The sequence below is a fragment of the Mixophyes fleayi genome, chromosome 3 (assembly GCF_038048845.1).
Source record: "Mixophyes fleayi isolate aMixFle1 chromosome 3, aMixFle1.hap1, whole genome shotgun sequence".
NCBI classification, from domain to species: Eukaryota; Metazoa; Chordata; class Amphibia; order Anura; family Limnodynastidae; genus Mixophyes; species Mixophyes fleayi.
In genome coordinates, this window is record NC_134404.1 from 42,273,786 (window position 1) to 42,345,874 (window position 72,089).

Sequence of the window (72,089 nt, forward strand, 5' to 3'; positions counted from 1 at the left end):
AAGTTCCCTCCCTTATGGATGTCAGCAGCACCAGAAGCATCCCCAGTGGGCTGGGGATGGTGTGATGTGGCCAGTGGCGGATCCAGGGAGGGGGGGGGGGTTTGGGGGCGATTGGGGCATTTCCCCCCCCTTGCAGCAGAAAGCCTACCTTTAAAATAGGTCCCAGTTGCCGATCAAAACGGGAGGGGGGGCCAATCGCGAGTGGATGGCAGGGCTAAATGCGGGCCAGCCAATCAGGGTAAAGGAGGGGCGTGATTATGCAAAATCGCCCCCCCTAAACATAAAGTCTAGGTCCGCCCCTGGATGTGGCTGGGAGAACGTGATAAATGTAAAGTTTTATTGTAATGTATGTATCAATGCACCATGTTGGCCACACCCACAACACAATGTGGTCACGCTCTTTTCGGCGACCCGCTGTGCGGCGACACACACAATTTCTTTCATGCTGGAACTGAGGTGGGCCTGTGTTCTTTAAATGCCAGGGCTGATTTTTAGTCCTAGTCCGGCCCTGAACACACTTGATTTGCTTTGAATTACCTATACTGGTTTAGCTCTTTTATATATTGTACTGCTTATCCTTTCAGTCACCTCTAATTAGCTAAATATATATATATATGTATAATATACCTCTGGGTATTTGTTGCCTCCAATCTTGATGGCTGGTCCCTGCTTCGTGCTGGAACAATTGTTGCTATTGAGGCATGTTTATAGGTAGCAGAGACCAACCTGGGAAAGGGTGAGCAGAGAAAGCAAAAGTAAGTAAGTAAGGCAAAACCATGTTGCATTGGAGAGGGGGGTGAATTTAAAATTTGATGGCAGGTCAACTTTAATTTTCAGTGTACAAATAAGCTATATTTTGTGTGCTACATGCAATAGAACTGTAGGATAGATTAAGCCTGAGGTAAAATAAAAGCTGAGATGTGTGTGCATAACTATTTGAATCACTAAGGGTTAACAAAGCAGGAAGGTGTGGTGATGTCTGAACAAGTGTCATAGGGGGCGGGAGCAAAGAGAATGGATTAAAACAGCGGGGAGGAGTTAGTGAGCTCTCCTGAATCCAGGGAAAGTATCCCTCCCTGCCATTCCCAATTCCTGGACCCGGTGTTCGCTTCCTGGGGGAGGTGTATCCTTTCCTGCTGATATATGCACCAACTGGTGAACAATTGATGCGACAGCCTGGTTATCTAAAATACGAGTGCCAGTACAGGCACGGAGTAGTGTTGAGCCACTTGGTGCAAGGGCTCGAGGTATAGCACAGGGGTGCTGGTTCAGCACCGGAGGTATGATGGGACAACATGAAATGCAGGCCATGGTATTTTACGGGTGTGCTGGTTCAACCCCGGAGGCAGGTTTGGCCAACTCGGAGCACAGGCCGTGGTATGGTATGCAGAGCCAGATTTAGACCTCATGGGGCCCTAGGCAAGATACTGGTTTGGGGCCCCCTCCCTGAAAAAATCCATAGCACTATAGTTTTTAGCATAACATATACCCCTATTCAGGGGCTGGCTGACAGACTTTAGCCCAGGGGGGCAAGCACATAGCACTGGCCCATAAGTAGCGGTCCATTTTTAAAGGTTGGTCTCGCCGACGGCCCTGGGAGGGCCCTCTGGGGACCGCTGGGCCCTAGGCAATTGCCTAGGTTGCCTAGTGGTAAATCCGGCCCTGATGGTATGGGTGTGCTGGTTCAACACGAGGTAGGTTGGGCCAACCTGGTGCGCGGGCCGTGGTATGGTATGGGTGTGCTGGTTCAACCCCGAAGGTAGGTTTGGCCAACTTGGAGCACAGGCTGTGGTATGGTATGGGTGTGCTGGTTCAGCCCCAGAGGTAGATTGGGCCAACCTGGTGCGCGGCCCGTGGTATTGTATGGGTGTGCTGGTTCAACCCCGGAGGTAGGTTGGGCCAACCTGGTGCGCGGGCCGTGGTATGGTATGGGTGTGCTGGTTCAGCCCCGGAGGTAGGTTGGGCCAACCTGGTGCGCGGCCCGTGGTATTGTATGGGTGTGCTGATTCAATCCGAGGTAGGTTGGGCCAACCTGGTGCGTGGGCTGTGGTATGGTATGGGTGTGCTGGTTCAACCCCGGAGGTAGGTTTGGCCAACTTGGAGCACAGGCCGTGGTATGGTATGGGTGTGCTGGTTCAACCCCGGAGGTAGGTTGGGCCAACCTGGTGCGCGGGCCGTGGTATGGTATGGGTGTGCTGGTTCAGCCCCGGAGGTAGGTTGGGCCAACCTGGTGCGCGGCCCGTGGTATTGTATGGGTGTGCTGGTTCAATCCGAGGTAGGTTGGGCCAACCTGGTGCGTGCGCTGTGGTATGGTATGGGTGTGCTGGTTCAACCCCGGAGGTAGGTTTGGCCAACTTGGAGCACAGGCCGTGGATTGGTATGGGTGTGCTGGTTCAACCCCGGAGGTAGGTTGGGCCAACCTGGTGCGCGGGCCGTGGTATGGTATGGGTGTGCTGGTTCAGCCCCGGAGGTAGGTTGGGCCAACCTGGTGCGCGGCCCGTGGTATTGTATGGGTGTGCTGGTTCAATCCGAGGTAGGTTGGGCCAACCTGGTGCGTGGGCTGTGGTATGGTATGGGTGTGCTGGTTCAACCCCGGATGTAGGTTTGGCCAAATTGGAGCACAGGCCGTGGTATGGTATGGGTGTGCTGGTTCAACCCAAGGTAGGTTGGGCCAACCTGGTGCGCGGGCCGTGGTATGGTATGGGTGTGCTGGTTCAACCCTGGAGGTAGGTTTGGCCAACTTGGAGCACAGGCCGTGGTATGGTATGGGTGTGCTGGTTCAACCCCGGAGATATGTTGGGCCAACATGGAGCGCAAACCATGGTATGGTATAGGTGTGTTAGTTCAACCCCAGAGGTAGGTTTGGCCAACCTCAAGCACAGGCTGTGGTAAGGTACATCTTACATAAGGTGTGCTGGTTCAGCCCTGGAGGTATGATGGCCATTTGGCGCGGAGGCACTGGTATGGTACGGGTGCTGGTTCAGTCCCAAATACACAAATGCTTGATAGCTTATTTGTACACTGAAATTTAAAGTTGATATTTGTGTGCTACATGAAAAAACAGTCAGTATTTAACTTATGTGCAAAATAGAAAACTAATATGCACCCCTTGCATTATAACATGGTTTTGTACAGGAGACTACTTACTCAATTTTTTACTTAAGTTTCCTCAGGCCCAGCATTACTTACTAGTACAAGGAGCATTAATTATTAGTACAGAAAACATTTCTTACTCATAGAATGAGCATTACTTACTAGTACAAGGAAAAGTCTTTAGATTCAAATAAAACAGAGTGGCAGAGTAGTGGCAGATTGCAATTTAATAAAAGATAAAGGTTTTTATATAATTAAAATAATTGTCCTCCATCCAGCCAGAAACAGTGTTTCAGTTTGAGATGTCGTAGAGACATCCAGATATTTGGGCATCTCTTTTACGCCCCTGTCATAGTAATCTTTGCCAAGTGTGTGTGCTGTGACAGCTCATCATCTATGTCATTGTTCTTATTATAATAAGACAGCTTTTTGGGGGCAGAAACTGCAGCATTTGCAGGAGAAGCTGATGGAACGTCCGTTTCATGCGTCACTTTAGATGACAGCTTGTTCTCAAGGATCTGTGTGCACTTGTATATCATACTTACCAACTTTCTGTTGGTGAAATCCGGGAGCCTGCAGAGGAGGTGGGCGTGACGGGGGGGGGGGGGGGGGGGGGGCTCCAAGTGACGTCATTTTGGACCTGCCCCCATGACGTGATGACGCAAAATGCGTCATTTGACAGCGGGGGGCGGGGCCAAACGCCGCGATTCACCGGGAATCGCGGCGTTTGGGACTTAATTCTGCCCACTTCACTAGGAAGTGGGCAGAATTATCCAGATGCGGGGGATTGCCACACTCGCCCGGGAGCCCGGGAGACTCTCGCAAAATGCGGGAGTCTCCCGCAAAATGCGGGAGAGTTGGCAAGTCTGTTGTATATATCTGTAGGATCAAGCATGGTGACCAAAAGGTAGTAACAGTTTTCAATATGCTGTAAGCCCTCCTGGTGAAGCAAATAAAGAACTTGATCTACAAGGCTAAAGCAAAGAGCAAGTTTTTATAATCTCCTTCGGCTACCCCAGTTGCTTTTTTACTAGTGCAATGAGTGGTATGAGTGCCCAAACTCACTGCACTTCTTAATATTTTAAGGTTTAAAAACAGGCAGTGCTACCCATAGGCGAACCCAGATGGTCACCTAGGGCGTCAATGTTTAGGGGGCTCCTAACACACTGAAACGTATAGGCAGTGTACTTATATTCCAGATTCAAATGGAAACATTTGTTGAGATCCGCTTGTACATGAATACTGTAGTACACACGTGCCATTTATGTGCGTTATTTTTATAAACGCAAGTTGCGTTCGAAAATGAATCAGGCTCAGTGTAAAAGTAAAAAAAAACAGTATTTTTCTCTGAATTTTTCAGTGGCCTTAAAGGGAAAGAAAATATTTAATATTATGCTACCAAAATGAAGCTATTTAAAAATATAAATTATAATACTAAATTAATTGCAAAAATAAAACTATTTCCAATAAAACAGATGGACTTCCAGCCTTCAACACTGGCTGGGTGATTGTGGGGGGAAGTGGACTTGGTCATAAACTGGATTACTAGCTCTATCCCTCTTGTGTGCAGACTATTTTGTAACATTCCAACAGAGCTGTGTGAAACCAAATAAATGGCACCCCCCCTCCCCAATCACCCCCCATTCCCCCTCCCACTGTGACAGGAATCAGGTGTGTATTAGCTGACATCACCACTGCCCAAATGTCTCCACAACAAGAGCAGGGACAGTGGAGTGACAGCACAGCTGCTTCCTGCAGCACCAAATCCCCCTAGCAACCCGTGACGCAACGCCTCCGCGCCCCGCCCACAACCAACCCCCTCCCTGACTGCGCCTGCGCACAGCAGCGGCACTGTCTCCTCTCAGTCCGGAGGAGGGGGAGAGAGCTGTTGGTATCACTGCGCATGTGCGAACGCTGTAGATCACAGCAGCGGTAGCAACAAGCCGAGCAGTAGCTGCAGCGACAAGAAGAGCAAGGCTGAGCAGTAAGTACCCGGCTGATGTGTGTGTGTCACTCCCACGGCGTTACCGTATCCCTCCGCCCGCTGTGTTCCTCCGCGCACCGTGTGGTAGTAGTGTGCCGGGGGCAGCGCATCATGGATGCGGCCACTGCTCCACCCACACATGGGGCTCTGCTTCCCAGCGCCGGCATTGCAGGGGTTAATGGTCAGGACCTTGGTGTGGACCCCTTCCCCATGTCCTCATGATCAGTATCTTATAATCCCATGCTTTATTGTACAGCGCTATGGTGTATGCCGGCGCTGCCTGAAAGGATGTTCCTTTTAGTGATGCTCACAATTAGTGTTTACAAAGTCCTTTCACCAGCAAAAAAAAATCTGGGGCTACTGCACCCTAATTTGCATTCACATTAAGGAGGAATGTGTCTAAATGATACAATGTGATCATTAATTTTAATTCTGAAAGTCATAGGTATCTTGTTCACTATGATGGTAGTGCAATCAAGGGATCACATTCAGTTGGTTTTATCCTGAGGGTTCAGCCAAACCTGAATCTTTAGGATTCACCGGAATCCAGAACCAAATCCTGAATTTAATATATCCCTTACTCCTAACATTGCCTTATATGAGCATCCCCTTTCCATCCCTTATCTGTTTATCAGTTATCTTCTATCATAGTCTCAATAGATTATTATTGTCCCTACCTCCCCCCTGTCACCCTGCTCATAAGTCCTCCACTATTAGCATGTGTAAGTGTACTCATAAATACATAAATGTGATTTCCTATGTCTTTTATGTCTCTGTACTTCCCATCTGTCCTTTCACTAGTGTCCTATTTGAATGGGTCCTTGCATTGTTTTAGGGATTAGCCCCAAGCCAGTGTTTAATCGTCACAATAACATCCCATTTTGGTGTCTTGCTATCTAAAGCTGGGTACACACCACAGAATTTGCCACCAACTTTTTATGCCGATCGATTTTACATGCGATCAATGTTCCGATCGCTCGGTCCATGGACTGCATACACACTAGCCTTGTTTAGGACGATAAAGGGAAGAGCGGACGTCCCTTTAGCGACTTTTTACAGCCATGTTGTCGTGGGCAATGATTGTAATTTCGTACTCACTGTTGTGTATCGGTCGGAAGTTTATACACACTACACAGCGGAAACGAGATTGGAACGAAAATATTAAACGGTACGACCAACCAGATGAGGCGACAATCGTCCATTTGGGCAGACTTTTGACCATCGTGTCACTACACACACTGACCCGACTTTTGAACGAGCGGTCGTATGTCGGCTGATTGAGCCGATTATTGGACGAAAACCATGTAGTGTGTACCTAGCTTAACGTTGAATTCTGTCCGCTGTTTTGTTTTCTGTTTTTTAATTCTCAGTGGAAGAATTGCAGGTTATGCTGTAATTATTGCCGGGTACCTTTTGATTTTGTAAACCCAACCTTGTGTTTACATTTCATATGTGACAAATGTAGTAATTAAAGTCCATCACCTGCTTTTCTGTTCTTTTTAGACTTCCAATTTACAACTGAGATAATTGTGCACTGCAGCTGCTGTTGTGTTTGCTGTTTATGCATTTATTTGCAGACTGTGGGGGGAAAAAAAGGAAACTACATATACAGTAATAACTTGCATTTTAGTCATTTGTTGTGCTGAAGAGCTAGTATATAAGTGACTGTTGTGAACACGTGGAAACTGCTGCATTCACTTATTTTGTGTTAGTGGTATTTAATATTAATCATAATTGGCCCCAAGGAAAGTAGAATGAAGTACAAGGAAGTTTGTGCGTATGACATTTCTAATCTAATCACATTGCTGATTAGATCTGTGATGATCTTACATTACAAGTCACGCTCAATGCATAAAGTGTGTGCCCATGCCATTGTAATGATGCTTATAATAAAACCTGTATTTCTTCCTTTTGCAGTTATGTGCTAGGGATACATTCTTGTTCTGTCACTTATTTGCTCTGCAAGTCTGGATAATGCTTTCACTAGTGACAGCAGATGGTGGGAGGCTGGTAACACTCCCTGTCCATTCACTGTTTTGCATTTCTGAATATCTAAAGCCTTCTTTGTGTCAAGGGTTATGTGGGGTGCAAGGCCCTCATTTGTGTACTAGTAAATATATGCGTGGGTATTGTGCCCATGAGTTTAATAAAGTAAAGCTTGTAGTGCTATCACTTTGTTTCCATAGATTGCTCAAAAGTTTAATTGTACTATGTGATATGGTGCTGACAGCTTTGCCCAAACGCTGAAATTTAATAGTCAAATTTACATCTAATTTCAGCCAGTGACTCTAGTTGTTACTGGGATTTGAAACTCTCTTGCGCTTACTAGTTTCCTAATTTGGACCCTTTTCAGACAATGACTGAACTACTTCAATAAACATTTTTTATTTACTTGCTTTAGAAAATGTTCATCATCATTTTCTTTCCCTTCACATCATAATACTTGCACGTATGGAAGAGTAGGAAAACATTATGTCAGCTGTCTGCATCTGTGGATCATGTCTCTTCTACTGAATAATCAATTGGCTCTGGACCTTAGTTGAAGGCTTTTCTCTTTGTTCCAGCTGTCAAAAGTTTAATTGCATACAGTGCCTAAAAGTCCCGGGCTCACTTGGTAAAAATGTGCCAGACTCCCATTATGTATCATAGGCCAATACAGGGGGCCAACATTTTTTTTGTTTGTTATTATGAGTGGATTGATTTCAGGTGTTAATTGCCCCTGTAGCCTAACTGTGTGGGAATATAATTAAAAGGTCTTATTGCAGTGTTGGCTAACCTGTGACACTCCAGGTGTTGTGAAACTACAAGTTCCAGCATACCCTTCCAGCAATAAACTGCTATATATATTGGCAAAGCATGCTGGGACTTGTAGTTTCACAACACCTGGAGTGTCACAGGTTAGCCAACATTGTCTCATTGCAAATTTTTTGTTATTTGCAGACTAGCATGGGGTAATTATATGGACTGCCCAAACTGCATATAAAAAGAGCCTCTGGATGTTTTTTTTTTTATTTTTTTTCGTTCAATAAAACTGGATCCTTGGCTTCTCTTCCTTTTTGTGCTTAAGTGTTGCTTGTGAGTCTTTAACAACGTCTAGTTGGATGAACACAGATGTAAACCTGCACCGTGTCACTGTTCTTAACCCAGGGGTGAAGATCACAATATTGTAAGATTCATAGACCGTACATGGGTAAAGCCATGGTTACTATATTATGATGACTCATAGACTCGGCTTTTAAAAGTAATGAGCTTGGAGTAGTTTTGTTTGTTTAAATACATGTTGTGATGTCAACTCTGCTTTTACTAGCGAGACGCTGTACGTCATTGTTGCAAAAATCCTAACAACTTCATCATTCCTATTTTATTGTATAAATGGCTGGCTGCCTGTCTACAGCTCCACCAGAATCTGCCTGGCTCATTAGAAAAAATGTGTCTACCTCTGCTGTATTTGGCCATGCAGTGGATATAATTCAGGTTTAGCAATATGTGGTTTTCCAGCTGTTATTAAAGCAGACCCATTATCAAAATACAAACCTACATAAATATAACTGTACACAGCGCATTAAGTAGGGAGTTAGTTGTATGTTTTGTTCTCATTCCGCTCTGTTTATTATATTGCTGTGTATGAATTTTTTTTTGTAATTAATCTAATTCTATTCATAGAAACCTAGGGCCTCCTTTTTAAATCTAGCTAAAGGGTATAAATTTGCCCATGGACCAAACCATGTTGCGATGCAAGGGGCATGGCTGCTTTGGCATATACCGCATAAATGCTGGGCAGATTTATTTTAACGTTGCGATTTAGCGTTGTACTAGGACATGCCCCCTGGCAACTCTTCAATCTGTCTTTTTTTTTTTTGCCAAGGTGCAAAATTACACCTACTACCTGGATTTACTTCTACCTCGAAATAAGGCTATAGAATTTGATGCCAGGAAAGAATCTACAGGTGCATCTAAACTGCCCTTTTTTATGTGTGTTTTTTTTTGTTTTGTTTTTTTATCGTAGTCTTAACATCATTGTTTGTCCCATACATTCTTGATTTATCTTACTGTATATATTCCAAGACATTTACTGTCGGACTGTACCATCATCATTTATTTATATAGCGCCACTAATTCCGCAGCGCTGTACAGAGAACTCATTCACATCAGTCCCTGCCCCATTGGAGCTTACAGTCTAAATTCCCTAATATAGACACACACTCACACACAGACAGACACACAGACTAGGGTCAATTTGTTAGCAGCCAATTAACCTACTAGTATGTTTTTGGAGTGTGGGAGGAAACCGGAGCACCCGGAGGAAACCCACGCAAACACAGGGAGAACATACAAACTCCACACAGATAAGGCCATGGTTGGGAATCAAACTCATGACCCCAGTGCTGTGATGGATATATCGCCCTTTATTTGGTTTTGCAGACAGTATTCACCTCTTTCTAACCAGATCAATTCTCGCTCCTCGTATTTCCGTCCTGCGTTGGTATAGCTGGGAGTAACTTTTATTATATATATATATATATTTGCTAGGCATAGTAGAAAAATAGCCAAACGTGTATTTTACAATTAATATCGTGTTTATTGTAGGTGTGAACTTTCCTGTGCATTTGTAGTCCAAAGTTAGGGAGATAATATATTTTTTTCTTTTCCTGTTACATATTGTATTTTATCTCCTCCCCACCCCCCCTTATAAGTTGCATTACAATGTCTTTACATGCAATAATATGAGCTTGGATGTCATTAGCATATAAGTTCCTGTTAAATCATGTAAACATATGCTCTAACACTAGGGGCACTGTAGGGCAGCAGTGAATCAGGCATTTGTCTGGAAGCCAGGAAACGGGGTGAAGGTTAAAAGCCAACAGTTGTGTAAGAGACATTTGCAACTAGATATATTAGGGATATCCCACGCCCCCTGCTGTAAACTCCTCTGTACCTTCACATACCAATTTATTCACTCACATGCCAGTTAGTCACTTTAATCACTGAGCCACTCTTAATTTCATAGTTGTAGACTCCCAACTATGTCTCATTTTGCACAACATTTTAAGGGTATCTTGATCTTTTGAACCACTAAAGCAGATATAGTTTAGTAACCTTAGAAGAATAATAGGCTGCTGACCCCTTTTATTTTTATTCTTTTCTCTACACAGTTATGCAGCTCACATTTCACCCTGGTTACTGACAGATTTAGTTCTTTTGTTGTGGAAGAGACATGACATTGAGATAGTATTGCATCCTCACAAAGGAAAACTGGTGTAATGGTGAGACTGGTCATCTGTTATATCTCATTTTTTTTATCTGTCACTGACCAGGTGTACATTGGCTTACTTCACTTTGATCTCCTAAACTATAGCAGATCAGCTTCCTGTAATTTAAGTGTCCACAGACCCCTATCCATCCTATATGTGTTGGATACTATCTAATAGTCCAAACTGGAGAGGTAATGTTCAAGATTGTTTTGTTTTTGGGTTGAATACAAGGCCATCAACAAAACTGCACCAACATACATCTCACTTGTCTCAAAATATCTCCCAACTCAACACCTCTGTTCTGCACCAGATCTGCGTCTCTTTCACTCTCATCATATCCTCTCATTTCTGGCTACAGGTCTTTTTTCAGGTTGCACCCACTTTGTGGTATCCCCTCCCTCGCACAATAACTTTCCTCTAATCTTCAAACCTTCAAGCGCTCTCTGAAAACCCACCTCTTCAGGCAAGCTTATAAAATTCCCCAACCACCCTCTGTATCTCCCCAAGTTACCCTATTACCACCCTTTACACAGTTCACACATTGCTCTGACCACCATTACTGTGTGACTGGATCATATAGCCCACAAAGCTTTTTTTATCTTTGCAACCTGGCTGGACCAATACACAATATGTAGCACTTAACCCCATGTATCAAACTCTTATTGACCCATAGACTGTAAACTTTCAAGCATGGACTTCTTACCTCACTGTCTGTCTGTATTACCCTGTTTTGTTTTATTACTGTTTATTTCCAAGTGTAAAGTGCTACAGAATTTGCTTATGCTATATAAATAAATATTTGTGATGTTGATTGGTCTTTGGTAGCGTTTGTGAATAAAATCATCATTATATTTGGATTACATAGGATCAGTAAGACAAAATAAGGAACATATACAATTCCAAAGCTCTCACACATACATTTTAGACTTTCCTTTTATACTTGTTGAATTTCTTAGAGGTGTGTGACACGTTGCACATCTAGGATGTACTCAGTTTATAAGTGGGCGGGCATAGATCTATTCTATAGGTTATTGTGGTGTTCACATCAGCACATAGTATTTCAGGAAATGAATGTGATGGCGCCTGTCCGCTTGTGGGACTGAATAAGGGAGGAGGAGGTAACATGTGGTTGGTCAATTGGAGTGAGAGCTTGCAATTCAGTGCTTTGGCCAAGCGGCTAGACCAATTTTGGGCAATACGGAGGTCTAAAGATGACCACACATTAGGCCGATCATTGTCCAACCACATTTACATAAATTTTCTTCCGTTGATCCCCTTTCTTTTTAAATAATAATTTCGCCACCACTTACCTGGTCTCTATTGGGAATCCTTCTTCTGAAGCGCACCTGACTGCTGACCTACCTGTGTCACCAACGCCTGTGAGGTCTTAATGTTAGGCCAACATTGGTTGGCTGGCAACACTTCAATCAGGAAGAGAGCTGCAACATTTTATATTTTAAACCAAGAACAAAATACTGCAGAATTCAGGAGCCAGAGAGCCAACTCTGGTAGCCAGCAGTCTCTTTTAAGGAGCCAGGGAAGATGTGCATCCATCAACAAAAATAGAATTATTCTGATATCCTAGGTGCCTGCAGTTGGCTTATTTTTTTGGTACATTGGCTACCAGGCTGCAGGGATTTGTCAAGTACTGCTGTTAAAAATATATTGTTTTCTTCAGTGACCAAAGGACATATACAAAGAAATGGCCTATAGTCATTACTCAAGTCTATAAACTTCTTGGAAGAGTCCTCTTAAATCGGTCATGAACCCATTATTCCAATTAGCAGCGATGCATCAATATTCTAAATATGACCAGACTTCCCTTCTTTTTTAAAAGTGCTCCTATTGTTCCTAATTTCAGAGCAATTATCTGCTTTATGACTGGTTGTGGTTTGTGTCACCACAATGACGCAACAAGTCATCTATAATGTGTAGCAATGATCCCAGTGGGGTAATCTACGCTGAGTCAGTGTGTTTTGTTTTACTAACCAGGAAGATCTGCATGTGGTAGTCTTATCGCTCAGGTTATTAGTGTATTATATGGGGTGTGATCCATGGTGGCTATATCCTCTGCTCTAGACATTGCTGGTGAGAAATGCACATATCAATCCAAAATAATGCCATCTTTGTAGCCTAATATGAGATCTAGATGTGCTCTTTTCACATAGATAACAAGACCTTGGGTGGCAGGTTTATTTTATAAAAGATGTTTTATTTTCTTATGCAAGGAAATTACTATCTGCTCTTGAATGTATCCCACACATATTGGGCGGCTTCATTTCCACACTGCAATTAGGAGTTTAACAAGGATGCCCCCTCCTCATTCCAAATCTTTACCCAAATTTCACATTTGGTCACCTCTGCAGCACAATATGGTTTTACCAAGGCAGGATCTCCTGCCTTGCTGGATTTACTAATAACTGTAAATGAGGCCTATTAGTACACCAGAACCAGAGCCCTTCTGCTTAGAAGATCCTGCATATGGAAGCTCTCCTGCAGAGAACGGAAGTCTCCCTTTTACTCCCATGTACCTCTAAGGAAATTGTTCAACTCTTCTGTACACCGATTTTCTTGCCATCCAGTTGTTGTCATCTGACGCCCCCTTTTGACACTGCCCAACATAGACCTATAGATTGTTGATGGTTTTTTAAATGTATGCAAATGCAGGCAGAATGTTTCTTGTGTGATATTGAGGCAGTGCAAAAGCCAGAGCATTAGCTAGGAGACTGTACTACTGTCACTAACTAACATGCTCTGCAGATTGGTGGAATCGCACTCATTGTCATGACCAGTGATATCACTTGTAGCATAGCTGCTATGCCGTAATCATGTTTTATCATATATCTGACCCACTTTAGCCATTTAACATCTGAGGAACATGAATTTATGATAAAGGGGTAATTGGTAAACCATAAACAAAACCCTGAAAAAGCAGATACTTACATTATCTTTTGTTTAAGGCACAATGGGGCATATTCAATTGTTCCCGTTTTTCGCCGCGGGAAAAAATATTACGGTAATACTAAGCAGGATTTCAGCTCGCAGCTCCCTGAGCCGTGAGCTGAAATCCAGCGGGAAAGGTACCGTAATAACGGTATTTACGCGCACTATTACCGTAATGGCGTTTTACTTTAGGCAGTAACGCCAGCAATTGAATATGCCCCTATGTATCTTATTTTTATTTATTTTTTTACCGATAAATTTCTATTTAATATATCTTCCTCCATAGACTATTCTATGACCCAAATATACTGCACCTTTAAATGATGACGTATGCATTTCACACAAAGCAATGCTGTTTATAGAAATCTATGAGAAAATACCAGTTTAAGCACCTACGTCTTATAAAAGCTGTGACTTTTTAGTCCTATGTGGTTGACCACATGTGAAAATACTTCCTGCGTTGGTGTAACCAATATGAAATAAGACCGTCTGAGGTTTTTATCGATTCCAATGTGCCACGGGTATGTGTGAAAACGGCAGTCAGTGTGTTATAGTAGTAAATGTTTTTTTTGTTTTTTTTTAAAATCTTTAATTTTATTTAATATATCTAACGAGCATAAGCCTTTTTTGTCTTCCCCATGCAGCAGTATTTCTGTGTGGGAGTACATTATTTTCAGAGCTGTGATGCTTTTTAATAAGCAATCTCTCGCTTAATTATATGGGCAGAACAGGTGATGGGAAGACCAGCAATTAGGACACCAGTCACTTATCATATGCATCTATTAAGTTTGTAAGAAAGATGTTTAATGCGGGAAGGTCATGTACCATTTACACCTGCCTGCTTGTGTATGTGAACATGGTTTTCTCCAGGCATATACAATTACAATGTGATCTGCTTTGCATAGAGATGTCCCCGGCACTAGTCAAATTATACTAGCAGGAAAAGAGGAAAGAAAATGAACAAAGGTCAAAGTAAGCATTTCTGGAACAAGCTTGAAGCATGCAGGTTTCATATGCTATCGAATACAAATATAAAGTACTGGTTACTGTACATTAAACGGATCTCCCACTCTAACGGCAGAGACGGAGAAATGACTTAATCCTGTGCTCACAGTTATATTGATTGGATATCTTTCCTATGTCCCTTAGGGGCACATTTATCATTATTCACATAAAGTGTAAAGTAGTTTTCAATCCTTATCGCAATGATAAGGATTGAACTACTTCTCACATTTATGTACAGCCGTGCAGAGAAACAGCAGTTCCGAAAAACTGCTGTTTCAGTGAAAAAAAAAAACATACCCCCCTCTTCGGAAGCGCTGTCTTCAGGTCTTCTCCTCACTCTTCAAGTGCGCATATCCAGTTCCAAGAACTGAGAAGAGAGAGAGCTGTGAGTGACAGGGAGGGATCATGTGATCCCTCCACACATGCGCTGTCCAGCTCTGCTCTCCGGAGCAGAGCTGACAGCATTAGATTTCCTCATGTACGCCAGCTTCGTACATTAACATGACAAGTTCCCGAAAAAAATGTTTTTTTCGGGACTTGTTAGATTGCGGCCAGGAGTAGTCACCATTCTGTTGAATGGTGACTGTTAGAAAAAACGAACTGCAGCGAAAATTAGTGGTTTTGAAGATTGAACAGTCGAATGGAGCTGTCATAAATATCAATTGCAGACTTCCTTCACCTATTTTCACGGTAAGTGCACGATAGTGCAATACCGTCATTTGTTAAATGTGCCCCTTAGTGTTTCTGCAAACCATCTGTACTGCACATACAGTCGTATGAGGCGAATTCAGGTGAGTGTGTTCTAAGATACAGGCGTTGATGGATTGGTTGAAATGTCAGGCAGCTCCTGACTTACGTGCCGTTCGTTCAGTCAGGTATAACATGTAACCCTGTCAGATCCTGGTGGTTTCAGATGTTCTACTCTCTAACATATGTCATGTTTCTCCCACTACTCCTGCGGTCACATAATGAAGTCCGTTTAGGGGACAGCTAGAAGTGTGTCAAGTTGTAATGAAATTTCTGGCGAAACGCGCTTCAGAGAAGTTCAGGCAATACAATATTCGGGTCTGATTTTGCTTTACCATTCCATGCTGTTTTTGTCTAAAATAAGTCATATTTTATGGTATGTGTAGTCTATGAAATTACTATGGTCAGTTAATTCTGCTGTGTGGTTAGGTTGGGGATAGGACTGGGATGATTTGGATATCGTATGACACTTGTGAAATATGGCGGCTACACGCGTAACAATGCAATTAGTTTACAGAACAGTTTTGAAAGCTGTCCTTATCTGGGGCAGCGTCTTGCCAATGGCGGTAGTTTGAAAGAAGTAGCATGAAAAGTTATAGGCGCCCCTCAGTGCAAATCCAACGACATTGGGTTAGGAATGCAGAGGTGGGAATACACAGAGCACCCAGAATCCCCGGCTCATTGAGCGTGGAGAATTTGTAAGAAAACTCTATACAGAAGTATGTAGCATAGTGTATCTAGAAAATAATTCGAAGTAGGATAGGGGTTATATTTGCAAAATAAAACTAATTGGGTTTATTTTCATCATCATCAACATTTACATTTATTTATATAGCGCCAGCAAATTCCGCAGCGCTTTACAATTGGGAACAAACATTAATAAGACAACACTGGGTAATACATACAGACAGAGAGGTTAGAGAACCCTGCTCGAAAGCTTACAATCTATAGGACAATGGGAGTTAGAAACACAAGGGCATGTGCTACATTTTAAACTGCTACATGTTAAACAGTTTTAAAAATAAGAAAACAAAAATCCTTAAATGTGTGCTTATCCTCTAATTCACAAATGTTCACATTATCATGAAAAACACTTGTATGAAACGCCTGTGAGTCGGGTATTTTTCAGGCATAGGAGAAGTCCTATTTCATTGTCATGAAGACTTACAAATCTATATTGCCATTGATATATTCAGAATAAAGGTTTTCTACTGAAAATCGCTTCAGAATCCTGGAGGTAAATTTATCCATCTGCAGGTTTGAAAAAGTGGAGATGTTGCCTATAGCAACCAATCAGATTCTAGTTATCATTTCTTTACTACATTCTACAAAATGACAGCTATTATCTGACTGGTTGCTGTTGGCAACATCTCCACTTTTTCAAACCCGCAGTTTTTTAAATTTACCCCCTAGTGTAAAAAAGTAAAACAAAGAAATGGTTCATTTAAACATACTGCATACCTCTAATCTGTGCTTGTGTGCATTAAAAACTAAAAGTGATCCAGAGATATACTGTGCCTAGGTTGTCATATCTGTCTGAGGAATCCATGTTTGCCTTTCATTCTTTTATTCTTTAAAAACCACTGATACGGTCTGTGGTAGATTATTACTGAGAGATTGGAACGTTTGAGTGGTTACTTGCCCTTTAAGCTGCTTCATCGTGGACCAAAAGGATATATGATTTCCTGTGTTTACAAATGTCCTATGTATCTTGTTACAGGAACAATAGGGAGAAAACCTGAACTGAAGGCCTAGGAGCGACTCATTTATCATTAGGTGGTTCCTATACGCTGGGCTTCAGTTTCCGCTTGCCACTCACCCTGGAGCTGTGGGTGGCTGGTTTACTAGACAACGGCTGCATTTCAATGAGTCGGTAGTTAATGTTTCATACTGGTTACATTGTGCATAGCTCAATATTATTATATAAAGACTGCACTCCTCCTCCTATCGATATTATGTGCTTCCTCTCCCCCCTTTCCCCAGCATTTTGCAGAGTGGTCACGTGGTGCGGAGACCGGCCTATCACAATCGGTCTTTATAACCTAAAGCAGAGGATAAGTCAGAGCAGGGTATAGAGGGGTTTGTTAGGTTGCTGGTGGCCTGTTGCCTACAACTGTCTATAACAATGCTAAATGTTCTTCTGTTGCATCACTCTGAGCAGTAGAGTAGGGTGTGCATGAAAGCCTAAAGCTTGGTAGGCGTTACTGATTGGTGAGCAAGTACTCTAGGGAACGCTAATATTGATGTGTATTCAAAAGCCGCAGTAACAGGTTTTCTGCCTCCCAGCTGCTCACTAAGGATCCAATCCATCTCATCACTGCAATTTCTTGTAATTGTGATCCAACGCTAGCTGACGTACTGGCTAGCAATAGGTCATTATTATCAGTGATCTATCAGAGGAGAGTTGAATCCAAGACCTGATTATCCAGTAGGCTGACTAGGCTGCAGCCTAGGGCAACAAGGCTTTTGGGGGGGGGGGGTTGGGTCGTAAAATTTGATTTTAATGAAAATGAAATGAGTGACAAAGATTTATGTGACCCTTTGAAAAAGCCATGTGTACCTGAGTTTCAAAATCACGGGACCACAAACATTTAGGGGGGGAGATTGGGGATGGGATAGGGGTACTGGAATTTAAATTAAGGATGAGTTAGGTTTTACATACCACATATTAGCCTGGTGTAGAAAGCGAAGAGGCACTTACAGCGTATTAGACTAGGGTACCCTGGCTGGATCAGCTGGCTTCCGGTGACATGCCACCTCTCTGGGCTCTAGAAAGTCCCAAGTTTTTATGCCAAGTTTTTATGCCCACCCCAATGGGAAAATACCATTTCTGTATTGAGTTATATAGCAGTCCTATTGGTCAGGTGCCTGTAACCTGAATCCATCACTGACTGGTTCCAGCAATAGCAGAAGGGTCCGTGGGCTGCCATCCGTGCCACTTATAGACGGAATCTCGGGGATGCACGGTGGCCAAGTGGTTAGCACTTCTGCCTCACAGCACTGGGGTCATGAGTTCAATTCCTGACCATGGCCTTATCTGTGTGGAGTTTGTATGTTCTCCCCGTGTTTGCGTGGGTTTCCTCTGGGTGCTCCGGTTTCCTCCCACACTCCAAAAACATACTGGCAGGTTACTTGGCTGCTATCAAAATTGACCTTAGTCTCTCTGTGTATGTGTATGTTAGGGAATTTAGACTGTAAGCTCCAATGGGGCAGGGACTGATGTCAGTGAGTTCTCTGTACAGCGCTGCGGAATCAGTGGCGCTATATAAATAATGGTGATGATGGTAATCATTGGTGTCTGTAACCAGCTTTTTATTCTGTCCTGAATGGAGTATTGTGTGTTTAGCCAGTGATGGTCCCCCTATGTGTGACACCTTTCCTCATGTTTCTACATTTGACTATGGTTTACGTAATCCATTCTTTAGTTAGGCATGTCTGTCTGTTGTACTGTTGTACATGCCTATGTATTACTCAGCATTGCGTATGCTTGTGATCATTGATGTCACACTTTGTTTTGTTTTTTTTTAAAGTAAAAATAAATAAAGCATACACAGAATGAGTACTTGTATAATGTTACATACTTTAGGAGATACTTGACTCCATTTTAAGGTGTAAAGATTTAAAAAACTAAGTTGATAAACCCTGGTCTAGAGGATATTCATATAATCATAAATTTTTCAGCTTGTTTCATGAGCCATACTTTTATTGTCTTTGTAAGGGGGCTTTTAAGTAGTACATTTAATTTCCCATTACATAAATCCTTTTACTAGTGACCTTGACATTTGACCCCCTATGAAAGTTAGTGTGTCTTGATGATCTTATTAATGTAAGTTAATGTACTGCACCGTGTCTTGTCAGCATTGGTAGTTACCTTGTAAATGAACATGAGATTATTAATATTATTTAAAAGGCACTTCCAAATTCTGCTGTACAGTGGGCAAAAAATGTAGAGATCCAACAAGCAAAGGCAAAATGCAGAACATTCTAAAATCATAATTACATATTCTGCTCCATTACTTAGTATTCGTGCAAAGTATAGAACAGGCAATAGGCCTAATACAGTGTATAAATAGTAGATGGTCTGTTTAAAATAGTGTTGTCTTCTCCTTTATTAATCAAATGTAGAAACTATGCTGTGACCTTTTTCTGTGCCCCGATTCTCCCCCCCCCCCCCCCCCCATGTAATAAGTGATCACGCTTCGATATCATAGGCGTGTAAGAACATACCTGTAACGTTTACACCATCTACATAGAAATGTGGCATCCTTAAGACAAAGTATGTAGATAGGGCTGTGGCTTTATCACCCTGCTGTAAAATCGTTGCTTTGTGTGATGCTTTCTCTGAGGGTTTCTGTCATCTGATGAATCACATTTGCACCTTTATGGCTGCTGCACATAATACGAACTGCATGCAAAGCTGCAGAACACGGTTATGGATGTACCGCGGTGTTACACATCTACAAGGGGCTGCAACCTATTAGTAATCTGACATGTATTATTGGTTTAGAGCAGTGTGTTCTAGTTGTGTATCATATACTAGATGAAATGCCTCACTCTCTCCCTCCCTTCATTACCAGCACATAGGTCATTTGAAATAATGATTTTTTTTATTTTCAATCTTCGTTATGCTTGCATATAAAGCATATTGCCTCACTCGTAATAACTGTAGAACGCAAACAAGAGTAATACTACAGCAAAAAGTCAAGAACCTCTGCCCTGTTCAGAATAATAAATAAACCAAAAAATATGTTGTTTTTGTGTGTGTGCTGAATTCTTTATAGTGCTATGACTAGTGTGTGTGTGTGTGTATATATATATATATATTATATTATATGTTAACCCGTGCATGATACTCATGCATTCTAGTCAAATCAAGCTACTTAAGGTGTTAAAAAGTTCTTGTCATGCATTTGGGGCTAGCCCAGGCCCTCCTCAGGGAAGAGCGTTACTTCCCGACACAAGCGCCCTTTTTTAACGTGGTTTTGTCCACATGTCACCCACCTCATCATTCTTTCTCTATCACTTCATCCTTCATCTTCATCGCCACATCCTTAATCTCCATCGTCTTACTGTTCTAAAACCTCTCGATACACAACGTTTCTGCTAAACACCTTATCGCTGTGCTCAATCAGTCTTCTTGAAGGGCAGTATTCATAACCTGCACTTTCACATCACTGCTTCTCCGTACTCGTGAAAATGCGACATACAATTGTCCATGACCAAACACAGACTCTGATAAATAAATACCCACACGGTCAAGAGTTTGAGCCCTCACTGGTAAATTTAGCCTTTACTACCCCTCCCACGGGGGAAGGGGGGATGATGGAAGTTAACTGACTTCACTATTATAATTTTTTTGTCAAATAATGTCAGTATACCAAATTTTAGGTCAATTGGATGAGTCCTTTCTGAGAAAATAGTTTTTTCCACACACACACTAACACACGCCGCTAGGCTTATATATATTAGATGTTTTTTTATTTTTTTTTGGTCAATGCATATATGTTGTCTTTGGGTAAACTAGAAAACATGTACAGTTTCCATTATTTTTAAATGGCTTTGAAAAGTTATCTGATCGGCCATTAAAGATATATATTTTTTTTTTGCCTTCAGCCCAGAATGGAGTTTCTCAATAAGCGATTGGTATATAAATGTAGCCTAATGATGGAGCATGGGATACATAAAATGCTATAGATTCCTGGAGGTGGAATCGTCTTACACGGCACACTAATGATCTGCTAATTAATTATGACTGGGAGCCCCCTGGTATTAGCTGTCTGTACACGGCAGGCTTAGGTAGCCCAGATGGATAGTGTATCGTGTTCCCTGACTCGCATTGCTAACGACGGCAGCAAGACTGCTTGTGTCTGACTACAGAGATGGTAATTGCACATTCTCAATTGTTTCTATGGCGATTATAAGATTGTAAATGGGCATTGGAATATCTTCTGTGCCAAGGCTGGGATCATATCATCTTAGTCACCAATTGCACTGGGCATTGTCCTTTTTGCTGTGTGTGATGTGCGGGCCTCTCCCCATGTGTGCGATGCTGTTTCTGTGTGTGCTGATATGCTGCATGGATTCTCAGTTGATAAAGGATGATTCTAGTGCCATGTGAGAGATTTCATGACCATATATGGTAACTGCCATAGGCAAGCACTTTCTATTGGGACTGTTTGATTGTCACTAGGGTTACCTACTGATCCTCCTCCTGGTGACATTATTTTTTCGTTCCCCCCCCCCCCCCTTATGGAAGGACGTTGAGTGAATTAGTGTTCAGCGTGTGAACAAGTGGCTGCATTGTACAGCTTGCAGCACACGCATCAGGATATAGCTATTTTATTGTAACCAAAAGAAGGAGCTGAATTAAAATCTGCGGATTAAAGGTATTGATTTACATTGATCTGCTCCATTAACATGCAAGCTATAGAGATGGCCTATCTATTGGACTGCTAATGGTTTTTTCTGACTAACGATTATATAAACAAAATATATCATTTAGCTAACACTGAGAGTGATTATTGTTAAATATTGCATTATTTACACTGTTTTTGGGGGGATGGGTAATAGACTCAATGCTTTTTGTTGTCTTTGACAAATATTTCTGGAATACATGTCTTAAAAATATGTCTTTTCACAGGTGTGCGGACCTCATGTTAAGAGTGGAAATCATTTGAAGCGTTCATCCATATATCCGGTGGAAAAGGTACATCTCCCTTATATTTCACGTACTGTAATTATTCATGTTCTGGAAGTTAAACTGAACGGGGCAGAACCAGGCGAAAGTTACATGCTCTGTTTTAAAAAATGTTCTGGACACCTATCTGAATGTATTAAATGTCACTTAGAAGTCCGAGGTCTAATCTGCCCACGCAGGCAGCGATTTCATCTTGGATATTTATAAAACCAATCTTACCTGATGCCTCAGTGTTCTGTAGGCCCAAAGCAATCGTCTCATAAAAGACAAAAACAAGTGGGATGGTCAGTTTTGTCCGGGAGTGACCACATGACACTGATGGCTGTAAACATTGTGTTCAGGATGGATAGCAGAATTGGACAGATCCAGAAGTTTGGCCGTGTTCCGTGCTAGTGACATACTATTGTCCATAGTCTTAGTCACTTTTGAAATAAATATATTCAATGTTTAGCTCTTTTGATCATTCTCACGGTATTTGTAGTTTACAGGGGAAGTAAACTTGTTGGACATTACATGTTGTTCTGCATATTAAAGGATAACTCTACCCAAAACTTGAATAGACTATTCTGATACCTGAAGATTACTTGCATGTGGTCTGTAGCACGTCTGGTGTTGCTTGTTTGGTATACTGCCTATATAAATATATACCAGGAGTGCGGAGAGAGTCTCTCTGATGGGGCTCTCTTCGCTTATGTCAGACTAGTCGTCTTCAGCTAGGCAGCTGGTTGGCTACTGACAGTACTAGATTTTGGCATACTTGCTGGATTGCGTCATCACTGGACCCAAAATAATTTCTTTGGCGGCACAGTGGTTAGCATTGTTGCCTCGCCGCACAGGCAATGGGTTTGATTCCGACCAGTGCCCTACCTCTGCTGCATTTGTATGTCCTCCCTGTGTATGTATGGGTTTCCTTTAGTACTCCTGTTTCCTCTAACATTCCCAAGACTTATTGGTAGGTTTATTGGCTTATGATAACACCGATCTGTGTGTGTCTGTTAAGGAAATAGATTGTAAGTTCCTTTGGGGCAAGAACTTACGTGAATGATTTAGATGTCCTTGCAAATCGCTGGACAATATGTAGGTGCTAAGTAAATAAAGATTTAAAGGTTAATTTTGTTTTGGAATCAGATCTAACTATGTATGTTCCACCAAACTGTTGTTTAAAATACAAGTTGTATAAGAATACCTGTAAAGGTTGCCCTACACGTAACCTGATCGCAGAGTGGCTGGATCTGTGTTGTCCAGTTTGGCCATGGTCAGTCAAATTGGACAGATCTGACAGTCAGGGCAAGTGGTTGGGTCTTATGAGCCTCCGTTCGGCCAGCCGATTACTGGAGACAGACAACTGCATTTTAGGACAGGACCTTCTGGGTTTCAATCAACTTTTGATTATCATTGGTGGTTGCTCTGGCTTTATCCAGATGAAGATTCTGGGCTAATTTGGTCTGAATCCGCCAGATGGGTCATCAAAATCCTCTGTTTGTCTCTGTTATCAACCATTTTTCTTTGCAAAAAATGGGCAGCAGAGGATTGCTGCCATATCCTTCACGGAGATTGTTTGCAAAAATCAAGCGGTTAGGAAAATCTCCGACCAGCATCGAAAATGATCAAATTTTATTTTCGGTTCCTGAATCTTTTACGTATGTATTTGAATATTACTTTAAACAAGGCAATTGTGTTTAGTAAAAAAAAGCAAAAGCAAAGGATTGCACCCATGACATGACAATATGGCGCAAGTCCAAAATTTGCACTTCGACAAACCAAAGTCTAAACCGATCAGTATGGTTGGACTGCTAGAGTATTGTACAAATCACTATTAAAGAAGTTTGAAATAAGCATTGGCTTTATTAAACATACGATATGCTTCTGTTTCCTTCTATTGATAGTAGGAAAGAACTGGGGAACAATGAATGGGTATTGGACAGAAGTTTAATAAATTAGCACAATTAATGTATATCTCAATCTTTCAAAAACTGAATTAATAATATTCCCACCCAAAAACAGAAGCTTCCTGCCTGACATTTCTATTTCTGTTGATAACATGACCATAAATCTCACCCCACAAGCTCGCTGCCTAGGTGTAATCCTTGACTCACAACTGTCATTTATTCCCCACATCAACTCTATATCTAAATCATGTTACATACACCTAAAGAACATTTCCAGAATACGCTCATATCTCACACAAGACACAGTAAAAACCTTCGTTCATACACTCCTCACATCCTGCATTGACTATTGTAATTCCCTCCTTACTGGTCTTCCCAAAATCAGACTTGAACCCCTACAATCTATTTTGCACGCAGCGGCTAGATTGGTTTTCCGTGCAAACTGTTCTTCCTCTGCTGAGTCTCTTCCACTCTCACATCCTACCATTCCCGGTTACAGGACCCACTTTGTGGAATTCCCTCCCTCGCACAGTAAGACTTTCCTCTAGTCTTCAAACCTTCAAGCGTTCTCTGAAAACCCTCCTATTCAGACAAGCTAATGATATTTCTCAACCACCACCTTAATCTCCCTAGATTACCCTATTACCACCCTCTACACAGCTAACACAAGACAACAACCCTCTGACCAACATTGCCACACACACAGCCCACTCAATGCTTTTACCTTTGCATTCTAGCTGGTCCATTGTGCAATATGATGTAGCACATGCCCCTGTGTTTCAAACTCCCATTGTCTCATAGATTGTAAGCTTGCGAGCAGGGTTCTCTTACCTCTCTGTCTGTATGTATTGCCCAGTATTGTATTATAAATGTTTGTTCCCAATTGTAAAGCGCTACGGAATTTGTTGGCGCTATATAAATAGATGATGATGAATTAATGGATATCTCCATAGTGTTCCCCACTGTGATTAATTCAACGTTTTGTCTCATTCTGGTAGTAAAGGTCACAATTATAGTACAGGGCATGTACGTACGTACGTACGTACGTACATGCACTGTTATCTTTGATAAATAGTCATTGTGATCTGTTCTTGACAACTGTGATTCTTAATGTCCTACACAGTAATTCTGATGTTTTGTTTATATTAATCATACTTCTAAATTCGTCAGATAGATAGTGGGCAAATCTGCCTCTTAAGTCTGCGGTACACAATAAAGGCATTTAAAGGGGTCCTCTACCCTTGTACAGATTGAACTACCTAGGCTTTTGTCTTGGTAGAGGTAACAAATTACACAACCTCTAACCCTAAGTATTCAAGATAAAAAGATCCCAAACCGTGCCATACTGTAAATAAGAGTAATTACCAAGGTGTTCCGTGGTGTTGGAACAATACAGTCTCAGAAGTTAGTGCACTTGTCAGTAAGTGACTGACACTTGTCCTACAGAGTACTGTGCATCTTTTCTCCTCTGTGCTATGTGCCGCCCTCCTGGCCTAATGTCATTCCATTCTCCGTGTCCTCTAACCCACGCTGCAGCTTGTTACTGGGAGGACAACAAGTGCTGTTTGTTAAGCCCCTACATGGATTTTAATGCTTTTTGAGAGCCCTCATTATGATGATCTTATTTTCTTGTTCTGCTGACTGCACAATGTGGGAGAGCGCGCACTTCCCCCTAATTTAATGCCAAGTCCCCTTCCTGTGTCTGTGTATGACAGATCTGTGTTACACATGTTCTGTTTCACCCACCACAATATTTAGTTAGATCTGTTGCTGCCGTTCCACCTCTGTGTGCGCTGTCAGACATTTGCTCATCATTTTGGCAGGAACTACTGCTAAAACCCATGAAATGCCACTGTAATTTGTAAGGGGCCGCTCCCAAGGCTGTCTCTAATTTAAATTATGGCTACACAGCAAGAAGCTCTGTGGAATAGTACCTGCTGAAAAGGGCAAATGCTGAACTGGTGGTTTCTGGTTTGGTGTTCTGTAGCGTCTGCTAGAGACACTAGAACAGTGTTGGCTAACCTGTGACACTCCAGGTGTTGTGAAACTACAAGTCCCAGCATGCCTTGCTAATAGCAGCTTATTGCTGGAGGGGTATGCTGGGACTTGTAGTTTCACAACACCTGGAGTGTCACAGGTTAGCCAACACTGCACTAGAAGATTGTGTTCTAAAGTGGCTGCTTCTCACTTTCACATGAAAACCCTAATTCTCAGTCTTCTGGAGATTAATACACACGTGATGGGAGAATTCTAAATCTCCACAAACCATGTTCCTGGATTCCATGAATTGCTGTTGCAATTCCACTGAGGTTCTGACTGGCCATTCGAGGACTTGTCCATCATTTATGGAAGCATTTCTCCCTTGATTTTCAGTGTTCCTGACCGGCTCTCCGCTGGCATCTTGGTAAGCTCACCCACGAGAGGCACCAACGTTACAGCTGCCTGTATCCTCTAGTGGCATAGAGGAGCGCTGTAACACACTATTCCAGGGACCCACCGCATCGTTACTACGGTTTAGTTCAGTATGTTAAAATAAATTACTAACATTTTATGTTCATTTCTATTCTGAAAAGACTCAATGGGTCAGTCTTACAAATAGGAGATCCTGTCCAACTTGTTAAGTTGTTAAGCAAAGTAAACAGCAGGTGAAGAATCTGCCTCTAGTGACTAAATCGCATGTAGTCCTCGACGTCCACCATATAATTTGCCAACCTCTAATGTTAGAGAGAGAGAGAGAGTTACCCAATGAAATAAATTGACCTTTCAGCTCTATAAAGTCTCATTTAGTGGAATGGGGACTCCACCTCTCTAAGGGAGAGATTCAATTAGAAAAAAAATGCACATTGTTTTTCAATTAGAAAAAAATGTGCCTGTGGAGGCACCGTGTGTGTTTTTTTTTTGTGTTTTTTTTTTAGTGAAATATTTGCCCACTTTTGTTCATGCCTCATAGAGCTGAGAGCAAAAATGGGCCGATATTTTTACCGTACTACTGGAAAAAGTGCGGCTAATTGAATCTGCCCTAAAGGTGGACACCTACTTTGTCTACCCAGGAATCCACTGATGATAAACAGTACATAGTTAGCATGTTGGACTCTGGTGCCGCCCAGTCCAATATGGAGTCAGCTTGGTTACCTTACACTGACTCTGAAGGGACCAATGACCCCCTAAGCTAAACAAACTGAAAAGAATACAGCTCTGGTGACTCTGCAGCATCCACATGACTCTGCCTTTGGGAGGAATAAATAATTATAGTATACAGTATGGTATCTTGTTAACTACACTGTGACTAGTGTCTAAACAAAAAAAACTGAGAACCCTGACTACAGATTTATTTGCAGTGTTCTACTAATCATAAACGTGCCTCACTTTCTAGATTCATATATGTTCATACTAAGAGTTCTTTCCTCAAACAGAAAGTATCCGTCTGATAAACCCTGTGAGGTTTATCTAATATGTTGGTGCTGTCAGATATTGGCATTCATTACCTTCCATAGCCTGCTCATCTCTGGTTGCTTCCTTTGCTGTTTGTACCATCTTATTAAATAATCCTTATTACCCATGTAAGTAGTTCTGATGTCCGGTTTTAATATTTCCATCATTTGCATTACTACATAAAAGATAATGGACACAAAGCTCTCTTGTGTTTCTGTGAGCGGCTCAGTCTGTAGGGGAACAATCGGACCTTATTTCAGGGAGTTAAATGTTCACAAACAGGGAGCGAGCGGACGCTGCGTTTTACTGGGGTTTCCCGCGTGGAATGTCAGCGTGTTTACAGTCTGCTCACTTTGATTGTTTCCACCTTTTCTACATTTGGCTCTGAAGAACGCCCTCCGAACACTGGCAAACAATAGAATCAGGAGTTACAGCAAATCCCAAAGGTCAGCTTGTTATACAGCCGCTACGGCGTCAACACGAATGTCCTAGATGGACGAGCAGTGGACTATAAACTATTAATACTGCTTCACAGTCAGGAAATCCTGGAGCTACGCTTCTCTGCTTGTGAAGTGGCACAGATGGGAAATAATAAACCTTTTTAAGAGACTGAGGGGTAGATTGATCAGTACTTCTAAAAAGGAAAAGTGGAGGTGTTGCCCATAGCAACCAATCAGATTCTAGCTATCAAGTTCTAGAATGATAAAGGATAGCTAGGATCTGATTGGTTGCTATGGGCAACTCCAGCATTTTTCCTTTTTAAAAGCTTTCATAAATCTACCCCTGAGAGACTCTCTACTGTTAAGCTGGTCATATGTGTTAAGATCTGATTTAAACCTAACTGTAAGAAGAATCATAACATGTGTAGGTGACAGTGTATTAAAAACAATCCGGCATAGACCTCCGAGTCGCTCAATAATACCATTGGGAATGTTGGGAAAGTTTAATCTGAAGTGGTTGAATTAAAGTTCTTTGATTATTATAATATATGAATCGATCGTGTATTCTTACTTTTGCCTTGAACTGCGCAATCTCGCACAAAATGCCAAATAAAATCTAAATGTGATTTTGAAACTGCATTATATATTTTTTGATGTAGGGAAGTGTCCTGCAATCGAGTTTCCAAAATTAAATGTTGCTTTTTTGTGTTTCTTGTTGTTTAGTTAATGCAGATTTACATACTACCCTGTGTGACATATTTGGCGGACATGTATGTGTTGGGACTTTCAGGCTGAATGGCTGGATCCGTTGGGGGACACAGAGCACGATCAGACAATAAGCCGTCTGGAGCAAGCACAGAGATCCCTAGTCGTCATAATCATCAACATTTATTTTTATAGTGCCAGCAGATTCTGTAGCGCCTTAGACTAATTACGTGGCTGCATGTAGTTTCCAGTGCCATTAACTGTACAGAGACGAGCGGTACACTTGCACTGAGGTATAAATATTATATAAAGCATATAACAGATTTATTTATTTATTATGCTGTATTTAAAAAAAATAACACAGTATACTTTTAATTGTAAAACCAAATATTCCTCCTTACATTCCTGTTTTGCTGCATACATAGAGCTGACAGGTACCCTAACTAGTTTGATAACGCTGATGTAATAGGTTTGACCTAACGTACAAGATGATCCTTTATGAAGAGACCTCTCTTATTGCACTGTAAATCATGACCGTTATCCCTTTAAGGCTGATAACGCTAAAAGAAGGGCGGTTTAGTCCTTGCTTTACCCAACCTGGAAGGTGCGTAAAGTAGGTCATGAAAATGGATTCATCATTTTGATCAAAAAATAAGTAAATTAGTATTCGTGGAGGGAATTCTTTTTTTCTAATGTGCTTTCAAGTTCTTGTTTTTAGGCCACTGAATAACCAGGAGTCCTCACAGGCGAGATGCATAGCTTGTAGCAATAAAAAGGTGATCACTGTTTTGAGTATGTTGGTCCCATTGTATGGGACACGGTACGTGTGTTTGAGAGTTATATAGTCTCTCTGTATACTGGATGATGTAGTATCTTAGGCTCGGTGACCTTTTTGCTGTTTAGTGGACAATATGGCTAAAAGGTCTGACGGGCTGTTGACCTCAACCCTTGTCTCAGGAAATCTTATTACGGATTACATTGTGGGTCCCAGTGGAGGTACACCTACATGATTGTTATTTTGGGGGAGTGCACCAACGCTTATGGAGAGTTCTCTGGCGGTGGAGAAACCCCTTTAAAGTGTGGGAGGGAGGGATTAGAAAAGAGAGAGAAGGTCATCTGTGTGTCCCTGGTGAAGAAGTTGCTGGGGGGGGGCGTGCGACAACTGAGTACACAGGTACTTAAAACTCAAATTCCCCAGCAGCACATTAAAAATTTATTTGGATGCTCTCTTGTCCATTTTACAATGGATTTCTTTATGGCAGAATGTGACTGCCCCAGGGTATCTTTACACTGTACAGCACCTGTTACCGAGAGACTTCTGGTCAAGTACTAAGGGCAGATGCTGCCCTTAATGGACACACTTCACTTTTAAATAATATATTTGCGTGTGTTCTTGTTAATTTAGGCATAACTGCTTATTTTGTTTTGCCTATTTTACAGGACAGGGAGTGGCTCTTTCCTACGTCAAGACGCTTGTTCATAGTACACGTCTAAAAGGAGAGGGGGTAGCATAGGACCTTGTTGGGCTCCTGGCAACTTATAATTCTGTATACGTGTGTTTGAGATAAGACGTAGGATAACATCGGTGGGTGAGAGCGATTCCTGTAAAGGAAATATTGGTGCACTTCTGCCTTATCGCCAAGCAGGAATTATAATGTTAGAATTGAATCCCATTAATGCTGCACCCGTAGATCCAGTTAGGAGCTGACCGGCCAACAGTTATTCAGATATATTCAGATTTGTTGGCAAATAAAGCCCTATATGCCCTTTTTGAAGGAAAAAATATTGCTGAGAAACATGTTTCAATTGAAATCTGCATCACACCCCTGAAAAAGTATATTTTTATAGGTAAGACATGTCTGCTGACTGTCACACGCACCATGACAAAATACATTTATATTTGAAATGATCCAACAGAGAAGAAGAAATTGCCTACTGAGCTTCTCTTAAGTTGCTCTTTGTAGATTCTTAGGGGGGGGGGGGATTCAATCCTCAAATTATCCGTGCGTGGTACCTCGAACCGCCACGAGAAACCTTGCATGATTTTTTTTTTTTACATAAGTAATGCTCATTTTTGCTCATGCGCCATAGAGGTACAAGCAAAAATGAGCATTACTTTTTACTGTAGTAACGATAAATAAAATAAAGCATGTCCGTGATGTTCTTAATAACAAAGCAGAGAATTGAATCTGCCCCCTTTTAGTGTGGTGTTCAATGACATATGTTTATGAACATCAGTTGTTTATATGTTGGTGTTTTTTTTTTTCGTTTTGACCCTGACAATATTCGGTGATTGTTAATTATAGGGGAACAACTTGAGGGGGAAAAAAAAAAATCACTTGATTAGCGTGGTTTAGTCTGCATGGCCTATAGGCAACATATATATCTGACATTACAGGGTTTAAATATTAGAGAAGTATATATTATTTTGTTCGTTGTAAACCAGCACATAATAAGCTATGTCCCCGTGTATGTCAAGATGTGAAATCACAATGTAGAACAGTATTTGTTTTCTGATTGGAAGTTGATATTGAAGCAAGTAATTGAACAGTGGTTGTTGCTGGTTAACACTGTGCTGCACTGTTAATCACGATAAACATATTGGCATATGGTGAGGCATCTAGAAGTAGCAGGTGTAAATAATTTATATTGTAATATTACACTGAAAACGCAAGGAGTACATCTCTGTGCGCTATCTAAATTTGTTAGCCAGTTGCTCCACCTGGTGGACACTTTTATTTAAATTGTGGTATTTTAATTTTATTAGAGAGAAATTGGTGCGTGTTGTGGATAGTTATGAAATGTTTCTATCGAGGGTTCAGTATGAAGAAAGGTGAGGGGGGGGGGGGCAAAATACATACTTAAAAACTGCAAAACAAAATTGTAGATCATTCTTACAGCATTTTAATGTTGCACAAATGTGTTGAACACTTATCACTCTCTGATTTACTCACTTTGCATGAGGTGGATTTAATCTCTCTATAATTTTGCAAGTTTACATTAAGTTATAGCCATCACCTAGTCACAGTTGTGGAAGCCATTTTATGGGCTGAACCATTGTTCATGAGGGTGGCTGGAAACTAGCACTTCATCAAACTCACTGGTGCGCACACACAGAATGCGTATACTGTATCCCCATGAATATTGGTCCAGCCCACAACATGGCTGCTCTGACTATTTGTAGTCAATCGGCAATTACCATTCAGGTTTTGTAGTTCTTTTCAAATGTTGCACTTCATTCAGCAAACAGCAAGGGGGCAGCAGATGACAAGCAATAGATCTCCATTGACATTTTAGTCTCCTATATTCATGTGAACTATATTACAGGAGTTAATGTCTGTGAGTATTAAACGTCTCCTTCTCAGGAAATCCTTGGAGTACCATTGCAGGGTTGTCAAAACAGCTGCACAATGTCTGCTTATATGTGTGTTTAGCTTTGCTGGCTGCACAATACCTTGCTTTGTACAATACAGCTTTATAGTTGGATTGTCTTTTTTTCTTTGCAGAGACTGCAAGTAATATTTATTGTAAAACATTTCACATATGATTAATTACAAAGCCAATTAGCAGATGTTTTCAGATATTAAATTGTGCATTAAGTGTATTTGGCAGTGCCTGCGTGCATCAAAGTCTTTACAGAATGCACTTTATACATCCTTATTATAATTTATAGAATAACTAGTAATGCGATAAAGGGATAATGTTGGAATTATCCAGTTGCTACTGGAAAGTTGCAGAAAATAAGTTTCAAGTTAATTATTCCTTTACAGGTTATATACAGCTGTAACAAGTGTTTTTGGGTAACCCATATTAAAAAAATTTTTTTCGTGGGCTCCCCAATAACAAAGTCCATTTAAGTTGAAATTCCTGCTACCTCATGTAAAAGATACTAATAGTCACATAAATGTGTTTTAGGGAATATACACACGTGCTGTAAGATCCGTGTAATGAATGCCAAACAAGCTTGGTTAAAAAAACATTAAAGTTAGAAAAGTAGAGGGCCAAAAACAGACCCTTGTACTCAACAGATAGTGGGAGGGGAGGATGTGCCAAAGGTAAAGACACTAACGGAGCGGTTCAATTGGTAGGAAGTGAACCAGGAAACACTTGTCACTAAGGCCAATAGAGTGGGAGGTGTGTAGGAGAAAAGGGAGATCATCCATGTCAGATGCAGCAGAGAGGTCCAGGAGAAATCATCCTTAGGGGCAAATTTACTAAACTGTGGGTTTTGAAAAAGTGGAGATGTTGCCTATAGCAACCAATCAGATTCTAGTAATTATTTAGTACATTCTACAAAATGACAGTTAGAATCTGATTGGTTGCTATAGGCAACATCTACACATTTTCAAACCCGCAGTTTAGTAAATATTCCTCTTAGACTTGGTTGTAAGTAGAGAATTGATCACTTTCGGTGGAATGTTGGGGTCAGAAGTCTGACTGCAGAGAGTGAGGGGAGAGAGAGTGAGGCAGACGATTGGACATAAGTTGTTCAAGTAGTTTGGACACAGACGGGAGGAGAGAAGTAGGGCGGTAGTTGGACAGAGGCTAATTCAAGAGGTGGTTTATTTAAAATGGGTGAGATGAGAATGTGTTTAAAGCAGGAGGGAAATGTGCCAGTGGACAGACGAGGGGAGTTAGACTCCCTGGGTGGGGGGGCTCCAGCGATGGGAGGGAACAGGTTGTATGAGATGAGCGCAGAAACTTCATCCTTGGTTGTTGGAGAGCGTGACCTGAGGGTGGATTGGGGAGTGTAGGTGGGGGGTGGGTATTTGACATGGGCAATATCTTAAAAAATTGTGGCTATTTTGTCATTAAGTAGATGGTAAAATCATGGGCTGTGCGGGAGGAAGAGGGAGGAGGTGGCAAAGAGGTGACGTGGGTTAGATGACTGGGTGGATAATATGCATATTGCACTGTGCCACGGCTCAGCTTTCAGATGCATTAATAACATGTTTCATAGATGTTGATGGGTAACAGTAATTTAACCTCTTCACTGTGTAGCCTTATATGTGAGTCCCCATAAAGGGCACAACCTCCATGCAGTTTTCAGGCTAAAAGACTGTCCTTCAACTGAAGTACAAACAGCCTGAAGTGTAAAAGAGAAATAATTCTCTTCACTGTATCTGAAATCCGTTCTGATTTTACAGATATCTTTCTAGCTATCACTGGTAGATCTTGTTTAGAAGACTACTTTTATTTTAGGTTTGTTTTCAATCCTAGATTTCAAACGCTGGCTTCCTATAATTCCAGCTTGTGATGCTCCTGGCTTAGTTGGATTAGTGAGAGTCTATATCAGTCTGTTTTTACTGCTTTTGCTCATCTAAAGGGAGCAACGTTTATAGACTGATAAAACTTCGTCATATAGGTGCATCTGTTTAACATACTTATCCTATAATTATATACCCGGTTACTTGTATCCAGTCGCTGGGTCCAAACTGAGGAAAAATGCGCTCTCCACGGCAGCCAAGGCATTGTGGGTAATTGATAGCTGCCTGAATGGACAGGACCTGTGTCCAATCAAATGCTGTGTTACAGATGGCCTATATGCTCAGTGCCAGTAGCACAAGAGCTCTTCCTAGTTCCTGCTGCAGGAAATGGGTAATGACAGGGATCGGGGACAGGTAGACCTTGACCCATGAGATGGGCACTATTGTATCAGAAGTAGTAGTAATTGGATAGGGCACCTTGTAGGGTTGTGGATCCTGTTGGTTTCCCGTCTTACTTACCACTGATGCGCCATTTTCCACATCCATTGGGATGTGTGTAGCGCTGCGGAATTAGTGGTGCTATATAAATGGTGATGATGATAACTAACAAAATCTGTGACGTACCTTGAGGTGCTAATGCTGTGTGAGGTTCTTGTAGAGCAGTGCTGGGCAACCTGATGCAATTCTGCATGGGCCGACCTCTGACCTTCAAAAGGGCCGCACATTATCCGTCATCTCCGTAATAAGTTAAGCCCGTGTATTTAATCAAAAACAGAGACACCTTTTCTGTAAATACACAGATCAGCAGGCATTTTAATGCAAGTGTTGCAAACACTAACAAACAAACCTGCCTTTCATGAAGGAAGGACCTGGGGGCCACAGGTGATGACTCGGAGGGCCACATGTGGCCCATCAGTGTTGTAGAGACACAATGAGTTACCTCTCAAATCAATAAAATAGAGAGTAACAAAAATAAATGTGGTAATATTTTTACTTTGTTTGACAACCATTAAAAAAAAAATAAACCTATTTTTCCTAATTGTGCACCTTTTAAATCTGTGAGCAAATATGTTCCTATGTTTCCTCTTTTCCCTTTGTGCTTGGACTGCTGACATGGTTACGACTTGAATGCTGCGATTCATACCGGCTGTACAGTGTACAAAGTTGTGGTCCTGCTGTGGTTAGCAGAAGAAACGCGTGGAGATTCGACTTTAACCAATTTCATTGCACACCGTTGAGACCTCGTACTCATGGGCGTATGATTTAGGAAACCCTTCTCATGCCATCTGACGCACTCCACAGTCACTGCTAGAAAAGCTCATTGAGTTCAGGATCTGCCTACTTAGCAGGAGAAGCCGCAGTCTCCAGCTCCTGTCTGCAGCGTAATGTGTCCACGTTTATTGCATTTACAATCTCTAGGCATTTACTAAACAAACGTGTGCATTTAATTCACAGGACTGGGCTAATCACATAACCAGCCAGCCCCAGGAGACCCCGTGTTTGGCAGAAGGTAAACAAATTCCTTTCACTGGCTCTCACAATTCAGATAATGTTACATATTGTGCACATATATTAACAGAAAATAAAAACAAGTTTTGTTTAACCAGACAAGTGCGTTCATTTTCCCTTTCAGAATCGTATATGCTGGGTATGTTCAAGTTACTTGCAAGTTATAATAAAATAAACTGAACCTTGGATACACTGTGCGCCGTTTCTTAGTGGGAAGTTTTTATTATAGAACACTGGCATCGTCCTAGTTATCAGTATTAAGTTGATTTTCCTACCTTACTGTTTGTTTAGTTAATCAAGCCGGCATCTGCTGTAGCAAAATCTAGGTAAAAATTTAGTAAGATGCAGTTCGAGTGCTCAGACCCTAGCCAAAAAAACCCTCACCCACAGAATATAATTTTTTTTGGCTAGGGTCTGAGCACTCAAACTGCATCTTACACACTTACACACACACACACACACACACACACACACACACACACACACACACACACACACACACACGTGTGTGTGACTGGCAAAAAAAGCACATCATCATCACCATTTATTTATATAGCGCCACTGATTTTGCAGCACTGTACACACTCACTCGCTCGCATCAATCCCTGCTCCATTGGAGCTTACAGTCTAAATTCTCTAACATACACACACTGACAGAGAGAGGCTATTTTGGTCAATTTTGATTGCAGCCGATTAACCTACCAGTAAGTGTTTTGGAGTGTGGGATGAAACCGGAGCACCCGGAGGAAACCCACGCAAACACGGGGAGAGCATACAAACTCCTCACAGATAAGGCCATGGTCGGGAATTGAACTCATGACCCCAGTGCTGTGAGGCAGAAGTGCTAACCACTGAGCCACCGTGCTGCCCACCAGGGGCAATTTAGCCAATTAAACTAGCCTGAGAATAAACTGGAACATCCAGAAATAGGGAAAGGACATATAAACGCTACTTTAAATTGGAATCAAACCCAAGACACTGCTGGTGTGAGAAGCGTGCTAACCACTATGCTGCCAAATATATATGCCAGACATGACATGGATAGTTTATTGCTTAGTAGTAAGGATCCTGGGTGCCCTCTCTGCTCCCTCTGGTGCTAGATGGGGGCAGTATTATGAACACCAGCGGTGTCATTGGATGCCACGCCCAAGGTCCTCCCCAGTCCCCATGCCATCGAGAGTTGAGTAGACTCAGTCCTCCTATAGCGCTCCAGCTGCTGTGGAACCACATGTCCCAGCATTCTAGATATCATTTATCAGTTGGAAGCCCTGCATGACTTCTAATGGAAGAAAAATTACATTCTTTTTTGATTTTTTTCAGTGGGGATTAATGGAGTACTGGGGAAAAGTAACTGCTATTTTTGAAGTCTAATTTTGACCAAGTGATTTGGAAACGCTGGGTCTTTCGTTCTATGGAATTGCTGTCTGCAGTTACCTGAATACAAATAGTTCTGATACAACAATATTGTGATAATGTCAGTGAAATAGAGATGACCTAGTCCAGGATTGTGTAATGTTATGTAGTAGAAATACCTCCAGTCTAGTAATCACGGACTCGGGAAGCAAAAGGATCCTCTAATAATGGGCACTAGTCTGTGTAAAGCTAGAAGGGTTTTGTGGAAGAGATTAATAAGTGGTGTCCTCTCTGCCCGGTTCTCTGTCACTACATGTCTAACGCAGCAGCCTTCTTGTGACGGAACCTCGTATGAATGTGTGGGAGAGAATGCTGCTTATTATACTAATATCTTTAGAGCGCTAGGAAAGGGGAAAGCACTGTGTGCTGATGTCATATGTCCAGTTACTAAGGGTATAAAGAGCATTGCGGATCAGGATGCCGGATTTAGGGTGCAGTACCTGCAATATTTGTATCTCCTCATTATAGTTATACAATATGTTTTAGGTTTATTTACCCTACGTCTAAACCTCACGTTTGCATTACTTCTTTAATATGATTTTATTTTTCTCTTGCAATCAGAAACAAATTTGCTTTGTGTTTGTTTTATATATTTTATGTTTTTTTTTTTTTGTTTTTTTTTATTGGTCTAATATGCTTGTATTGAAGGGTCACAATGAGAACTGGTAAAACCTATGCAACCCGAATGCGCAAAAAAAAATCTGAATAACTTGTGGTCTGGCTTTTCATCCAATCCGGTGGGTCCCCCGATGCCGGTTGCAGTTCGCCATGCTGTTGTGTTTACTGTTGGTCAATAAGTTGCCGGACTGTGACAGACATCAGGGGACCTTCCTCATTGGACGGAACATCAGACCCAAGGTTTGTAGTCTTTTGGTTTATCTTTAAATTATGTTTTGGGTAGAGTTATCCTTAGTGCTTCAAGTAACTAGACTCAAGAGCTCACGCCTACGAGGTAAAACAATCATGTGTTACCAGTGTATGTGCAGCTAGGATGCAGGGTTGTACTGAGATCGTTAATCTCCATGGGGAACACTGGTTCGGTGTCCGTATACTGGGCACATCAAACACAATAAGAGTGGATGCCAGGTGTGCCATGCATTTAGGAAACCTCTTTCGTAGCGAACAACCATCTCTACAGTGACACCTGGTGGTGGACACAGCTAACTGCAACGCATGTAAACACTACTGCTTTACCTAGTGTGTAAGAGCTTTATGTTTTTGTGCTGTGTGTATGTATATTTTACACTTCTTTCACAGGGTTGTAATTTAAGAATTGTCGCTCCAGTCTTGCACGCCTAAGATAAAGGATTTTTTTCCAGTTTACATGAGCTATTTATTCCCTTGTATACACCTTCCTACAACTTTGAAATACATTTGATAAATCTTTCAAGTTTCCTTGGATGTTGTGTTGCCATGTATTTATATATTCTGGTAGTTTATTTGTGTTGCTCTTTTGATAGGACATAGCTCTGATTGGATACAATTATAGCCAGAGAGGAGCTTTGTGTTAAAGTAAATATAGAAGGATGCCAGTAAAAATAAAAAAAAAATATTGTGTTGTAGTTACTAATATTTGTAGAAGAAAATGTACAAGCCAATAAATTAAAGCAGCAATCCTATATAGAAATTGTTCTTCTTTAAATAGCAAGTTAAGTACATTTTAAACCTGCGTCTGGTCATTTTTGTCTGCCTCCTTGCCAAACAGAGAGCTTTTGAAAAGGAGATAAAGAAAAGTGGCTGCCAGATACACAGTGAGTCTGTTACACTCCTCTGCATGCAGTGTGTTGGCAGAGTGGGGAGAAGGAGAATATTACAGTGCAGATAGAGCTCCATTGCATTCTCTGCTCACTACATCATGTGCAATGTGACTGTGGTTGTCATGGTAGCCCATACTCTGAATCAAAAATAGTAGCCTGAAGAAGAAAAAAAATAAACAAGGGAAACCACCTTCTTATAACCTGCCACAGTGATGTATGTGTTAAACAAAACAAAAAAAAACTAACCACTGATTATTTTATGGGATTGCTGCTCTAAACTTCTCTGCAGGTTGATAACCCCTCTTTTTAAGTTTACTTTTTAAATTTTAAACTCTTGGGGAAGTGTAACAATCCTGCTCGTTTTCAATAGTCTTTGATTTATGCATTGATAATTGTGTACTGTTTTGTATTGCATCCACCAGGTTTACTGGGATGGGTAATCTACTTAAGGTGCTAACCAGGGAAATTGAAAATTATCCACATTTTTTCCTGGATTTTGAAAGTAAGTTTAATGAAGGTATCACAAGACAGTAGGTGTTCACCCTTCCTCTCTTCCTGGGCTGAGCTGATGAGGTGTTGGAATGGAACGTGTCCTCTTTGCACTGGAGATGGCCATCTGCTTGCATGTTACTTTATATCTCACCCACTTAGCACCTCTTTCCTTTTTTTCTCTCCTCCCTTTTCTATTTTTCAGGAGCCAAATGGGAAATCTTTTAAAAGTTCTTACATGCACAGAGCTTGATCAGGGACCAAACTTTTTCCTTGACTTTGAAAGTGAGCACACCTCTTGCTTAGCTGTGATGTCTAACACCACTTTGCATGTGATCTGCAGCATGTCGTCTTAAGATTTGCAAACAATCTAGATGTCGTAGAATTCTACATGTCAAAGTAAAATTGTGTGTTGTGTTATCTATTCATGTGTTTAAAATATCACAAAAGACCACAATTTTAAGGGGCCACTAAACCCAAAAGATTATATTTTTCATATATGCGTTGTGAAGATAAGAAGTAAAGGATTACCTGCCCACTCCATTAGACAGCTGCGATACCTCTCAAATCTTTAGCACAGTGTCCTAATGAGATTTCGTACAGGTTCGAAAGCAGAGACTGCAGTTGTTTAAGCTGCTATGACATCACAGGCTCTGCCATTGTGTACAAACCCACAGACCCACAAAGTGCAAGTCAGTAAAACTGCCAGTCACTCTGTATCTGCTCTGTTGGAGAACAATCTCCCTCCTAACATGGCAGCCTGCTGCAGACAAGTGAAAGAGCATACGGTGGACTTATTTAGTAAAATACAAGCACACCAGGCTTTTAAAGCATATTAATTATCCGGCTCCATAATACATAGCCATAATACAAAGCCTTTTTTTTTAATTTTTTTAAGCCATATACTTTTATCATCAGACAGCGGCTTATTTGTGTTGTCTGGGATACAGCACAAAGCTGCTCTCTGTATAAAATTGTACAATCACCTTTATCTGGACAGCAATTATCATGCACCAGTCACAGACGATGCTGGATCCTTTATAATGTACTGCTAGGAGGTGACTGGGTATTGTCACTGCACAGCTTTTAGGGCTAGTAAGAGTGACCCATCCCTGGCCTCACCAGGGAGAGACCATAGTATTGAAGTTCCTGATAACTCCCTACCCACTAATAAACACATGACTAGGTAAAATACTACATTTACTCAGATTAACTAGTAAGTCGTCATACCGACATGTTGGTAACTTTGACTTGCCATATATGTATTTTAAAAAATTCTAAGTTGTTGCAAATCTATTTCCAGTGCATGTGTGTGTTTAGTAGATTAGCAGTGTTTGGTGTTTTTCATTATACAGTATGGTCCATAAGTGTTGGAAACACCATTTTTAAATAAATGTAAAAATTAGTCTTGCATCCAAGATGGCTGACTTCAAGATGGCCGCCATACTGGCCACATACCCTATAAAGTTTTCCACCACACCCAGATACCCAGATCATATGTGTAGACACCAGATAAATATTGCCTCACTCATTTCCGTTTTAAAAGGGTGTTTCCACGCTTATGGACCACTAGCACTTAAAAGATCTATTCAAAAGTTGTGCCTGGTTCTTAATTGGTTTTGTTGCTGATAGGAGGAAAAAAATAAATAAAGAACTAGACATCGAGATACAATAAGAACTGGCATAAACTTTTTTTTTTTTTTCTTTTAAACTTGAAAAGGGACGTATTTGTTTACTTTTTTTTTTTATTTGTTATATTTTCTTGTGATCCTATTGAGTGAGACTTCTGTGCAGCTATATTGTGTCTTAACTAATCTGCATGTCTAACATGGCTATTAGCGGTGCTTCAAATACTGTCTATCATTTGATTTATTTTTTCTGCTGCGTTGAATCAACAAAATCTGACCTGTTGTAAAGAAAATGAATTAATTTGCAGTTAATCATTTTGAAATGTCTAAAACATATGTACTCATTTTATTGAAATCCACCCCCCGTTGAATAGCAATAAAATTAAATTAATGGCCTTTCCATATAGACACTATTGCAGTTACCAGACTTTGGCTTAGATTAAAGCTCTCTCTGCCCTGCCCTCCACATACAGCCAGTCTCATATGTCCCATCATGTGATAGTTTAAATTCCCCAGTACGGAAAGTTTTGATTGTTATATGGGAGAGATTTATTACTATCGTCAGGGAGCTGTTAATAAAGGCAAATTTTTATACTTTAAATGTCAGTGTTGCCAATCAAAGTCAGTTAACTCGATATCTTATTCATGAATTAGCAGTGATCTCCTTGGTGGAACAGAATTAAGAGACCTTTTTTGTTGCGCCAGTTTTTGAAATCTGGTGCAAAGAATTCAGGTTAGCCCACCGCTCTGAGGAATTAGATGGGGAGGTATTTCAGGCAGGGGTCTCTTTCCTATTGTATTCATGTTTGATATCCCAGTTTATTTGTAGTTTTATGCTGTAAGATGCTGTGTACATTTGTGGCCCCATAAGTAATAAACTATACATATAGGATAAGGGTGGTTAGTTGGCACAAGGCTATAAAGGAAGACAGACACAATTGCTGCCAAGAACCCTAACTATGTCTAGGACAGTTAGTGCACGGTACCATGGACTCAGCAGTTTTTCAAGGTGCCTGAAAACTTAGTCTGTTTTATACCTTGCAGATGACTGCTTACATGGGTTATGAATCTAAACACTTCACAGTGATGACAGCTTATTGAATAGCAACAGTCCCAGCACAAAACACTGTTCCTTTTTTTTTTTTTTTTTTTTGTCAATGATTCATTCTTAGAATTAAGTGAATTTCAAAGCTGAGTTATATTTAATTTGATGAGCCAAGTGTCAGATTAGATCTTTGAACGATCAATCAGAAATACTGTGTTGTGCATATAGTCAGACAGTGTAGGAAATCTTTCCCTGCCATAGATTAAGTGCTAGTAGGGAATCTCTGCTTATACGCTCACAGACTCCTATTCCCATAACCCAAGGTGCATTTTTATTTACCATCCAGGAGACTGGCTCCAGAGCACAGGTCCCTGTCATTTACAAAGGAAAGTACTGTTTTGATCGAAGCTCATTAAGGTTAGGGGCACCTGAAGCCTACCCTAACCCTCCACCCCAACTAAAACTCCATTATTAGTACAAACCAAAAGTCTATCTCTAATGACGGGTAGATGTGCTTGATACGAATGGCGTTCAGGTTCATGAGCGCTATCTCCTGCTCACACCCACATCCATTAAGTTGCACAGGCTCATCTTTAGACCTAAAAAAAAATTCTATATACCAAATGTAGATTCTACCTGATAAGCCTTTACTTTGATTTAGATTGGACTAGACATAAAGGCAAAAAATAGCTCATAGTGCCTAATTTATAAATCAATCTGTTCCGTTTTAGGTTCAGAAGGAAATCTCTTGTTGGCTTGTTGTGAAAAATAAATGGCCAAGCCAGCAGAATGAACGAAATATTTAGACACTTAAAGTAAGAAAGTTCTGTTCATCAACTAGTAGTTCCCAACTAATCTTAATTAGAAAATATATAATTTAATCTATAAATCCAATGAAATGTACTTTTTTTTGTTTTGTTTTTGGATTAAGTCTTTCTGGGCTTCTTGGCAACGGTAGAGAGAGAGATTTGACAATGTTACCCGAGGAGTGTTCTCGTCAGAATGCCGGAGTTGTTCCAAGCTCGGGACGGACAGCCAAGTTTCTCCGACAATATTAATACAGTGTTTCACGTGTGGGTTCAGACTGTTTCTGTCCTAAAAAGCACCTCCAGACCGTTTTATTATTTTTAAAACACGCAGTTCTTAATTTTATTCAGACTATTGGCATCAAGCATAGGCACGTTGCAGAGAACAGCATTCACTATGTATTGGGAGTGATCTCTGCTCCGGGGATTCGGTCCGCCCTCTGCAGGCGCTGCTGAATGAAACAGACTAACGTATTCAGTTGTTAATTCTTTTTGCCAAGAGTATGCTGCTCCTGAATATTGTGTTTATGCAGCTAACGATTGGGGATTCCCAACTGAGATCATTGGCTGTGAACAGTAGCGGAGTAGTTTTTGTTTTTTTTTGCACTTCCCACCATTGTCCAAAAATCACTGGCAGCCCAGCTTGCTCACATACCCCGACGCGCAGCTGTCAGCACCAGATGATCTTCTTTTACTATAGGTTTGTTTTCTTTCTGGTAAGAATTATCCTCCAGAACATGTTTCCAAGAGCACTTTTTTTTTCCCTGTCTGCAAAATCTAATGTTACTGCTTTTGCAATTGCAAAGCCAATTCTTGTACATATAGCTTAAAAGATTGTTAAAATAGAACCAAGTCCAACATGAAATACATAGGTGTCCGTGTTCACACCGTGTATTTCAATTGTATTCTACACTTGCCATTAGCGGAGTGCCAACTATTGCCTTGTTATCAGCCATGTTAGACTTGGGACAGATTCAATTAGCCGCAAGGTCCTGCCGGATATCTCCTTGGTGCGTGGCTGCACCCCTAGCAGGCTAATGCAGTACAGTAATCTTATATTTCCACACAAGTCTGAGACGCGAGAACAGATTAGCGGCTATTTCTGTAAAAATAACAACACGATGTGTGTTTGCGGACTGTGTCGGAGACTCGTCACATCCCCTCGTACCTGATTGAATGCCCCTTAGTTTTTTGGGCTCCTTGAAGTGTCCATCCTTCATACACTGGCCACATGCAGAGATATGTGCCAATTGTACTGATATAGGTGTGCCCCAAATACATGATACATGTTTGCCCCAAAATTAAAGCAATGTCAGGGTAAAAATTCCATCAAAATCAGTCATTTTGATTAACATACCTAGAAAATATCCATAGATCATTGCTCTCCTCATATCTATGCCGTCCTCTACCAATCGCACCAGTAGATTAAATGTGATCTTGTCTCTCGGTAGTGATGGTGACTAACCAATAATATTGGAAACAGGTCTTGTTTTTCAATGCTCTGGCTGAAGTACGGATTGAGCAGCACAACAAACTCTACCCCACCCCCCTCCCCTCCCAGTTTGCTTACCATTTTCATTTCAGAATTAATGTACCTTTGGGAAACATTGATGATTTGCTATTCAACAGGGGGGGGGGGGATATTTGCAAATTTGTGTTTGTATTTAAATTTTTATTTTCTGCCTTTTTTATTGAAGTGTCATGTCTTGGATGATGTTCTGGGGATTTGCTCATCTTTTTGTAACTCTCTTTGTAGATGCTCAACCAACGGATTGTGAAAGGGAAGTGTGGAACCAGGTCAACGCAGTCTTGCAGGATTCTGAGAGTATTCTTTCAGACCTACAAGCTTACAAAGGAGCCGGACAAGAGATAAGAGATGTACGGCCCCAACCTGCCAGAGAGGAAATGAGTGTGCTTAACTGTAGGAAGACAAATAGATTATAATCTAAGAGCAATGTGGCTGGCCTCTTCTGATGGATGTTTCTGCCCTGCACTGACATGTTTTCAGCATTGCTGTCCTTCAGGACTGATTACAGCCTTTAAAGACTAACTCCTCCTTTTATTCGTCCAATCTTTAATCAGATTTGCCAATCATGTATAGCTCAATCTTGAATCTTGCTGTTTATCTACGGGGAACTGAGCATACTGCAGATCCATCCTTGGCTCCTCAGTATGGCTCCAAGGAACGGCTTAACTGGAGCGCTCCAGAAGCATTATGGGTGGAATGGGTCCTCCAGCACCCCCTGGCCTCTGGAAACTGGGGAACCGCTGGGATTTGCTATACATGGGGGCATATTTGGTTAAAGAGGAGTCAACTGAAGGTGGTGTTTGTCCTTTTAAAATAATTGTCCTTTTTTTAGTCTAAACTTGCACTTACCTGCACATTTGTAAATGGATATTTTCACATTAACAGCTATCCGTTTGGTAATGTTTTAGGCCATACAGAACCCGAATGATATCCATCTTCAGGAAAAAGCCTGGAATTCTGTGTGCCCCCTGGTGGTCAGGCTGAAACGATTTTATGAGTTTTCTCTAAGACTGGGTGAGTTTTCCTGATTTCTATATAAAACCGCTAAACACTGCTGCTGCCCATATTGCCCTGTGCACTGTCAGATGTCGCATTCGCTGGTTTCTAAGTGGTAGAGGTCATAGGACCTGAGTCGTTAAAGAAAGTAAGGCAGAAAAAGGAGTAAATGTTCTCCGGGACAAACCATGTTACAATGCAAGGGGTGCAAATTAGTTTATTATTTTGCACATAAGTTAAATACTGGCTGTCTTTTCATGTCGCACACAAATACTTGATAGCTTTATTTGTACACTGAAATTTAAAGTTGATCTAAGACATACCCTACCCCAACTATAAATCTGTCCCCACATTTTAAATTTACCTCCCCCTCCAATGCAACATGGTTTTGTCTAGGTGCAAAGTTACTCCTTTTTTTATGCTTTGCCCTCCTTAATGACTCCGGCCCATAGTGTCTTCATAGTAAAATAGGAGGTTTCCAGTAGGCTGGTTAGATCAAGAGGGATTTGAACATTTTAAATTGGTCATAACCTGCACTCAGTACTGTAAGAAGCAACAGGGCAATGTCTAATGCAGACATATTTTGGGCCACTAAGTTAAGTGATATATATTTATTAATTTCAGGGTGTGAAATGATTTTTGGGGACAGCCTGCCAGTTCTTACATTGATATGCTCTTTATAGGCTGAAACAGAAAACGTTAAGGACGTTCAGTAAATTCCTGCTTTCTGTTAGTGAAAATTCTGGTCATCAAATAGAATGTCTGGATTATTGGCATCAAATCAAAGAGCAGGAGATGTAATTCTATTCTCCATCTATTTACGTCTCCGTTACAATTAGTGAGCACGGCTAAGTGTAGTACTGTGGTGTAACCTACATTTGTGCACCGTGAGATAGAGGGGAGGTCTAAGTCGGTCATATTATTGGAGGAGAGGGAAGGGGGAGGCAGCAGAGATGACAGTCTGTTATTTCACCCTCTGTTAGATATAAAATATGGCCTTTATTTCAAGAGGAAAACCGTGTCCCGTTCCTGTGTAGGGTACAAGGCTTTCTTTTTGGTCGGGCAGCTTAAAACCACATGTCCCTTCCCCCCCCCCCCCCCCCCATCTCCCGAACCACCTCTTGCCAAAGTTGGAAAGTATGCTTAAAACACAGGCAAACAGGGTGACATATACTGAAATGATAAAAACATGCACTAGAATCAGGGGGTTATTAATGATTTGTCCCAACCATAGAAAGTAATCTAGCTATTGAAGAATATTCATCACCTCTGAAAAGTATAAAGTAGTAAAAACAACATTCTCCACAGCTAAAAATGACTTATGGAAACTATCAGTTAGCTATTAATTTTAAAAGAGATCCCCTCATTTATTATGTGCAATAGGGAACCAGCATCTAAAATATTTATCTATTAATACATGATTATTCGATTTTTTTTTTTTTTTTTTTTGTGTTTTCTAGTATATTAATCAAAAGCCACTTGTGAGCAGATTAATCATTTTGTAAATGATTCCACTTTATCACGAAACCACTCCTTAATAATCAGAAAATCTACAGACATCTGCAATTAAAAATATAAAGCCCTATATAAACCCAATGGGTATGAGTAAAATAAATGATGTAAAAAAAAATAAACTTTGGCCTATTAGTAAAATATCCAATTATATAATGAATAAGCTGTATGTACAATAGTCCGCCTAGTGGTGGAAGATGAAACTTGTTGATAGAATGCGCGGAATTGCTTAGACATGATTCATTTGTTAACAAGTGGCTTATGAATATTTGATTTGTATTTTGTTTTCTTTTTTATTAATGTATTACTATTTGGAAGTTGGTTCTCTATTGCACGTAATAAACTTTTTGTGGGATTTTCTTTTTGTATGTTTTTCGTTTCCCTGAGTACTTTTTAGCGTGTGTGTTGTTTTTGTTTCTTTTTAATATATTGGAATAGATACATGGTAATGTATGTTTGTACTAAGACCATATAGGTTGTCTTTTTAGCAGGGGTTGGTGTAAAGGAGCACTGTAGTTATAGTTTGTTTTTTTTTTTTTTTTATATACATTTTAAAAAATATTTTACATTTAGTGCACTGTTAATATTAATATACACACATAAAAGAAAACCCTACCTCTTCTATCATTATACAGTACTGTACAGTTTAGTCAGCACATCTGTCTGCACTGTAGAAAGCTTTGGTCAGCAGTCTGCATCACTGGCTTTATATAATAGACTGTAAACCACCAGCACAGAGCTTACAGGATATCATACACACTGGGCAAAGATACAGTCCATAAGTCCTTGCAGATAAACCGTTCTGTATTCAACGTTGTAGGCAAATCATTGGTAAGTGTTGTCTTTGTTTGAAGCCGGCCTCGCGTATCCATAAACAAATGCATTTCTGTCTGATTACGTCCATATGCACTTAAGGCATACGTGGTACATGTGGTGATTTCTAATCAGATTAGACGTTGGGAACAGTGGTTGTTTTACACACATTACAGGTTGGATCTGATGGAGCAGAGTCATGTTGCAGTGTATGAGTAATGTAGGACAGTTGTAGGATTGTTGGACTTTAATTTCACAGTTACACTTAGAACCCTTTAATCCATTTCAATCCAATCCTTGGTTTTATGGGATTAGGGGGGAGTTTACCAACACATCAGATGTGTTGTCCATTTCATTGCAGTACATCTGTTGTAACCCACTCACGTGTCAGATCTTTTACCGGATAGCAAATAATCGCATTGTAAAGTGTTGGGCGGGCTTGTCCAGCTAATAGCATATCTTCAAAGACATCTAATCATCATCAGCAGCTATTTATATAGCGCTACTATTTCCGCAGCGCTGTACAGAGAACTCACATCAGTCCCTGCCCCATTGGAGCTTACAGTCTAATTTCCCTAACACACACACACACACACACACACACACACACACACACACACACACACACACACACACACTAGGGTCAATTTGTTAGCAGCCAAGTAACCTACCAGTATGTTTTTGGAGTGTGGGAGGAAACAGGAGCACCCAGAGGAAACCCACGCAAACACAGGGAGAACATACAAACTCCTCACAGATAAGGCCATGGTCGGGAATTGAACTCATGACCCCAGTGCTGTGAGGCAGAACTGCTAACCACTGAGCCACCGTGCTGCCCCATTTAGTATTGGTGAATAAAGCACTGCCAGCTTTGCCCACTGTTGTAATTCTCTTGCACATAGGTAGAGTAACCACACCAATCCTTGCAGTGGCAAATCGGTGACCCAAGCTATGGTCCCTGGTGCGGCATAAAATTCTGATATGTACATACCTTCCACATTGCTGTTTCAGATGGGGTTTATAATAGTCTCCATATCCGTCATTACTTATTACTATCTTAGTATGTATTGGTTCATTTGTGTTGTCCCCTTAAGGAAGAACCCCACCCTTGCTCACCCTTACCCTCTTTCCACCGACGCCCTCCCCTTGCAAATCTCCTCTGCAAAAACTGTGGCCTGTTTGTATTATTGATCTTTACCCATGCCTTAGATGATAAAAAATAATAAAAATGTAAAATAAAATTATACACTAACAGATGGCTATCCTTTCTTAAAAATCGTTTTGTGTTTTAAATTGTTTATTTTACCCTTAAACTAGGTACACACTACAGAAAAATTATCCCGATGAGTTTACCAACGACTGAAAGTCCCTATCAGCATGCCAATTCATGTGTATACACTAAACACGCTATACCGCCCGATCTGTGATTTTCATCTGTCATAACCATCGGCTCAAAAGATCGGGACTTGGTCTCTACAGACATATGCCGCCCCAGCAACAATATGCTAAATTAATTTAAAGGGCTAATCGATGTGACAAGAACACTATTTCATGTGCTTCACGTTTAGAAAACACAAAACGTGGGAGACTCGAGACAATATCATAAATTGATATATTCACCCAGGAAGGTGTTGTTGTTGAAGGAACCATAGGCAGAGTTGTCTGACAGACTCTTGTGATTGTGTACATACTGCAGAATTGGCACAACAATATTTCGTCACTTATAGACATTTTTAGTCTGGTTATAAAATTGAACGATACGGGGTTCTTTGGGTACGATAAAACATGATTATTGGAGTGTACACACTAATGCGGTATCGGACCGAACCGTCGTTTATCATGTGCTTGGCCTGATAATGTGGTGAAAAACCTGAAGTGTGTCCCCAGCTTTAGTCTTTGGTATTAATTCAATGGTTATTTGACTTATTCCTACAGAAAAAGCTTTGCAGAGCCTGCTAGAGTCTCTAACCTGCCCACCGTATACTCCTACACAACACCTGGAACGAGAACAGGCCCTAGCTAAAGAGTTTGCCGAAATTCTGCACTTTACTCTTCGATTTGATGAACTGAAGGTAACCGCACCGATCTCTTCTTAATGTCTGCTCTGGGACAAAAAAAATAATAATTAATGCAATTTTTTTGAATTTTGATTTAGATGAGGAATCCAGCAATCCAGAACGATTTCAGTTACTACAGGCGGACGATAAGTCGCAATAGGATAAACAACATGCATGTGAGTACATATCCGGGATCACTCCAGATGTGTGACTGTGTTAAAGGATATTGCTGCTTTGGAGTCCAGATCAATTATATGTGTACATCACTGCCCTCTGCTGGACACGGATATAGTCAGAACACCAGACGAGTGTTTAGATGTTCATGGAAATTGTGGCATTGGGTACTGTTTGCGAATATGACTGTTACAAATGATCATTTGTGGCCGCCCAGCTGTATTTATCCTTGCGGCGTTTCTGGTTACAGCTAGACATTGAAAACGAAGTGAACAACGAGATGGCCAACAGGATGTCGTTGTTCTATGCCGAAGCCACGCCGATGCTGAAGACCCTTAGCAATGCCACCACCAGCTTTGTGTCTGACGTAAGTCTCTGGAATGTAAACTTGGGATTTGCTGCGTACTTTGTGGGATTCATATTTTTTTTGAAGTTTATTTTATTCCTTCTCTCCTCCCAGAATAAAACGTTGCCCATTGAAAACACAACAGATTGTTTGAGCACAATGGCGAGCGTCTGTAAAGTAATGCTTGAAACTCCGTAAGTTAGTTATATGTGGGGTGTTTTGTAAACTGGGTGGGGGGGCACAAGCATGTTAAGTTTGTGGTTGGCGCTGGTTTTTGAAACCTCTTCCCTGGCTCCTTAAGCAGTCATTATAGACCTAACTAGCTGACTCTAGAATACTACGTTTGTTTGTCCCTTTCTGGGGTTCACCACGGTCTTCTAAGTTTAGGGAGGTAGAGGTGTGTTAATCAAACACCAAGACGGCTGTTTTGATTTCAGTATGTGTATCTAATGTTGGAAAGTCTACTGTATTACTCGTCCTATTCACAGTTCCACTTAGACTTCTGAAATGATGTCCTTTATATGCTTTAAGACAGTGTTGGCTTACCTGTGACACTCCAGGTGTTGTGAAACTACAAGTCCCAGCATACTCTTCCAGCAATAAGCTGCTATATATTGACAAAGCATGCTGGGGCTTGTAGTTTCACAACACCTGGAGTGTCATAGGTTAGCCTGCTTTAAGATAACCTGACGAGCCTGTCTAAATGAAGTGATGGCGGTTTATTTTTATTTAAAATGTGCTTATCAACTAGAGAAGTTGCAGGCAGCTGTTTTATGGTTCCAGTATGACTAAAATCCCGCAGATGACTTCAGATAATAAGCAGTTACATCAGTAAAGTACTAAAAGCCTATGAGTTTGCTGCAGCCAAGCAACATTACCGCTTCCTAGAAATTTATAGTCTGCATTCTGCTGAATGTTATTTTGGCTCGCACATTTGCTGTCTGTAGGTGACCGGTGTACGATCTATAGTTGGCAGGATTACTTGCTCACTTTGATTCCCCAAAAATGAACTGTTATGGCAGCATCAAAAGACTGAATCTGCATCCTAGGACTTGTAGTTCATACCTGTAAGCTGCCTTTGCCTTCCATAGTGAAGGTGTGCGGCAGAAGGCAATGTATGCGATTATTTGGGGGGGGGGGGGGGTGCAGAGTGATTTTTGGCTCTTATTTTTGTTGTGTGATGTTTTTCTCCTCTCTTTCCCTCTACCAGAGAATACAGGAGCCGGTTCACCAGTGAAGACACGCTTCTGTTCTGTATGAGAGTGATGGTCGGTGTTATAATTCTTTATGATCATGTACATCCGGTAGGAGCATTCTGCAAGACCTCGAAGATTGATGTAAGACTTCTAACCTAAATGAATTCACTCTGTAATGAGGAGCAGATTATTCCCACGTAACAGGCCTGACGGTGATTCATCCACTGATGCGCTGTCACGTCCATCGCTCGCTACCATTAAATATCTCGCCCCCTCCTCCACAGTGATTTAGAAAGAAACTGTCATCACCATTTCTCATTATTATATATAGCCATTAGAAACGATGGCTTTTATTATGTGTACAATATTTAGCGCAAAAGTTTTAATGTTTTTGATGCTGTTCATGGTACTGACACTCGGACTGAGCGCCAAGCACAAGCGTCACTGCCTAAATTGAGAAGTGGTCCAGATGTGTTTGGCCAAAGTGGATGAGATCTTTCTGTTAGATGTATTCACTAAATGACCGGATCGGTTCCAGATCACACTGGGGCCGCTCAGTGTAGTTGTCAGATCACCGCACACACACAGTTCAATAGACGTCGTGTTACTGCACCAATCTTGGCTGTCCTTTGAAGGTCTCGTGAATTGCAATATTGGGCCAGTTGCACAACACTGCTGGTGATATCGCAGCGTGTGTAGCCAGCTTCATGTTTTTACTGCTGCTTCAGATTCAACTTCTCAGTGCTTAGTATCATCATCAGTAAGTGATTATACGATCTATAAACCATATAGTTTGGTTATAGATAGTGTGGACAAGCAGTTATGTAGCTGGAGCCAGGGTACAGGAGGAACAGAGCAAGAGACTTAACTGCTGACCCCTCTGTGATTCCAAATCCATACAACAAAGAGAGAGGGGTCCATTTCATGTTTGTCTTTTGTAACATTAAATACAGGGCTCTGTCTTCTTAGTAAACACTTAGAACTGTGTTTGTCAAATTAGGAGCTAGGTGTCCATCTATTTGACCCACAGCCAGTAAGTGGTGATGGGAAGCCCCTATTGTAGCTTCCTCTGGATTGGGAGAGAGTGGAACACATGGGGTCTATGTATACTGTAGAATTAGACATACCCTTGGCACCTGCATTCCATACGCCTGTCTCACGTTCCCATAATGGACCACTAGTAAAGCATGCCTGTGGAACTTTATTTAAAAAAAAAAAAAAGTAGTATAAACTTTCTCATTAATTCCTCTTATGGTCGCACTTACCTTCTTGGCTTTCTCAGAAACGTCACATTGCTGGGAGGTGCTGTTATGTGTAGGAGCTGCCATGTGCATCCTGTTAAGGTGTCCTCTGTAGACAACACTATATGGAGGACTCTCTGCTCAGCTTATGGAGAGGTCTATGAATCATTCATTGTTTTAATCACTAAATGCCTTTTTTCAAATGCTTCATTGAATACCTTTTCAGTTAAATGAAATCTGAGAATCTTAAACATTGTGGTCTTAAGTTCCCTGCTTTCTCCACAGATGAAAGGCTGTATAAAGGTTTTGAGAGAACAACCACCGGACTCTGTAGACGGCCTTTTAAATGCACTCAGGTACAGTTTAGCTTATATTTGTGCTATATTTGGTCATTTGTTTATACATGTAACTCCGTGCTCACTGGCTTGGGGGACAAGTCGTCATCCTCGTTTTTTTAGAACGGCTCACAGGTTCCACAGCGCCATGCAGGCGGCATCTAGATACATAAATACAACGTAACTAATTAATACACAGAAGTATAATAAATACAATCAAGCATAGAAGAAGACATGTGGTACGAAACCAAAGTAGGAATAATGTTCGAAGAAATACAGGTAGCACAAAACCAGAATGCATTCCATATGTGTGAGCGAACCATCGGCATAGCGGTCACACACAGGTTCAGTGTGGACAACACGGGCAAACGAAGGAATGAGTGTAGAGATCATGGGCAAACGTGGCAGACAGACATGTGAGACACAGGGTAGAGAGGACCCTGCCTGTGAGCTTACATTCAGCAGGTCATGAGGCGTCATTAATGTGAACATAGTCATGTCGTTTAACAATGGCGATGAAATGATTCGTCCTCCGCTCCATCTACTGACAAACTACCGCTCCTGGTCTCTGGAGTCAATGTTTGTGCTTTTGGCCAAGTATGAAACATTTTGTTTATAAGGGAGAAAATGACTGGTGCAATGTCAGTGTTGTTGAAACAACATAATTAAATGCAAGGATGACAGCCAGATAAAACGGCTGCCTAGAGGCCGCTACTCCATTCAACTCTGGGAATGGGAGAAATAATGGGAAATACTATTTTGGGAAGAGCTGACGTGTATGGGCAGTTTGAAATTTCTTTCATTATATCATTTATTTTTAGCATTTACCATTGTGCGAGTCATTAGTGAGAGCACCTTAAATATAAGGTACCGTTTTGGGTACATCATTGTAAGGACAACAGAGCTTGAGGAGTCTGAGGTGGACAACCTCATTGTAATGTAATCCTTCTAATTTATATATTAAACGGAAGGGTTCTTTACTGTAAGGGCAGTTCAGCTTTGCAATTCCTTACCACATGAGATGGTAATGGCAAATTTGCTAACAGGATGTAAAAAAAATATATATTGGATGAATTTCCTACTACTAAAAATGGTATCTGCAAATATAGTAGAGGACATTATAGTCGAGATCGGTCCAGGAAATGTATCGGATGGATATTGTAGTCAGTAACGATTTATTTATTGCCCCCCCCCCCCCCCCCCCCTCCCCATGAGATTAAATTATGGTCACACTGGGGGAGAGGGGGTGGGGTTGTTAGGTCTTCCTCTGGATCACACATTTAGAATTTGAGAAAGGTTGAATATGCTGAACCTGTGTATTTTCACCCTTATGAATTATTGAACTATGTATGTAACACATTAAAATAATGAATATTCAATATTATTACTTTAGGGCATACACTTCTTTGAATGGTCATTAACCTGAAAATGTTGTTTTGTTTGTTGGTACTGGGGGATGGGGAATTGGTGTGTAGAATTCATTTCTTACTCATTTGCATGAATACTACTGTGCAGTGTGACCGCCTCACACTCTGCTCAGACCCACACTGTCTGTCTCTTAGACACTGTACCCACTGCTGTGCCATCACGGTGTCTTTGTTGCTGGCGTTTGAAGCTCACTGCAGGATTCCCCGATACATTTACTGTCTGTAAACAAAATAGAGCAAGATGCTTGTTGTAAACTGGAACCCTGCCTTTTAAATGTCTTTTGTTAGTGTTAGAAACACTAATAAAACGCATGTAATAAACACCATTGGCTTGCGCTCTTATGGTCCTTTATTTCCCCTCCTGTTCCTCCCCGTGTCATCATCTTCCTGCTGTAATCTGCAGCCCAGATAAGTGTATTAGATTGTGAATGGCTGGTTTTTGTATTGGGTCTGTTTTCAAAGACAACTGGAAAGTTGGGGAAAAGTAATAGTTCAGTGGTTTTAATAATGACCTTATTGTAATGTGCTTACACTGAGCTTGGTCTGTGGGTTGTGAGTTCTGCATGGGAAAGTGCACTGTGCATTGGTGAGCCTTGAGGGATACCTTTCATGTCTGCTATATCCACCTTGGTCAACAACAAAAAAGTCCACTAATACAGAATCTGCCGCTCACTATGTCGTCCAACTATCTGGGCTCCAGCCGAGACTACCACAGAAGAGTCTGGATGAGGACCACCATGGACCATCAGTGTGGATCTGAGCAGAGGGTAAACGCTTTCACTACCAATAGAGTAGTTATGGAAATAACTTGAAAATCCTGTCTGGGAAATTCTTCATATTCCCGATCCCCATTGCAAATAAAGAGAAATATTTTGAGGTTATATGTATTAAAAAAAAAAATCTAATGCCTCTCCGATTCCCACCGCTATTGAGGAACCACCTTCATTAAAGTATATAGAATCACCAGTAACCTGCTCCTGCTGTCTCCGTATTGAGCTCTCACAACCGTGGTGCTTTTGCTAAATAAAGAATATTCTTGTGGTGCTGGCATGGAGCAACCAATGGCTTTGAACCAATGAGAACACTTAAGATGGTTAAATGACCATCCACTTGCCTTCTCATTGGTCCAAAGCTTGAGCTATGTGGTCAAGAACTAATGCACAGTGCAACTGGTGAATGAGTTACAGAGCTCTGGGGAGATAGGTCCATGTGTCTGTGGGAAATAAAAAAAGTGGGAGCAGTGTAAATGTATTTGTTTTATTTTTTTTAAAAAATCTATAGCAGCCAGGGAAAACTGTAATTAATAAGGCTAATCATAGATAATCTGCTATAATGTACCTTGTAAGCAAAAAGCCAGTAGGTAATTTCTTTGCAAAACAGGGTTTATGGAATGTACTAAGATATGAATATACTGGGGTACAGGTGGGTTACGACTTAGCGATAGATATGTCCCTGCTGCCACTTATCTTTTCTATTGTACAATTACAGGTTCACTACAAAGCACCTGAATGACGAATCTACTTCGAAACAGATTCGAGCTATGCTTCAGTAAGATCCTGCGCTTGAAGCGGATTCTTTTACTGACCTCAGAAGATGTATATGTTTACATAATTTAATACAGATTGATGTTAATACTTATGTGTATTTACATAGCCATTACCTTCTTGTCACTGAAACTTAGACTTGTATACTTGTCTTTAACCCTTCCGGTGCCCGGGGGCTGGCCCGGTGCATCTTTGTTAGGCTCAGGGGGTCTGATCGGGCACCCGAAGGGTAATTAATCTGACTGATTTAGCACAACCTTAAATTTACACTATTATTTTGACTTGCAAATTGAACAAATGTATTTTCTGGTTTTTGTTTTTTTATTTTTTACCAAAGTGCTTAAACCATACTTTTTTTTTTTTTTCAAATTGTGTGAGTTGATTGGTTGTATCTGCTATTGTGTTTTATTTGTCAGTTTGTCCAATATTAGGTGCTGTTATTTTTATTATTATTATATTTGTTACATCTACAATTCCAGGTCGCAGGCATTAAACGTCTTTCAGTTTGCTGAGGGCAGCTAAGATGGATAAGCGATTTAAGAACTGAATCTTTGTGCACTGGAGACATTCGACGTCTGTGTTCACCTCCCATTATAGAAACATTGGCTTTTTATGCTCTATTTATGTCCCATTCTTTTTTTTCTTTTATTCTTTAGTGGCCAGTTTCAATGTACAGGTTGGCTGATTTGTGGATCAGTGCTGCTAACAGATGACTGCTTGTATGAGATATTGTGCTCTGTTCAGACCATAACACAAGTACCTTACACAGTATAAAGAGAATCACAGATCTTATATAGTCTCTATATTATAAAGTCCCATTTAGAGTTTTATTGAATTCTTTATTGCTACTCCGTTGCAGTCAAATAAACTGAATTGTAATAGATGTCCCTGATTTCTATTTTGTTTAAACAACTTGCTTCGTTGCTGCTAACTAATCGAATAATTTAATATTACATCATTCCTGGCGGCTACGCCACACAGCTGTTCTTTGCTGGCCAGTTCTGCATGGAATAGGAATCATTGATTGGTGGTTAGAGCATGGGCTTGTAGACTCTGTGAAACTTAAACCACTAAGGGACCTACTTTTCATGTTAACAGAGTTTTCAAACGTGGTAGCTTTAAGTGTTTTTGGACTGTATTTGTCCCATGAATGTCACATATATTTCTTGACAGAGTAAGTGCTGAGCTCGGTGTTGCCTATTTGCCGGACCTCGGGGAACACCGCACCCGATGCTACATAGCCGGTGCTCACCGCCAATGTATAACAGTGTGGCATGGCCCTAAACTGGCAATCTCAACATTTATAACTATATATTTTTTTATGTTGTTAAATGCTGATGAGCTTGGTAGTTTAGTTTGCTGCAAGCTGTTCAAAATGATATATAAACCTTTTTTTTTTCTTTTGTGAAACAAGGTAACTAAGTTTTAAAAACTTTTAACCTTTCTCTTAATACTGTAGCAACTTGGTAATTTACAGTTTAACCACTACTAAAATACCCCATGTGCGTTTTATAAACTCTTCTCTTACAAACTTTAGCTGTTGCGACCAAAAAATGTTTTTTCTTTTTGTTTTTCTGTATGATAATCAAATATAATGACATTCAATGATAATAAGATACAATTAAGATTGTTTGGTAGCACATGACTGCACAATAATATGGTCACTGTTAAATACATGGAAACGTTTTCTTTATGGTTTTCTTACTTTTCGAAATCTAAGAAGTATAAATTGTAGCGTCTGAATGCTATTTGATCCTAAAAAAAAAAAAGGAATAAATCCATGGAACAGTGTGAAATAATGTCTGACCTTTACTCATAACCTTCAACAATTCAGCGGTAAAGCACATGGACTTACATATGTTACTTTGTTTAATGTAAGATCATTCATGAAGACGAATGTATAAAAATGTCCTAGCACAATGAAACCACTTGATGGGGGACAATGCTTTAAAGATTCTGTTTTATCACGTACATGTTTCCAGAACTCTGTTGAGAAATTAGATTTAATACACTAGTCATCCTGCATATGTTTCCGTACAGACACAATATACAGGTTTTGTGCCTGTTTGTTTTTTCAATCTTCTTTCTTTTAAAGAACAACTAAACCCAAAAATTTTAATTATGTTTTGGGTGGCGTTTACTAACTTAAAGTAAAATCTGGCAGTTTTTTGCCAGCGGTGCACCTGTCCTTTAGTGCGCCTTACAGTCCAATGCCTTTAATTGTGCATGTTGCTCTATGCTACAGCTATTTCAAACAGACTAAGGTGACCTTCACATACACTGGGAAGGTCACAGGAAAGGTCTGTTGGCAACACCGCTGCCTGTTTCAAACGGGACAGCGTTATTTTATATCTGAGCATCATCGGACCAATGAAGACTTCAAGGACCCCAGCATATTAAGATAATGGTGCACCCAGGTAAGTAAAACTCCAGATTTACCTTAATGAAGTGGACTCCACCCAAAAGGGCACAACGTAGTATTGGTCAAGCTCTTCTTTGCTTTGAACAGTCCTTTACTTTTCCAGTTAAACTTGTTAGATGGTGATTTGGGGCTGGTGGTAGACCAGAGCATTTCTGGAAATACTATTCGGTTTCCTGGTGTTGTTGAAAAGCAGTGTAGAATGCAAAGCTATATAAAACGATTACAGGAGAAAATAACTGTTTAGGCCAATGTGTCTCTTAACTTCATCGCACCCTTGATCCACTATTGTGTTAAAGGCCAGCAGTGTATTGGGTGCTTGTATTCGACAACCGGTGCTAAGACAAAGCTTGCATTGTGCAGAGCATCCATATATATACGCTCCTCAGCCTTGCCATCGGTGTACTTTTTTTTTTTTATTATATATATTTTCAAGTTGTCCTGCTTTTTTACATCATAGTCTTCTAATATACTTTGTGCTGTGCTCAGAGTATTTTTCTCTAGCAGCGTTTAACGGCACTGCAAGATTTTTACTTTGGTCTGTAATACCATGTAAACACCTGAGTGACTGCTGCTTTAAACATGGCTAATAAACACTATTAATAACATACAGGAAAGAAAACTAAAACGTATAAAATAAACAATATTGTACTGTCAGTATTAAAGTATATTACTGGATTGTTTTTCCAAGTTTTATAGATTAATGGAAAAGCTTAAATACAAAAACTTTATTTAAAGCCTTGATAGTGAGAGGGATATTGCAATGAATTGTTTTTGTTTTTTGTATAAAACTTTTTGTGTGAAATGGAAATAAAGATGGTACACCATTTATTATGTTTCTACTTATTCATAGTGTTTTGGTGGTGGTGTGGTTTTGTTTTTGTGTGTTTGGTCTCTTCATTGGTGGGTGTGGTTTAGCGATTAGTAACCACATGCTGATGAAAGCTATGGAAGCTGAAAATAGGGTCAGCCCCTCAAATACCTATCCGACATAAATCCCTACGTGTGCTCACAGCCATCATGGAGGAGTAACATAAAAGTAGGCCTAGTGCAGGCCTGGCCAACCTGTGGCTCGCCAGGTGTTGTGAAACTACAAGTCCCAGCATGCTTTGCCAATATATAGCAGCTTATTGCTGGAAAGGTATGCTGGGACTTGTAGTTTCACAACACCTGGAGTGTCACAGGTTAGCCAACACTGCTGGAAGGCAACTATCTTCTATTTTATATAATATCTCTAAATGCGTTTAAAGCTGTAAAAAAATAAAGCTGAAAAATATGGTTAATCTGTGGTTGGTACTGCATAGTATAGATCCCTGCAAACTACTCTTAATTTCCACACAAAAAAAACCTACTGAGGTTCTTCCTTCCTGTGCATTGAACTATTGTGAGGTGCAAGTTTAAAACTAGTGATAAAAGGATAGATGAGGTGAAAAGGTTTACGTCTATTTCTACCATCCAACAAGTTTTTTGTAAAGTAGAAGTTATACATATATTTAATGTTTTCTGTGACTTCAATAACTTGATGTAAATCGTCCATTACCACATTTTCAGTGTCTAGAATATTCAGGGTTAATTTGCATATTCTTTTGACTCTAGAAGCTGTCGTTATCATCGTTTAGTTATAAGGCACCACAAACCTCTGCAACCTCTGACAGTTGGAATAATAAATTGCATAATGAACAAGCTATACATAGAAACCAAACAATGACAAACGAGGTTAATGGTGAAGCTGGTGAGAGGGCCTTGTGAGATCTTGTAAGCTAAACTGAGAGGGCAATTGTGAGACCAGAATGGCTATCGGGGTGTGATGGCAGCTGGTAATATCCAGAATATTAGAGTCTACACTACCTGTACCTGATACTAATGAAGTCTGTAATTTTAGAAGTGTTTGCCAGTAGTTCTGTTGTAAGAGAAGCTCTGCTCTCCTAAGATGACTATTTGCATCAATAGTAGTTGGCACAAATAGCATGCTGGCAAATGTAGTTAATTTATTTCAGATGCATTATTTGGTACAGCAATGGTCACAATTAAAGCCTAGATAGGACATGCCTTCTAAGATTGACTGAACCGAGCTGTGAGGCGCAAAGTCTTAACACGCTCCCGATGTTCACCAGGAACCCCCACATTTAGGGGTAGGGCTTGGGCTGGCAGGTATTGGCCCTTGTGGACCAAAAGTCAAATCAGAAACAATGACAATGAATACTGAGGCCCTGGGGTGGCATCAGTTTATATAACCCTGTTGGCCCTTGTGGACTTATATAGAGGAATTACAAGTCTGGTCTGGACCAGTAACGACATAGCAAGTAACAAAAGAGAATCCAACTGAGGTCGACAGGAAAAAAACGAGATGATATCAATGATATGAAGAATAAGCCAAAATTGAGACCAGTAGGACCAAAGTCAAGCAGATAGGTCAAAAGTCAAATCAGGAACAATGACGATGAATACTGAGGCCCTGGGGTGGCATCAGTTTATATAACCCTGTTAATCCGCACAGGACGTCTGAAAATTTTCTCCCAGAAGACGGGGAGCATAGACCTCCACAACATAAATCAAACACCTCTCCTCCAGATTGTAAGCTTTCCAATCAACAAAGTACTGTAACCTGCTTTAAAAGATTCTAGAATCCAGTAATTGCTTGATCTCAAATGCCTCACAAAATTGAGTCTCCAGTGCAGGAGGAGGTGAAGGTTATTTGTAGAACTTATTTAGGACCAGAGGTTTTAGTAGAGAAATGTGAAACACATTGTGGATCTTGAGAGATGATGGTATTTTTATTCTAAAGGGTTACTGGATTAATGATTTGCAAAATGAAAAATGGTCCAATGTAATGAGGTGTGAATTTCATAGCCGGTACCTGGAGGCAAAGATTTTTAGTAGAGCCACACCTTGTCTCTCGTTCAGTACTGGAACAGGGTGTCTCTTGTCTGCTATTTTCTTATAAGAAAAAGCAGCCTCAAATTTGTTGACTTTAGTTTGAGATAAGATAAAAAAAAAAGTCAAGTCAAGAAGTTAAAAGCGGAAAACCTAGGAAGCAAAGGGTGAGAACCAGAAACCATGAAGAAAGGTGGAACTGGTGGATTGTTATGGGTGAATTCGGCCCAAGCATATAAATAGCTACAATTGTTCTAGAAATGTGTACTCTTAAATAGAGCTCTAATTCGTGGTGCACCATTTTAATCTGGCTATTAAGTCTAAAGGTGGTAACCAGATGAAAAATTTAAATTTGATTTTAATTTGGTCTTTAAAGGAAGCGCTTCATAAACGAGAAATAAAGTAAGTACCGTGATCTGAGACGATATCCCGGAGGCAGCCATGGAGGCCAGATATCTCTCTGATGGATAGGGTAGCCAAGACTGAAGAAAATGATGAGCCTAGCAAAGGTATAAAGTGCGGCATTTTAGAAAAGCAGTCCACAGTTACCCATCCGGTATTGAATCCATTGCTAACCGGGAGATCAGTGACCAAATCCATAGAAATACTGAACAAGGGCTTATCAGGAATAGCTAAAGGTAGTAGCAGTGCCAAAGGTGTTTGTCAGTAAATCTTTTGTTGCGCACAGATCATTTATGATTGAACATAGTCTAACACATCACGTTGAACAGAAGGCCACCAATAGTATCTAGAAACCAAAGAGAGAGGGTCCTTTTAAAGCCAGCATGACCAGCCAGTTTAGATTCATGAACACACTGAAGTATTTTTCTGTGGAACCAAGAATTGGGAAAAGAACACCCTGCTGCCGGAGTTGTAGGAGAGGCCGTGGTCCGGGTCACAATACGCATGGGGTCCATAATTGATCTGGCTTTGAAGATTGCTAGGATCAAAGGGGCAGGATAAAGCGTCAGCCCTCTTATTTTTTTAAGTCCGAATAAGACTGAATCAAGAGAGAAGGACAGTCTAGCCTGCCAGTGTTTAAGGCAATGAGCAGTACCCCTACTGCAGAAGCATCAACCTTAACAGAATGGTTGAGTTTTGTCTGGATGAGACAGGACTGGAGCCAAGGAGAAAGGCTTGTTTTTAATCCTGGAAGGCTCAGATAATCTCTGGAGATTATTGTTTGAGAGGAGCTTTCTGATAGCGATTGGGCGTTGCACAGCCCGAATGGCATTACATAATGGCTGTCATGAGTATTAAAGGCAGTCTTCTATTCAGATAGGGTTATAAGCTTCTGTGAGGTTCACTTTGGTGAAAATCTTCGTTCCCGGATCTGGGTGAAGAGCTTGAGAAAGAGGGTACCCGTTCTTGAAGGTAATAGCATTGCCGCCCATTATCTTTGCACGGTCTGAGGTAGCCATCTCTTTTTCTTTACAAAGAAGAACTCTGCACCAGCCTGAGGATGACTATATAATATGCTATGTAATATACTGAGACGTGGCTTTGGTCTGTGACGGGGAGAGTGGGTAAACCCAACCATGAGGTATGGTCTACCCAGGGATCAAAACAATAGCACAATCCTAATGGCGACGAGGTGGTGGTTGTTCAGCAGAAAGCTTGCTAAAGGCTTCTTGGAATGCTGCGTGTGTGCACAGCAAGGATGAGTCAAAAGAAGTGTTGCAAACAGGCTTTCGAGACCAGGGAAATCTGCTGAGTTAGACAATCTCCCGAAAAAATAAGGGCCCCAAGATAAAACTTGGGTGGAATTCCAATCTAGTTGTGGAGAATTTCTTTTAATCACGGTAAACCAAGAAAGAGTGGATTGATGGCTTGAAGTAAAATGAAGAAAGAGATCCACTCTGTATGGAGAACTCCTAATTGAAGACAAACACTCCTAGGCTGCCTGGATACAATCCCATTAAAGACTCAATTGCCATCAAGGGCAGTTAACGACAGTGATTGGGTAGATGCAACTAAGCTGCTAAAGAGACTGAAATAAATTTACCTGTGGAATCAAAATCCAAGAATGTGGTATATTTATTTTGGTGTCAAGCCTACTGCAGAAAACTCCCACGCCTATGCCTTTACCCACTTCATGTCACCACTTACAATGGGTTTACTCCTCACTCAGCTGATTTGTAGACAGTAATAAATAAATATGCCTGGAGACTATATGAAGTGACTCTTCGTTCATACTATAGCCTTTTTTTTTTTTCCCCCCCCCCCCTGTTTCAGCTACTGTAAGCAGTAGGGTACTTATTGTTTTGTGTGAGTATGTGGCTTACCTTTTTTACTAACTTTGTATTTATTGACGAAACATGTACATACATAATAAAAGTAGATGGATTACAACAATAGTTTCACCTTTTTTTTTTTTTTTTTTTTCTATAAAACTGAAGGGTGGTTACATTTACAGTACAGTTAAGACAACAGTTCAAAATTTATTCTAACATATTAAGTATACAGTTGCAGAGCCTGGAGTAGTTGCAAAACGTCTAAATAAAATGATCTCATCCTAAACAATCATGAGGACGACTCAGAAGCAGCTTCAGGTTTGCTCAAACAGGTAATTGCAGGTGAACAGTCAAGAAGGTGTGGACACCCTTGCGAGATGATTGGATGGTTTTCCCAAAAATATAAGGGAGCCCATATGCCATTGAATTTAGCTGGTTTATCATGGAGGTAATAGGTGATGCTTTTCGTGTATGCATTGTGCCATATGGAATTTTTGTGAGCAGAAATAGAAGGGGTCCTTGTTGCTTCCAATTTTTAGCTATTTGTAGTTTTGCAGCTGTGAGATACCAACTTTTTTGATTGGTTGTCCACCCTTGTGGGAAACTAGAGAGCTTGGGTCTTTCGGTATTGGTTGCTCTGAAAGGGAATTAATTATAGAATATACTTTGGTCCAGAAAGGTATATCAATTGGACAAGTTCACCAAATGAGGAAGAGTGCCCCTGTGGCCACAATTCCACCAGCAATTTGGTTAAGAGGTTGGGAACATTATACATAGCTTTTTTGGGGGGTAAAATATCACCTGTAACAGCTTATACACAGTTTCTGTTATATGGGTGGATATTGAACTGGTGACTATTCCCTCTCTAACCTCCTCCCAGAAACTTTCAGCAGGGGGTTGTCCTAAATCCCTTTCCCTTTCCTGCTCAAGTCGGCCCTGAGAACCAAGAAGAGCCTCCTATAAACAAATTATAAATCTTAGAGATCAAAACTTACTAGTTGGGTATTCTAGGAGAACATTTTTGATGCATGCTGTCTAGTTGTCTTGTACAATGAGGTCATAAACTGCTCTTATTCTGGCCTGATTCCAGTGTTTTAAACCTAGGAGCAGAGAGACCTGGATGGAAGGTTGGGGGAAGGGGGGGGTTGGGCAATTTGGGTAATGGGGGAGATTGCTGTGGATAATTTAATTTGAGATTTACTTGTGCCCCATAGAGAGAAACCTAATTTAAGGAAGGGAGAATGGTTATTTTTTTTATTTTTTGGGGCAATCCCAAGATAGAAACAAGGTAGTTTAAGTGAATGATGTTCGTTCCCAGATCCACCAATGCAATGGTATTAGGTGGAGCGAATGGTGCTGCTACTTGGCTCAGATGGGAGGCCAGATAGTAGAACTTTAATATTTGGGAAGCCTCAGCCTCCCCTATTACTGGGCTACTTAAGTAAAGACATAGAGGTCTAGGGGGTTTATAATTCCAAATCATCAAAATTTATTTATATAGTGCCAGCAAATTCTGTAGTGCTTTATGATTGGGAACAAACAGTAATAAAACAATAGGTAATACAGACAGAAAGAGAGGTAAGAGGGCCCTGCTTGCAAGCTGATAGTATTTAAGAAAGGCTGATTGTAAGTCTTTAAATGTTAACAGATTTACTTTAATAGCAATTACCTTCCCCAGCCATAAATTAACATATCTCTGCCATGTAGCCAGGTCTGATTTTATTTTAGCAATAAAGTAGGAGAAGTTCTCCTGCTATAGTGGACTTGCAACAACTCCAGTTTCTGGGATTCCAAATACATACTGTAAAAGACAAAGTATGCCTGTCCCAGGAAAGATTCAATCTCTCTCACCACGTCCAGTTTCAAAGACGGGTTTCAGAACTTTACCACCTGTTATATATGTTATCTGAAACAATAGCCATTCTTCCATGGACAAGATGTTATATGCGAGACCTTCAACTGGATCTACTTGTCAAGTGGGATCACAGCTTGGATTCTTTAGACCTTATGGTCAGTCTTTCAAGGGACACAAAGCAGACGCTTGACTGGTGGCAACATACAAGTTTAAGAAATCAACGTATGACTTTCAGAACAGGTGTGGATAGTTCTTACAACAGATTCAAGTTCTATAGGTTGGATGGGGTTCATCTGCACACAGAAGTAATACAGGGCACATGGCTAAAAAAAAACAAAGACATCAAGCGAATGTTCTAGAAATGGAGCAGTTTGGATTGTAATTCAGAACAAGAGTTGCTTTCATAACCAAGCAAGGAGGCATAAAGAGCAAGACAAGTAGCTGCTCTGGTGTTATGGGTGAAAAACAATCAGATCTTTTGAGTCTTCGTGTAACGGTCAAAGACAATGTCATAGCAGATTATCTCAGCAGGTGCCATATCTACCCTGATGAGTGAGCCATGAACAAGTCCATTTCTCATTATTGCTCACATTCTCTGCAAGAAAGCGTCAGTAGTTGGTAAGAACAATCCTCCCATTTTGGCCTTGCCATCCATGGTTTGCTGCGACTTGGAGAACGCTTCAAGAACAACCTTGGGCTGTACCATGCAGGGCAGGTCTTCTACACCAGAGAACAGTTCTTCACACGAATCCAGACTCCCTCTCTGTGATGGCATTTAGATTGAACAATCGCTTTAAGGCACAAGGGTGTCTCTGATTAAATTATTAAAATACTGATTCAAGAAAGCGAGAGTAATCCTTCTGTCATTTATTACAGAATCTGGAAAAGATTCATTCTGTGGTCTAAATTGAAGATAGAGAAGATGTCTTCCGCTAGCACAAATATTTTGGAATTTCTTAGAGATGGTTTTGTTAAAGGTCTGGCTCTCTCTATACTGAAGGTTCAGATATCTGCATTTTGTACTCTTATTGATACCAAGTTAGCATCTCAGGACCTTTTATTTTTATTTTACTTTTTTTCAAGCCGTGAAAAGATTACGACCTAGGATTAAACCTTTTTGTTTTGTCTCAATATTATATTGGATGCTTTCATTTCGTATCCATCCCTCCTTTCTGGTCTTCCAAAAATCAGACTAGAACCCTTTCAATCTATTTTGCATGCAGTGGCTAGATTTATTTTCCTTGCAAATCGTTTTTTGTCTGCTAAGTCATTCTCTACATTGGTTGCCTGTTTTGTAAAGAAACCAATATAAAATTCTTCTACTAACATATAAGGCCAAAAAGGAAAACAGAGAGTTGCGCAGAAGTACCTAATAGGAATTTAATAATAAAAATGTCAGACAACTGTACAAAATACATATGCCACATATTGAGAACCACAAAGTTGTGATAGAACATATACTATGTATACACTAGCTCTTCTAAAAATAAAATAAAAATGTAAAGATGTATATAAATCTCGGTTAGAAACAGATCACATGACCTCATAAACATGTATATACATACATATATTGTGATGTTACCCAATACACCTATCTATCACCAGCTGGTAAATATAATTGGGTTATCCAAATTTTGTTGGATCCTGCAGGATATAAGAAAAGCAGAGAAATTTTGTCTTCAGATGGTTAGATACAGTTAAAATTAAACTATTACATGTACATGCAAAAATTTATTTCCTTTTTGGAGATTTGATCTTCAAAAAACTATCCTTATGAGGATCAAATATAGATGATATCCAGTTAGCAAACAAAGCAAAAGGATAATAAGATGTTGTTGGTTATCTACAAAATGAAGTCTCTTGCCACAGTCACGGCTAGAAAACAATTGTGATCCTATATATAGAACCACACTGTGTGTGTAAAACATCAAACAGAGGCATCGCTTCAGCGGCTATTGGAAATCAAATACCACATGTCTCCGGGAATGACAACAGTTCCGTTATTGTGGATCTAATATAGATGATAGCCAGTAGACAAACAGATGGAGGTAATAAGAAAGTGTGAATCATCAATAAAATAAAGTCTCTTGTCGCAGCCGCGACTGAAATACAATTACAATTCTGTATATAGGACCATACTATGTATGTAAATCGTCCAACAGAGGTGCAGCTTCTTACCGCTTCAGTGGCTCTATGAAATCAAAAGACCACATACCTCTGGGGATCCAAGTCAGCTGATGACGAGTGCCTGTCAGCAATGGCAAAGATAAAACACCTTACCAGAAAGCGGGTCCGGATAGAAAACACAGCAGTTCCTTCGGTGCGCACCAAATCCGGATCCAGACACACAAAAGACGTGTGAATGATTAGTCCCACTAATGATAAAATTTCAGGCTCGGTAATAGTGATCAAATTACTCGGGCACTCAAATATTGACAGGCAACATAAAACAAGGCGACGCGTTTCGTCTGATGGACAGACTTTTTCAAGCATATAAGGCCATCAACAAAATTGCGCCGACATACATCTCCTCACTTGTCTCAAAATATCTCCCAACTCGACACCTCCATTCCACACAAAATCTGCGTCTCTCTTCCACTCTCATCACTTCCTCCCATTCTCAGTTACAGAACTTTTTTCGTGCTGCACCCACTTTGTATAATTCATTCCCTTGCACAAGACTTTCCTCTCGTCTTCAAGCGTTCTCTGAAAATCCACCTCTTCAGACAAGCTTATAATATTCCTCAACTACCCTCTTACTCTCCCTAGGTTACCCTATTACCAGCCTCTACACAGATAACGCAAGACAACAACCCTCTGACCAACATTGCTGTGTGACCAAACATACAGCACACTAAATACTTTGTAATCTTTGCATTCTAGCTGGACAAATATTCAATATGATGTAGCACTTCCCCTTGTGTATCAAACCATTGTCCCATAGATAGAATGCTTGTGGGCTGTTTGTTCCCAATTGTAAAGTGCTACGGAATCTGCTGGTGCTATATAAATTGATGATGATGATGATCCATTTGAAACATTGCAAGATATTCCTCTGAAATGGCTCACCCTTATTGTATTATTTTTAATAGCAATCACATGCGTTTGTCGAGTGGGAGATCTACATGCCTTGTGGTGTAAAGAGCCGTTCTTAAAAATCTATCATCATCATCACCATTTATTTATATAGCGCCACTGATTCCGCAGCGCTGTACAGAGTACTCATTCACATCAGTCCCTGCCCCATTGCAGCTTACAGTCTAAATTCCCTAATATACACACACACACACACAGACAGAGAGAAAGACTAGGGTCAATTTTGAAATCAGCCAATTAACCTACTAGTATGTTTTTGGAGTGTGGGAGGAAACCAGAGCACCCGGAGGAAACCCACGCAAACACGAGGAGAACATATAAACTCTACACAGATAAGGCCATGGTTGGGAATTGAACTCCTGACCCCAGCGCTGTGAGGCTAACCACTTAGCCACCTGAAGGCAAAGTAGTGTTAAGGATTAATCCTGCTTATTTACCCAAAGTTTTTTCTTCTTTTCATATTAATCAAGAGATAATATGACTATCTCTCTGTTCATATCATCTTCACCACCATTTATTTATATAGCGCTACTAATTCCGCTCTTTAGTACACAATAGAAGGTAGAGTCTAGTGTGTACTAAAGACGATACTAAGATATTTCAAGAACAATTAAGATCCCTCTTAGATGGTGCGCTATATGAAGGCGTTATTACAAAAGACGAATTTGGTTTTCTGTTTTCTAAATATTCTATTATTCCAATCTTTTTTTAATTGCCAAAAATCCATAAGTCGCTTATCCAGCCACTCGGTAGACCTATTATCTCCGGGATAGGATCACTTACATCTAATCTCTCCTGTTATGTGGATCATTATCTTCAGAAGTATGTGATAGGCCCATATTAGGGATACTATGCACATTCTTGAATTAATACAACATGTTAAATGGAAAACAGGTCTTGCATTTTTTTTACCCTAGATGTTTAGGCCGTTTACACACATATTCCACATGAGAAAGGGTTAAAGGCTATTGAAGAATTATTATAGAAAGATGGACAGGACTCGACCAAGAATAATAAATTTCTTCTTAGGGGAATAAAGTTTATTTTAACACATAATTATTTTTCTTTTAATTCTATATTATATTTGCAGAATAAGGGGACGGCCATGGGCACCAGGTTTGCACAAAGCTACGCCAATTTATACATGGGGGCATTCAAAGAATGGCACCTGTGGGGCAGACCGTTTGCAGCGAACCTGGTGCTCGATGGCCTTTATATCGATGATCTTTTCATTATTTGGGAAGGAGGTTATGAACTGGCACTTCAGTTTGTTGCCTATTTAAATTCTAACTGCTACAATCTAAAATTCACTCGTCAATATAGTTTGATTGAGATTAATTTTTTAAATGTTACTTTTTCTGTGAAGGAGCAACAGTTTATATCTACTAATTATAGTAAACCAGTAGATTCGAATATTTAACTTCATTATGATAGTGGTCATCATCGTCCTTGGGTAAATAATATTCCAAAAAGACAGATGAATAGAATACGTAGAAACTGTACGAGGCTCGAAGATTTTGAGATTCAAGCGGACATCTTACAACAAAACTTTATTGATAGAGGTTACCCCAAAATATTGGTGGAAGAAGCTATGTACCAGCAATATATATTTCTGAATTTGCATTACAAGTGTTTGGGGTGTCAGATATTCCCCAGTTCTCCAAAAGCTATTTTCTGGTGTTGAAATTACTATATACCAGCAGTATATATTTCTGAATTTGCACTACAAGTGTTTGGGGTGTCAGATATTCCCCAGTTCTCCAAAAGCTATTTTCTGGTGTTGAAATTACTCTATATGAGCAGTATATATTTCTGAATTTGCACTACATGTGCTTGGGGTCTCATTAAAATGGATTCCCAGCAGTCCACATATGAGCAGGATCAGTAAGCAGCTGCTGGCACCAGTCCTGATGGTAGTGTTCCCAGTATGTCATCTGGTAAAGCCTATGTAAAAGTACCTACTCTTTTTAAGTCAGGGAAAAAAGCACACCCCAAAAATCTTTTTACCGTGTTGAAGAGAAAAAGAGGTGTAACTGATGGCAAGTTAACTGCCGAGAAAAAAAATTGCCAACATGCCATTTTACACACGCAGTGGCAAAGAAAGAATGAGGTCTTTACCTTTCTCTATTAGTGCGAGATCTAAAAATGCTACTGAGCCTTCTTTTTGTATGGTCACTCGTGACCAAGCAAGACCAAGTAATTTGAATTCCAAAAGTGGTGCACAACTACTGTTACGTGTGAAAGCCGAGCTGCAAGAAAACAATAAGGCATTAGAGGAAAATGTATGCTCAGAATCTTAAATTACCCCAGCCCTGTGGAGAGTCTATCCACCAGTGGTATGTGTAATCGTGACCATTCTGATAGTGTACCCATAAAGGCCCTTTCAGCATTTCTGCTGATGTGTGCCTGAACAGTCCGAGTGTAGCCCGTGATACACCAATTGAGGATGCCACTTTGGAATTAGAAGAGGATGAGGGGGAGATTTGTGTAGGCGACGAGGGCGCTAATGAGGATGTTGATGAGGATAAGGTTGTTTGTGTAAGTACTGCACCAGTGGCAGCAGTTCTGGCACGTCACAAGAAGAAGCCCATTGTTATGACTGGGCATAAGACCAAAAAAGCCACTTCTTATGTAAGGAATTATTTCTACCCAAATCCTGACAACAGTTGTATAGCCGTTTGTAGTATATGTCAAGCCACAGTCAGTCGAGGGAGGGACCTTAACCATCTTGGAACCTCATCCATGTTATGCCATTTGACGAGAGTTCATGGCAAGGTGTTGGGAAAACTGAAAGTTCTGGCAAGAAAATAACAAGCACTCCATCATCAGCTAGGACCCTTCTGTCAGCTATATCCCGACGCAGGGGGCAGACCACAACAGTTTGACATCTGGGCTAGTTTGAAAGATTTTACCAAAAATGTGTGACCTTGCCTATAACTCCATCCAATCCTACTATTAACATGCAAAGGATGGTGGAGGATTATTTTCAAGAGATAATTGATACGGAAATGTCAGACAGTCCCTTTCCATACTGGGAAGAAAACAAGCCATTTAGAAACCCATGTACAAACTTGCTTTGCAATACCTAAGCTGCCCACCCTCCAGTGTGAACTCTGAAAGAGTATTCAGCACAGTCGGGAACCTTGTCAGTGATCGACGTAGGAGGTTACTTCCAAAAAATGTGGAAAAGATGATGTTCATCAAAATGAACTACATTTTCTAAGAGGAAGGCCTTTACCAGCAAATACATCCAAGTACTGACACTTCTGTAATGGCGGATTCCAGCAGAGATGAATTAATAGTCTGTGATGATGATGTACACACTGATGAGGGTGAGGATGATGCTGAAGATGATGACAACATCTTTTTAAAACTTTCACTATAAGTGTAGGGTGTAATCTACCCCCAAAGAGAAAGGGGACTTGGGGCATTTCTATTTAACGTACAGTCTTTGCAGGCTGCTGTTTTGTCAATTTCACTATAAGTGTAGGGTGTAATCTAGAGCCAAACAGAAAAGATGCTTTGACCATTTCTATTGATCGCCCAGTCTTTGCAGGCTGTTTTTTTTTCTATTTAACTATAAGTATAGGGTGTAATATACAGACAGACACCAAACTGCCTTTTTTGCTATGGATTTCAGTAGCTCTTTTTAGACCGTTGGTTGCCACCCTGGATTGGTGTGTGTCTGATAAAAGCACACATCCCAGGGAGGTCACCGCTCCTTGACATTTATTAGCTGTAGAATTACCTCACTTATCGAAGAAACAAATGGAGCACAAAATTATGTTATTTTAGCCCAAAAACATGTAATTTTTGAACAAATTGCAAAACAAAACCAAACAAAACCAAAACACGCAAGGGCAGTTTTGCCAAAACCAAAACACGAAGGTAATCCCGATCCAAAACCAAAACAGTGGGGTCAGTGACCATCTCTAGTCAGATTTGCATTGAAAAGCTGCCTGCCTGTTAACATCCATGTGAATGCCCCTGTAGTGGAGGGGTGAACTGCAGTGTAAGAGACATGTGAACTATGTTATATTACATCTAGATAACATTAGGAACTGTGTAGGAGGAGTAAGGCGATACTTGCAACCATATTCATATTGCTCATTAAGAACTGTGCTGGAGAGCGTAAGGAGCTGTATATATATTTCTTTATTGCTGAAACCATTATGATTATCATGCTGGAGGAAGAGGAGTGTAAATAAAGAGTTCAGTATGTGATACAGATGGTCTGGCCACCAAATTATTGTGACTTTCATTGCACTGCACCACAAAGTGACATCACCTGTGTCCCACTACTTACAAAGAAACACCTGCATGTTCAGGGACCCCCTGATCATTTACACCCATGCCTATCAGCTAGCCAGGGCTTGAGAGGGAGGTGCTCTGTGTAACATT

General features: G+C 40.7%; 1 protein-coding gene across 7 annotated transcripts; it reads left to right on the plus strand.

The window, feature by feature from the left end:
• The first annotated feature begins 4,947 nt into the window (after positions 1–4,947).
• On the plus strand, positions 4,948–58,458 carry CYRIA (CYFIP related Rac1 interactor A). Of its 7 annotated transcripts, none has more exons than XM_075201407.1 (14): positions 4,948–5,077; positions 21,665–21,730; positions 34,850–34,904; positions 38,496–38,575; positions 43,798–43,919; positions 44,478–44,583; positions 48,826–48,962; positions 49,046–49,123; positions 49,372–49,488; positions 49,582–49,661; positions 50,678–50,804; positions 52,190–52,260; positions 55,155–55,214; positions 55,690–58,458. In XM_075201407.1, exons 4-14 carry the CDS (start codon positions 38,506–38,508, stop codon positions 55,730–55,732), a joined length of 1,011 nt encoding a protein of 336 aa, XP_075057508.1. In that variant the 5' UTR covers positions 4,948–5,077; positions 21,665–21,730; positions 34,850–34,904; positions 38,496–38,505; the 3' UTR covers positions 55,733–58,458. The 7 variants fall into 7 exon arrangements, with proteins under 7 accessions (XP_075057508.1, XP_075057505.1, XP_075057507.1 ...); XM_075201404.1 differs by lacking the exon at positions 38,496–38,575 and adding an exon at positions 38,768–38,847; XM_075201406.1 differs by lacking the exon at positions 34,850–34,904.
• The last annotated feature ends 13,631 nt before the right edge of the window (positions 58,459–72,089 follow it).

Excerpts from the sequence above, each read along its gene's own strand:
- CYRIA (XM_075201404.1), top strand. The coding sequence starts at position 38,775 with ATGGGAAATCTTTTAAAAGTTCTTACATGCACAGAGCTTGATCAGGGA. Across the intron at positions 49,124-49,371 it reads ATAGGATAAACAACATGCAT|CTAGACATTGAAAACGAAGT; the intron begins GTGAGTACATAT and ends TTCTGGTTACAG. Across the intron at positions 49,662-50,677 it reads AAAGTAATGCTTGAAACTCC|AGAATACAGGAGCCGGTTCA; the intron begins GTAAGTTAGTTA and ends TCCCTCTACCAG.